Source organism: Salvia splendens, chromosome 11, assembly GCF_004379255.2.
Source record: "Salvia splendens isolate huo1 chromosome 11, SspV2, whole genome shotgun sequence".
Lineage (NCBI taxonomy): Eukaryota > Viridiplantae > Streptophyta > Magnoliopsida > Lamiales > Lamiaceae > Salvia > Salvia splendens.
The window spans coordinates 32206158-32267447 of NC_056042.1; the positions used below are offsets into that span (position 1 = coordinate 32206158).

A 61290-nucleotide genomic window follows, 5' to 3' on the forward strand; every position below is an offset into this window, starting at 1 on the left:
TTTCAGCAAAATCTGTAGGAAAAAACTCCCATCTCCCTTACAATACAATCAGTGAGAAGTGATTGTTGTTTTGTTATGAATAAAAGTGATGGTTCTTATGAGTGCATATAGTTTGGGAGAGAGCGCAAGTGAATGCACTTCAAATTTGTGTTGAACTAATGTAATTTGTTTGTGGACAGCCGTGTTTGCGGGAACCCTCATGGAATTATCAGGAAGTATGGTTTGATGTGCTGTAGGCAATGCTTCCGCAGCAATGCTAAGGAAATTGGCTTTATTAAGGTACTTGTTGTATTCTGCATAAGCAAGCAGCCCCTTCCCTTCCTTTTTATCTCTTTGATTCTCTATTTAAGATGATAACACTTGATGCTCATCTGTCTTCGTTCCTTTTGCAGTATCGCTAAACTGTTCCGGCATGGACTTTGCGGTGGGTCGCTTCGATTTATTTAGTGGTAGCCATTTATTCAGAATGGATGCAGTTAGAATGGCTGTTATAGACCATGTTTAAACTCTTATTAGATGGTAAACCTTGATATTTTTTGTTTTATTGGGCCCTCTTTTTTTGGCAAAAAAACTTGAGTGCTTCTTTATAATTTGACAATATTTTTACTTTTGAATCTTGATTTTATTAGTGGAAGGTACAATTTATATTATTCTTGAAAATTGAGTATATGATCGGGTAGGGAAAAATGCTCTGGGCTGCGGAAGGTATTTTTATTCTTTCAATCAATATATTGTTCTTGAAATAACTAGATTGTAGCACTTGCACTTAAGGGTGTGCATTCGGGTTTCGGTTCGTTTTTTTGCCAAAACCGAATCAAAACCGAAAAATCGAATTTAGTTCAAAATCCAAACTGAATTGAACCCGAAAAACGGAAAAACCGAAAACCGAACTTAAAAAACTGAAAAACCCGAACAAAATTGAAAAAAAAACTGTAAAACCTGAAAAAAATAAATATAATATAAATATATATTTATATATGTGTATTTTATTTTATATATACTAATAGAATATTTATATATAATATAAAATTAATAATACATATAATATTATATTATATAGTAGAATATATTAAAAGAATATATATATTATATATAATATAATATATTAAATTAATAGAATATATATATAATTCGGTTTTTCGGTTTTTTTCTTTGCCCGAACTGAACCGAAAAACCGAAATTTTTTTATTTTTAAAATCGAACCGAACCGAATTTCAAAATTTCGGTTTAGTTCGGTTCGGATATTCGGTTTCCGGTTTTTTTGCTCACCCCTACTTGCACCCAACTACTTAAAACAAATAAAATAAACTTTGATAGGTTGGGTTTGGACCAAAATTTTGGGTCCCAAAATCTGCTGACAAATTTATTATTTTTTCCAATGATGCCAACTTTATTCATATCGAACCATCAACTTTCAACCTGGGTTGTTATCCTAGATCTTTATTGCTATGAACTTGTCCCAGTCATATAGTATGAAGTTATTGCATTTATTGAATAAATACACCTAGCACTCATCCTATATAGTTATTCTTCAATATCACCAATTTATGTAATAAAGTTATGAATGCATCGTGGATTTATATAATCAAATGGCAATAGTTTATATTCTTATTTGTTTGTTATCATAAATAAGACCAACATATATGAGTTATATGAGGTATTTGGCTGTTAGGCATATAAAATAAAATAAGGTCATGTTAGGCCATAAAAGCCTATTTCGGCTCGCTGAGGCCCGAAGCGAATTAGTTCAAAAGGGTGGATTATTTAACCGCCGAAAAGAGTGAGATAACATATCCTTATTTCAAAGTCCATCTTAATTAATTATCTTGTGCTAATTTAACATGCCTATGAAACATGCACTTAAAGTTATTTTTATAGCTGTCTTTATTTATATGGTTGAGTTGCGTAGAAAATATCACGCAAAATATTGATTTCCCGTGTATTTATAAGTTGAAATAGTTGCAATTGGAGAGTAGTTATTTATAATTTTTATTTTCAATTGTAGTTCATATATATAATTGTTGGAGGCTCTTATAATTACGTAAAATATTAGTATAATATTATTTACTATATGAAACATGCATGTTCAACTTGACTTTATTGAAATAATTTTTCAAAAAATAAATTGTAAGTAGGGTGAGTTTGAAAAATACATACTATATGTATATAAATATTTACGATAGACATGATTAAAATCAGGCTAGAATTATAATAAAAATAATTAAAATATAAGGTTATGGAATTGATAGGGTTAGGGTTTAACCGATGGCTCTAACTCAATCCTGTTTTATTTTATGGTGGGCCAATCGTGGCCTGATCTGATCCGATTTATTTGACAATTCTAATTTTATATGTACTCCTATTACATTTGCCAGTTCAAATTTTATAGGGATATTGTCATATTGATCTCTAAAATCACAAATTTTGGCTGCAATTTTATATTGCACAAGGACTATAAATTTTATTAGTATATGTTAATTGTTATAGTACACTTTACGTAATACAATTTTCTTGAGGCTACTTACTAAATATTTATGTGTGATTTGTGAAAATTGTATTGCACACAATACTTTTTTAAGAAAAGTTAAAGATACCTGTGATAGTGGCTTGGCATGATATATTCATTTCGTTTGAACATAAATAAATCTTACTTCAAAAGTGAGATTCCATACCCTCTTTTGCGGAAATCTAATTAAATGAAAACTTAATAAAAAAAGTTGATAGCCTGAAAACAATGAAGTGCCACCATTTTCAATCATTTATACTCCATAAATTTAATCGGCCAAACATTCCTTGAAGAAAAATACTGTACAAATAATGCAAAAAAAGGGCAGTAGTTTGAGTGGTTATGACACCACAATTTTCTTGAATTATAAATCACTTTGAGTCATTGATTTCTAATCTATCACATTTAGTAGTAAGTGTTACTTAAGTCAAATGCCATCGAATTTTCCAACTACCAAACTTTTAAGATTTTGACCCATCAAGGAAGTGCATGCATGTGTAGTGTAAAATTTATGAATCAATTTTCATTTGCTATACATAGATATACTTTATATATTCGTCTATATATATGTTTTCAATTTGAAATTAAGGCAAAACGTCAAATATTTCACAAAATATAGATCAAGTTTTTGTCCGTTCCACTCTTATCAAAAATAGAATTATAAATAACGAAATTTGACATATTTTTTATTTATTTTGCAATGGAGGAGGGTTGGAAATACATGTGCTACGTGTATGAGCTCTATAACACATGTATATATATGATGTATATATATGTGTGTACATAATTGTATAAATTAGTTTTGATTGGAAAGGAATGAAATCTAAACTAATTGCATGTTGTTGGCAAGTCGTCTAGAAATTAGTTGGATAGAGAAGTTATGATGAATCTATATATAGAGATATTTTATTTTGCCATGTGATGAATCTCTTGCTTAATGTGTTATATACATTTACAATATGACTAAACTTAGCATCAACATTTGGAAATAATCTTCAACTAGTTTGCATTTCGTCCAATTAGATAATTTGATTTTTTCGACTTTGCCTTTTGTTTCACTTCATTTCTTAGTGCTAGTCAAAACTTATTTACTACTAATATACTCTTTTTAAATTTATATTAACTCTTTGGTATTAATTGATCGACAAAATAAATATAGATAAATTAAGGAGTTTTCGTGTGTATAGTTTTCTTTTTCCAAGGATTTTTTAATCCACGTGAAACATTAAATTTGGTTGGTATACAACTCATTATCAAAATAATAAAATTAACACTTTAATATGTAAAAATAATTTTTTAAATCAATATTCAAAATCAAAATTAGCCAAAGTTGCGTTTTATTATACTATCTCCAATTCTATCATATATACATATATCTCATTCAAAAGGTTATAAATTATAGATAGAATCACGTAATTTTAGTATTTACATATTTTGTCTTTGTTTTATAAATTACAGTATTTCAAAGGAGTATTGATGGAGTACGTACTAAACAAGGTACTAAACAAGCCCAACAGCAGTAAAGCCCAAGAAAGAGTATCAGTTCGGCATGACTAAAGAGTATCAGAGTTCAGTTCGGCACAACCAAAGAGTTCGGCCCCAGCCTACAGCTCGGTAAAAGCCAACCAATCAAACTCTGCTCTCAGGTCGGCATCAAGCTCTACTCTCAGATCGGCAAAAGCTGCTCGGCCATAATTCAGCAGTTCGGTCTCAGTATTTGACCGAACTAGGAGATAGTGGACTCATGCAGGATTTCCACCTCCACTACACCCACGATCTATTTAGTGGTGTCAAGCAGTCATTAACTCATGCAGGATAGTGGACCCATGCAAGATCGCCACGATCTCCACGACATCCACTACCTAGTAAATAGCTGCATGCCACGATCTTGGTCCTTTGTATAAATAGAACCTAGATCTGATAGATAGGGTTACATTCTCTCGATCTCTAGAGATAAAATACAAAATAGCAAGTCTGTATTGTAAGCTGTAGAAAACAGATCAAGCAATACAACTCTGCCTTCTTTTCTTCCCGTGGACGTAGATTTACCTCAGTAAATGGAACCACGTAAATTCTCTGTATCGTGATCTGCGTTTTTCCTGCATTCACTAACATCAGAAATTCGCCGATTCATCACTGGCGCCGTCTGTGGGAACCAGAGAACCAAATTTGTGATAAAGCGAATTTTTGACCCTTTTTCCACCCCAAAAAAAAAAAATGCATACCAGATCACATACCACCCGTAATACCGTTCGTGATCACCGTGAGGAAGCTAGTCCAGCTCGCAGGTCTGAAAAACGGCCTCGGGAGACATCTACCTCCGGTTCTCACGAAGGAGGAACAAGCCACTCCAGGAGTCATCGCACCGAGTCTTCCCAGCAGCCCGATTTAAATGAAGCTGTCAAGCTGTTCTTGGCCGAGAAGCAGGAGGAATTCTTAACCTTCCTGCAGAAGAGCCAACAGCCGGAGAAGACAACGGCGGATTCTCCCTCCTCATCCAGACATGAAAGTCACTACCGCAGTAGTGACGTGTCTTCCAGGAGAAAGAATCCTCAATCCCGACATGTTCCTGTTCCTCCTCGGTACCGGAACCACAGGAGAACTCCATCTCCTCCGTACCGAAGAGATGTCGGGTTCGCCATGTACGGAGCATTAAAGACTCCGTTCTCGGACGATATCACCCGAACTCCTTTGCCGCGGAACTACCGAACTCCGTCGATAACCTATGACGGACTCGTGGATCCTCATGATTTCTTGGGACGCTATCAATATAACATGGCGAACCAGGGTCTCAACGAGGTCCACATGTGCAAGCTGTTCCCCGAGCTGCTCATCGGGAACGCCAGAAGGTGGTTCGACAGCCTTCCTCAAGGCAGCATTAGATCCTACCGAGATCTAATGGATGCTTTCCACAGGAGGTTCTTTCAGAAAGCGGAAGCCCGGATCACTTCGGCTCAGCTGCTTTCTATTCGTCAAGGTCGCGACGAAAAAATCAGCGACTTTATGACAAGATTCCACAAGGAATGCCTGCAAGTAGACGATCTCAACGATCTGCTTGTCATCTCGGCATTCCAAAATGGAATCCTGCCTGGAGCTCTCTACAGGAAGCTCGTTGAGTGCGGTCCGCAGACAGCTCAGGAAATGTGGGACATTGTGGACCAGTACTCCCGGGCCGATGAGGCAGACCGTCGCAAACGGTCGTTAGACGGCTCATCGTCCCGAGGAGACAGAAGGAAGCCCGATCATAGCGATCAGGGGCATCCTCGCCGGACTCCATTTGAAAGAATTCAAAGGGCTCCGGTGCGAGACAGATTGGGACCCCGTCTCAACCCCGAGAAGCCGCCTGCTCAGTTCGTACCGCTGAACAAGTCAAGAGCGGAAATTTTCGAACTACATTCCGATATGTTCGAAAGACCAAAGCGGATGACGAAATCAGCCGTGCGGCGACCTCAGGATCAATATTGCTCCTTCCATCAAGCCCACGGACACGATACCGAGGAGTGCCGAGATTTGGCTGCAGGTATTGATGTTCTTGTGAAAACAGGAACGTTAAAAAAATACCAAAGCAAGCAGCCGAAAAAGAACAAAAGGCAGAGAGGTGCGAACTGCAATCCTCAGGATCCGAAAAGACATGAGGATCCCGAAAACGACGACGAGCCGCAATATGATGGAGTAATCCAGACTATTGATGCTCTCCCTGCCGGGAAGACTAAGTCGTCCCTAAAAGCAGAACGCAGAGGTTCCAATCAAGAGGAGCCAACACATAAAAGGCTGAAGAAAGACGAAGTGATTACATTTTCAGATGCCGATCCCGTCCCAGCCATCTCTCCTCACCAAGACGCTATTGTCATTCAAGCCGGAGTGGCAAACAAACTGATCCACAGAGTATTTGTGGATACAGGAGCGTCAGTCAGCATTCTTTTTAAAGAATGTTTCGATAAAATGGAAGTGGATCCAGCTCGGCTTAGTCCGGCTCCACTTCCTCTGAAAAGTTTCGCCCAGGAGGACACCCGCCCTGAAGGCATTATCAGCCTTCCGATCACGGTGGGAAAAGCGCCTACAAGCTCCAATACGATGATCGAGTTCTTTGTGGTGAAAGCTCGGTCCCCGTACAACATCATCCTGGGGAGAGACTGGCTCAACACAGTTCGGGCCGTTTGCTCTACTTATCACCTCACCATCAAGATCCCTACTAAAGGAGGGATAGCGGTCATCCGAGGTGACCAAAAGAGAGCAAAGGAATGTCTACAAATTGCGCTTAGAAGTGCCGAGCAGTCAGATCGGCACCATCAAGCATAGCAATCACAGCAGCCGGAGTCAGAGGCGATGACCGAAGTCATACCGGAGCCGAACTCGATGACAGTTCAGCTGTACGAAGACGATCCATCCAGAACGGTTAAGATCGGCTTCGCGGGAACGCCTCTACTTCGGGAAAAAACCATCCAGCTCCTCAAGGAGTATAAAGACGTCTTTGCATGGTCTCCGTTGGACATGACCGGAGTGCCCCCCGAGGTAATCACTCATCGGTTAAATATTGATCCTTCGGTCCGGCCGATAAAACAGAAGCAAAGACTCTTTGCGGCAGAACGAAGTCAAGTCATCCATGACGAAGTCCGTCAATTATTGAAGGCGGATGTGTTATTCGAAGTGAAGTATCCTTCGTGGGTGGCCAATCCTGTCATGATCAAGAAAAAGGAAGGAGGATGGCGGATGTGCATAGATTTCACCGATCTAAATAAGCATTGTCCCAAAGATTGCTATCCCCTTCCGAATATAGATAAAAAAGTAGAAGCTTTGATCGGCTTCGAAATTTTCTGTTTTCTTGATTTATACAAAGGATATCACCAAGTGTTGATGGATGAGAGTGACGCTCCGAAAACAGCTTTCATTACCGATTTCGGCATTTTCGCTTATAAAAAGATGCCATTCGGTTTAAAGAATGCCGGAGCCACTTATCAAAGGATGGTAGACAAGCTTTTTCGGCACCTGATTGGAAAGGAGGTCGAAGTGTATGTTGACGATATAGTCGTCAAAAGCAAAAGCACTTCGGAGTACGAGCACAACCTTAAGTCCACTCTCAACGTGCTCAAGAAAGCCAACCTCAAACTTAATCCCCAAAAGTGTACCTTTTTGGTAGATTCGGGAAAGTTTCTGGGTTGTTGGGTTTCAAAGGACGGACTCAAGGCAAACCCCTCAAAAGTTCAAGTCGTTCAGAACATGACAATGTCGAAGTCCATACATGACGTGCAAAGGCTAACCGGATGTCTAGCCGCACTGAATCGATTCCTTTCCCAAGCAGCCGAAAAGCAACTGCCGTTCTTCAAGGTGTTGAAAAAGGCACCAAAGTTCGAGTGGGGAGCCGAGCAGAAAAAGGCCTTTGACGAGCTCAAAAGTTATCTAGCCGAGCTTCCTATTTTCTCTGCTCCAACCGAAGCCGAAGTAATATTCTTATACTTAGCGGCATCCGATCAAACCATTAGCGCGGTGCTTGTACGAGAAGAAGGCCTAAAGCAGTTTCCCATCTACTTTACAAGCCGAGCATTAAGAGGTCCAGAAACAAGGTATCAACCTCTGGAAAAAATTGCTCTGGCATTAGTAAATGCAGCAAGGAGACTGCGGCCATACTTCTATGCTCACAAGGTATGCGTCTTAACCGATCTGCCTCTTCGGCAAGTTTTGACCAAGCCAGAAGCATCAGGCAGAATCGCCAAATGGGCCATAGAGCTGGGAGAACACTCAATCGAGTACCTACCTCGAAAAGCCATCAAGGGACAAGCCTTGGCAGATTTTCTTGCAGAGGCCAAGTTCGATCAAGCAATCCCTGTCATTGCCGAACAGAAAAATTCTGCCAATGCCGAACTAGCACAGCCCTTGGAATCCGAAGTAGAGCCGCCAGACTGCTGGAGCGGATTCGTAGATGGAGCTTCAAACAAGATGGGAAGTGGAGCTGGTATTTTACTCGTCGCTCCCGACGGACACGAGGTAACCTACTCACTTCGGTTCCTATTCCCCACTACTAATAATGAAGCCGAGTACGAAGCCCTCCTTGCCGGACTCCAGTTAGCGCAAAGTCTGCTCGTCAAATCTCTCAAAGTCCATTGTGATTCACAAGTCATAGTAAATCACATGTTGGGTACAAGTGAAGCCCGTGACGAGAGAATGAAGAAGTATTTGGACAAAGCGCAAAACCTCAGCCGAAGTTTCTCCTATTTTCGGATAATCCGTGTTCCCAGAGCGGAAAATAGCCGAGCAGATACCTTAAGTAAGTTGGCCTCAGATCCGAGCTCAAAGGCAGAAGAATTAATGCATCGAAGCATTGATGAAGCCGAGGTACATTCAGTGTCCAGCTCGCCGAACTGGATGACGCCGATCTTGCAGTATCTGGATCAAGGACAATTGCCCGAGGATAAGAGAGAAGCTCGGAAGATCACGTGCCGAGCACTTCGGTACGAATTTCATGAAGGAGTCCTCTTTAGAAAGTCTTACCTCCAGCCGTTATTGCGGTGCGTAGGACCAGAAGAGACGGACTACATCCTCAGAGAAGTTCATGAAGGATCGTGCGGCAGCCACATCGGAGCTAGAGCTTTAGCTAAAAAAGTTCTAAGATGGGGATATTATTGGCCAACCTTGGTACAAGAAGCAGTGCAGCTCGTCAAGACATGCCCGAAGTGCCAAATCCATGCAAATATCCCAAGGATGCCGCAGACCGATCTATTCACTATGCAAAGCCCTTGGCCTTTCATGCAATGGGGCATAGACATAGTGGGACCACTTCCTCAAGCTCCTCGGCAAATGAAATTCCTAATCGTTGCCGTGGACCACTTTACAAAGTGGGTAGAAGCTGAACCATTAGCTACGATAACGAGCTCGAAGGCATTGGATTTCGTCTGGAAGAACATAGTGTGCCGATTTGGCATACCCCACATCCTCATCTCGGATAACGGGACTCAGTTCACCGACAAGACGTTCAAGAATTGGTGCCAAGAGCTGAATATTCAACAGCGGTTCACTTCGGTCTCTCATCCACAAGCAAACGGACAAACGGAGGTAACAAATCGTATCCTGGTGAAAGGGTTAAAAGCTCGGTTAGAACAAGCCAAAGGACAATGGGTAGAAAATCTCCCTCAAGTCCTATGGTCCTACCGAACTACACCCACAACCTCCAACGGTGAAACTCCGTACAGTCTGGTGTACGGCACTGAAGCCGTAATTCCGGTGGAGATCGGCGTACCCAGTCCCCGAACTCTAAATTTCTCCTCAGAAATGAATGACGACGGACTGAGAGCCGAGCTAGATCTTGCCGAAGAAAGAAGAGAATTGGCATGCATAAAAGCAGCCAAGTACAAGGAGCAAGTAGCCCGGTATTACAACCAAAGGGTGAAGAAGCTGCAATTTCAAGTGGGAGATCTCGTCTTGAGAAACAACGAAGTAAGCCGAGCAGAAAAGCTGGGCAAGCTCGAACCCACATGGGAAGGTCCGTATCGGGTGTCAGAAGTCCTCGGCAAAGGGTCTTACAAATTGGCTCACATGTCAGGAGAACAGGTACCCCCGAACATGGCACATTTCCAACCTCAAAAAGTTCCATTTGTAAGAGACAGTCCGGTCAGTCAGTCTTGAGTCCTGTTCAGTCAATGTGCTTTATTTGGCTTACTTGGTCTTTATTTGTCTCTGTGCGTTTTTGTGTGTTTTGTCTGTCTCTGTGCGTGTCGTCTCTTACAAATGGTACTGAGGTATCTTGTTTTTCGAAGGCTGATCCCCTTCTTAGAACATATACAAGCCAACGATTGTGAGTCAAAGCTTCTACAGAAGATACAAGACCACAATTCAGCTTAAACAAGCAGTTCGTCTGAAACGAGCTGCAACAAGCCAACGATTGTGAGTCAAAGCTTCTACAGAAGATACAAGACCACAATTCAGCTTAAACAAGCAGTTCGTCTGAAACGAGCTGCAACAAGCCAACGATTGTGAGTCAAAGCTTCTACAGAAGATACAAGACCACAATTCAGCTTAAACAAGCAGTTCGTCTGAAACGAGCTGCAACAAGCCAACGATTGTGAGTCAAAGCTTCTACAGAAGATACAAGACCACAATTCAGCTTAAACAAGCAGTTCGTCTGAAACGAGCTGCAATAAGCCAACGATTGTGAAGTCCAAGCTTCTAAAGAGGATACCAGACCACAATTCGGCTTAAAAATCAAGCACTTCGTCTGAAACGAACTGCAACGAAAGTCCGATTCTCGCGATAAAACTTGCCTGAATTAGGACAAGGGAAAGTCCGATCCACGCGATAAAACTCGCCGAATTAGGACAAGGGAAAGTCCGATCCCCAAATTAGGACAACGGAAAGTCCGATCCGAGCGATAAAACTCGCCAAATTAGGACACAAGCTTAGTCCGGTCAAAGATGTTTATTTCATCAGACCAAAGACGAGTCCGGTCAAAAATGTTTATTTCATCAGACCAAAGACGAGTCCGGTCAAAAAAGAGTTCACTTCATAAGACCAAGGACAAACATCGACTTACCCCGTACCTTTATCCAGAATGCCGAAGTAATTCACTTCGCTTTCCGGGGGGGGTAGTGATGGAGTACGTACTAAACAAGGTACTAAACAAGCCCAACAGCAGTAAAGCCCAAGAAAGAGTATCAGTTCGGCATGACTAAAGAGTATCAGAGTTCAGTTCGGCACAACCAAAGAGTTCGGCCCCAGCCTACAGCTCGGTAAAAGCCAACCAATCAAACTCTGCTCTCAGGTCGGCATCAAGCTCTACTCTCAGATCGGCAAAAGCTGCTCGGCCATAATTCAGCAGTTCGGTCTCAGTATTTGACCGAACTAGGAGATAGTGGACTCATGCAGGATTTCCACCTCCACTACACCCACGATCTATTTAGTGGTGTCAAGCAGTCATTAACTCATGCAGGATAGTGGACCCATGCAAGATCGCCACGATCTCCACGACATCCACTACCTAGTAAATAGCTGCATGCCACGATCTTGGTCCTTTGTATAAATAGAACCTAGATCTGATAGATAGGGTTACATTCTCTCGATCTCTAGAGATAAAATACAAAATAGCAAGTCTGTATTGTAAGCTGTAGAAAACAGATCAAGCAATACAACTCTGCCTTCTTTTCTTCCCGTGGACGTAGATTTACCTCAGTAAATGGAACCACGTAAATTCTCTGTATCGTGATCTGCGTTTTTCCTGCATTCACTAACATCAGAAATTCGCCGATTCATCACTGGCGCCGTCTGTGGGAACCAGAGAACCAAATTTGTGATAAAGCGAATTTTTGACCCTTTTTCCACCCCAAAAAAAAAAAATGCATACCAGATCACATACCACCCGTAATACCGTTCGTGATCACCGTGAGGAAGCTAGTCCAGCTCGCAGGTCTGAAAAACGGCCTCGGGAGACATCTACCTCCGGTTCTCACGAAGGAGGAACAAGCCACTCCAGGAGTCATCGCACCGAGTCTTCCCAGCAGCCCGATTACAAACTAGTAAGTAGATTCGTAACGTGCAATAACAAAATGAAATATTAAATCATATGAAGATCTAAAAGAGGGTTTTGTTAGAAGATATATAAAGCATCAAAAAGTAAATCCAAAGTTAAGGGCAAACAAAATTAATTATTGGATTGTCACGAGTGCTTAAAAAAATATACTCCTACATAATTAAGTTCTACGACATACTATTATAAAAATGTATTGCACACATTTGTCATATGCGTTTTTATATTTAGAAGAAATTCTTTAATTATAGTGATGCTTTTCTAATTTTACAAATTGGTTGATGATGACTTTTTTATGTTATCAATGAGCTCCACTCGACAACATCTAGTGCCTCGTTTTTAACTACTACTATATGAAAACCAGGGCAGTTGGAAATACTAATTTATTATTTCGTGAATATATCAAAATAAATTTAATTGTGAAATACAGTTTCACAAAATATTAAGACATGTTTAGTTAAATGCTAGTATTTTTTTTTGTTTAATCGATGATAGTTTACAATATACATTTGACTATTTAATCTAATTAAAAAGATTGTAAATAAAAGAGTAAAAGAAGAAATGCGTAGAAAGCAAGGGAGAAAAAAGAAGAGGCAGAAAGAGACTGAATGTGACGATGCATCCTATACACCAACACAAACACATTCACACACTCATATATATATAGGTTTTAATCTATGCAAAACTAGATTTAAATACAGAAACGCAGAACAATATCATGCATATGGCATGTTTAGGTCATTGTTAGTTTATGTTTAGGTCATACTAACAAAGCATGACCTAAAATGATCTTAACATGACATTAAACTCAAATCTTATAATATGACCTAAAACTGCTTAATTATGATCTTCCGTATTTTTGGTTAATTATTGACCATTAGATCATCTAATCCTAGGGCCAAAATTTGGGCTGCATTTCTGGATTTAAACACACAAACACACACAGCGGTTAAAATTTTCTTGTATTTTAGTGTATATATATCATTAAAAAATGTCAGTGTATTTGCAAGAACACATCCCCATATACTACTAACTTTTAATTTCATCAGGTAAGAATTTCCATCCATCTATATTTCTGATTTATAGCTTTTGAATAGTTACTATTTTTAATAGTATATGTTTGTTTATTAAACTTTGGCCAAATATTGACAAAAACTCTTAGGCCATGTTTGGTTGGCGGGAAAGTAAAGTTGACAAAGAAAATGATTTATGGGAAAATGAATCTCGAGAATATGATTTCTAATAACTTTACTTTCCTGTGTTTGGAAAATATCAAGATTTGAAAGTATATATTTGATTTAAACACTAAACTAAAAATATACTTATCATTTTTTATTTATAAAAAATAATAATACATATTATTTAATAAACTATTAATTACAAATGATAATAATTATATTATTTTATTTATTATTACGATGGATAGTTTAAATATGGATTATACATCATAATATATAATAATATAATAATAAATAAGATTATTATTATTATTATTATTATTATCATTATATTTACTTAATTTTAAATTGAATAAATTTTATAATTTAAAATTTCACTACAATTTTATTGTTAATTACTAATTTATAAATTAATAATTATTATATTATTATATAATTATAATTATATTTAATTATTGAATAAATTATTATTATTATTATTATAAAAATAAAAATAAATACTAATAATATAGTTATAATTATGATAATTTGAATTATAGTTATTTATTATCCTGAAATTAAGTATGGTTTATACTTTTAAATTATTTTTAAAACATTGTAATAAATAATAACAATAATGATAATAATAATAATAATAATAATAATAATAATAATAATAATAATAATAATAATAAACTGTACTATATTGCATTAAATATGTAAGAATCCTAAAAGTGTGAAAAAGAATACCTAAGAAAAGTTAGGATTTAGAATCCTGTACTAACTTTCCTTGTTTCAGGATTTTGATTAAAACCGAAAACAAACACATGAATTTAAAATTTAAGGAATCAGATTACTTTCACAGACAGAATCCTGACAACCAAACATGGTCTTAGTTTCAAACCTAACCTAATAATAAATATTGACAAAATAATAACTAATAGATGATTTTAATTCCGAATCTAATACAAGTCAAATTTTCGGTACCTTATTACTAGACTGGAAATAAAAATAACGCGGCTTTTGTTTACTACGATAGTCCACACCATTAACCAGATCGCGGTAAATAAAGCCGCGTCATTTTCTGTCTTCTGAACAAATAATAAGGTGCAGAAAAAATGACCTAGATTATTATTAATTAATCTGATTACATGCATTCATATGATTTCTTTAGATATCCTTAAAAATTACCCTTGCATTCTTAATAATTTTTTGTAACGGCAGCAATTTGATTAACCGTAGCTAGAGACCTATATACATTTTTAAATTTTTTGGGGTTAAGTACCCTATTAGTGGCATCATATTAGTAGGTCCTAAGGTATTGCATAAATAATGTGAGAAATCTATTGGGGTCAAAGTTTTACAGCAACTTTAATTTTATTTTTAAATTTTTTTTATGTCCCATACATCGACAAGTTCATTAACTAAAGTTAAAGACCATGACTTAGTTCGCTAGGCGTAGGTGAATGAAATAATATTTGCCAAGTAACAAAAGTGTTGTAGGGGGCAGAGGTGTCAATCCATAGTTGGTTAATAATTAAAATGTAAATTTTATACTACTACATTGATATGTGTTCGATTTCCAAGATAAAATAATACCAAGATATAATATAGCATTGAGTTGTGAGATTATTTTAGTTATATGAGTTAGCTATGACTAATTATTCTATAATTATCCATTTAGGATTGAGCTGTGAGATTGAATATCAAGAACCAAACACACTACAAATTTAAGCTTGAGATACGATCTTGCAAACCAAATACTTCGGTATGACTAATATTATTGATAGTAATACACAATATTTTCTGTCTATACGTACAACTAGAGAATTAAGATGATTCAATATGGGTAAGACTTGAGGGACATAACGAAATATCTACATCATGTAATTAAATTTGTTATTGTTTTTTATTTTCTTTCATATGTACACTTAAATGATGTATAAATAATGAATATATATATCACAACTAAGTGTGGAAGATATGTATTTATATCATGCTATTAAATATATTAGTTTTTTACTAACTATCATAAAAAGAAAAAAAACATTATATACAATATAATATACCACCTTTCTTGACATTATTATACAACTAATATGCTTATTAAATTTTAAAAAATTAAAGAAAAATTTAAAACAATTAATTGGGCAGTATGAGTGATACACTGAAAAATGAGAAAAAATCTATAGTGGGTAAATGTAATGTCATTATCACCATCTCAATACAAACAAAGACTTAAATAGTTTATTAAGGAGGCATAGTTGTGTTACATCTATTTAACTCCAAAGTTTAAGTTGAGACACATCTATCAGTGTCTAATAAAGACTTGGAATAGACCAAAGAAGTCGGTCAAAATATATTCTCCCTCACTAAAAATACTCCTTCGTTCCATGATAAAAATCTCATTTCAATAGGTACATAATTATAAATCTTACGAATATTTATTAAATAGATCCCTACTCAGAGAGTGAAAAAATAGATAAATATAAAATAAAGAAGAATAGAAAAAAATCTAGTAAAAAATTCTCATGAATAAAAATAAGACTATGTGAACGAATAAAAAAAATACAAATTTTAATGTGCAACTGTTAAAATCTTAAGAATAAGTGGATGTAGTAGTAGAGAAAAAGATAAAGCAATTTATAATTAAAAAAAAAAACTAATTTTGATTGGCAAATTAAAATTACAAATAATTTCATAGATATTGTTAGAAGTTCTAATTATTACTAATATACAAAAAAGTGCAAAAAGGTATTATTAGAGAATGATTTTTGGATTAGTTAAGATTCCCCAACACTTTTTCTCTAAATCCAATTCAGCCAGATTGAATTTGCCCAAGAATTCCCCTCTCTCTCTCTCTCTCTCTCTCTCTCTCTCTCTCTCACACACACACACACACACACGCACATACTTTCTCTTTCTTAATTCTTGCAGCAAACCCATCCGCACCATTGTTCATATTTTTGTTCCTAAATTAGATGGGCTGCTGTATTGCGGCGTCTGACATTCAAAGAAGAAGAAGAAAGCAAAAAAGGTGGAATCTTTTGCATACCCATAACGCGTTCTTGAGCTACAGTGGGATCTCTTGATCTTGAAATGCCGATAACAAGAGGGCTCTGGGTAAGTCTGTCTCTTTCTGCCGGAATCAAAATGTGAGGGTTTCCTCAGATTTCACGTCTTTACACTCTCTGTGTGTGTGTTCGCTTCTTGAATTGTGATGATGGTGGCTGCTGTTTCTGGAGCAGCTTCAACAACCGACCCCCAAAACCCCAAAACCACTAGGCCCCCATTGTTGCCCTCTGAAAAAGATAACAGCAATGGGGTTTCCAACAATCCCAAAAAGCCCAAATCAAGAATTGTCTCTTCTAGATACATGTCCCCTTCAACATCCAATTCATCTTCACTTTCCTCCTCATCTTCCTCTTCTTCTTCTAGAAGGTTCCCCTCGCCTGTGGTTTCAAGAAACCCCACCCCTATGGCGAATACGCCGGCATTAGCCTCTAAGAGGTCTGTTTCTGTAGACAGAAGGCGGTCTGTGGCTGCCAGGCCTCTGATTCCTGATTTTAACCCTAAGAATGGTGGTGTTTCAGCTGCCACTAAGCTTCTTGTGACCTCGACTAGGAGTTTGTCTGTTTCATTTCAAGGGGAGGCGTTTTCGTTGCCTATTAGTAAGACTAAGGTGGCTCCTCCTTCCCCTAATTTGAGTAGTGTGAGGAAGGGGACTCCGGAGAGGAGGAGAAGTAGTACTCCTTCAAGGGGGAAGGCCGATGTTGTAGGTGGTCAGGTAGAGGGTTGTAAGGTTGCTGATCAGCACAGGTGGCCAGCTAGGCATCAGTTGATGAATCCCCTTTCGAGGAATATGGATTGTAGTAGCAGTGTTGAGGAGAGCAGTACCCTGAGTGGATCTGGGAATGCTGTTCGATCACTACAGAACTCAATGATTGATGAGAGGAGATCTTCGCTAGGTGGTAGGGCGAGTCTTGATTTGGGCCACTCTGAGCTTCCAAATGTGGCTCAACGATCCCCGTATGGAAACTCAGTTAATAATGAGGCGTTGATGCCATGTGACCTCACCATGTCTGATTCGGATAGTGTCTCATCTGGTAGCACTTCAGGAGTTCAAGAATGTGGCCCTGGTTCCCAAAGGAAAAATGGCCCTCGTGGAATTTTTGCTTCAGCTAAATTTTGGCAAGAAACTAACAGCCGGCTTAGGAGACTGCAGGATCCCGGCTCACCTTTATCTACAAGTCCTGGTTCTAAACTGATTGTGCCGCCTAAATTGAAAAAGTATAGTGGTAACAATTCAATTATGTCATCCCCAAGAACAATGTCGTCTCCTATTCGTGGTGGTGTTAGGGCTGCATCTCCTAGCAAGCTTATGACACCAGTGGGAACGTCTCCATCGAGGGGATATAGTCCATCTCGCATCAGAAATGCTGTTAGCACCATTAACAACAATTTCACTGACACGCCCTCGGTTCTTAGTTTTGCTGTTGATGTACAGAGAGGGAAAGTTGGGGAGAGAAAAATCTTAGATGCTCATTTTTTGAGACTTTTGTACAATCGGCACTTGCATTGGCGCTTTGTAAACGCTAGAACTGAAGCGGTCTTGCATGTACAGAAACGCAGTGCAGAGGTCAGAATCTTCTTCTTATACTTTTCTCTGTTATTTCATTTCATCAATAGATGTCCTTTTGTTTGGACATAAAACATGATAGATATGGCTTAATTTATGAAATGACAAGAGGAATGATAAAAAAGATGGTGTCTCTTAAGCTCTCAATAGGCAGATGGAACGATAAAAGATCAATGAACTGTTTGTAGTTATTTCCTTTTAGATGCTGTATATTATTCACTTGCCAACAATGTAGGGCGTATAAATAGGCTCTGCATTATCTTGTGACAAATATCAGGAATGCAGCCAAAACAACCTACATCGGACATCTTATAATCCCTGTGCACGGTGCTCTTAATGATATCTATCTGGAAAAAAGTTGTTTTGCTGGTTTAAAAAATCTTATATAGTGAATAGTAAAATATCAAGAGGAAGAGAATACTTGTTTGTAAAACTTGCTTTATTTACATGTAATGCTCCTCTATAGGCTGTAATGAATAACAGACTAGTTTAGAAATCCTTATAATACATGTCTATCATAGAATCAAAAGTGACTAGATAACGAGAACATAGCTTAAAATGTGGGATTTTACTGATAAGTAAAGACCGGAGACTGACTAACGACAACATAAACTGGAAACAAACTTTAAGACTGAAAGTAAACGAACAGAAACTGTAAAGCACTGAATGGAATTAATCGAACTGAAGGAACTACAAGAAAATATTCCTCACGCAGGAGGCCATGGTCTAATACCGTTCTATCTCTGATCTTTTCCCAAGATGTTTTGTCTCATCCTTTATATAGGAAATTATAATGAATCCTACTGCAATCAGAAAAGTAATCCTAATCCTAATAAAAAAAATTAACTAATCTTGGAAATAAATAAGATAAAATCAAATCCTACTTAAATAAGGAAGTAAATCACAAAGATAAGTATGCAACTTAATCATAAGATATTTATGCAGATTTGCCTAAGTCATATATGGGACCTTATCTCATCTGTATAAGTTACACTCTGGGTTATATCCTTGTTTTTTTTATCTCAAATATTTGGATTGGTGCTATATGTAAATGTGCTTATTCTGGCTTGGATGATGGTGTTATCTTATGAGGCATCATCTTTAATTAAATGACTGAAAGAAATGTCGAAAGTTTGAAAAAGGCATAAAAAGACAGTGCTGTTGAAATACCAAGTAGTTTGAGGCATTAGGTTAGAGAAGAATGATCAATTTATATTGTTTCAAAGTTATGACAAATCCTATGCTGTTGAAATACCAAGTAGTTTGAGCTTTGAGGCATATCTTCTTGGAGGTTTTGAGTGTTTTCCTTCAGTTATAGGGTAGATCAAATCTAGCGTAAGGGATTCCCATCTTGGAGTATGATGATCAACTTTGAGTAATTCAGAAATTTTGATTTTGCCTCCCTAAAATTATATTTAGCCTCTGAAATTTATTAGCTAAAACCTTCTGACTTCACCAGAAGAATCTGTGGAACGCATGGATAACGAGCTCAGATCTACGTGATAGTGTTGCTAAAAGAAGACACAGATTGCAGCTGCTTAGACAAAAGTTGAAACTAGCTTCCATTTTGAAAAAACAAGTAAGCTCTATTTACTGTTTCCTCATTCTGTGTCATTTATTGATCATTAGCACGTTCTAGCTGTGTAGGTTTACATGTCATGCCTGGTAAATTATCTATATGTAGTAATACTTATCATCCATTTCACACGGTCCCAAATCGACGTGTATGTATTTTGCTCATGGACGGTGGGCACCAAATAAGTAGGTCATCTTTGTTTTCCATATATGAAGTGGGGTTTTTTTTGTCTCGTGCAATTTAGATGACCTTTTTGGAGGATTGGGCATCTTTGGATGAAAACCACTTGATTTCTGTGGTCGGAGCTATCGAAGCTTTGAAGGCTAGCACTCTTCGTCTTCCAGTCGGCGGAGGAGCCACCGTATGTAACTTGGTTATGCATTTATTGTGTACGGAACTTTTGCATTGTAGCTTGGCCAGTCGAATCACAAAATGAATTTTTTGGCAGGCCGACATCCGAAGCTTGGAGAAAGCTATCGGTTCAGCTGTTGAAGTCATGCAAGCAATGTCAAACTCAGCATATTTGCTTCTCCCAACTGTAATTCCCTCAACTCAGTACTCATACGTTGTTAAAAAATCTGACATTTTAGCGATTCAAGAAGTGTCGAAGAAGTTTCACGTTTATGTCGTATGGGTGTCAGGTCGAGGAAGTGAGTTGTTTAGTGAGTGAACTGGCGAAAGTAATGAAAAAGGAGAGAGCTTTGCTTGAGCAATGCACAGACTACATTTCCCTTTTAGAAGCTATGCAGGTATGAACCCTTAAACCCGAATAGTCCTGGCCATCGTTAATCGTTGATGATTCATTCCTGTGCTAAACATCGCAGGTTAAAGAAAGTAATCTAAGAACACACCTAGTACAGTGTAATAACCGTGTACGGAAGAGCATGTCCGAAGACATATAGAGCTACTGATTGTATCTGACTGCGCATTCTACGTGCTAACTGTGACATCGGTCGAGCTTTTAGACCTAGTGGGGGCAGCATCCGTGGTGATCGAGACAGGCCAGATGACTGACGAGTGACGACTAATCTTCGGAGGCATTTTTTGGTGACACATTGGTTTCTCCTGTTGTCTACCTCAAGGTATCTAATATTACAGTGTTTTGTCTCACTAACTAGCTAGTGCACACTTCTCTGTCTGTTTCTCATGGAGAATGTGGAGAAGTGTTGTATATATATAAATGTAATATTCTAACTGTGTATTGTTGTTAAGAAATTCTTGGTTAGTCCGAATTGTATATGCTACTTTTCATTTTGCATCAAGTAGTTTAATATGGGGGAATTCAAATTTCGTGAATGAGTAATAATTATGTAGTTTCCAGAAACTGGTGAAGACAAATAGTAAATACTTTAATTAAGGGTTGGGTTGATGGGTGGTCACCACTAGGTCCACTGCTATAAGGGATGGGTGAGTATAAATTTTTCCTTATGCACTAAAAATACTACACCAACGCTCCCTATGTCTACTGATAATTGTTTTATACAAAAATGATTATATTACTATGGAACGGAGGGAGTAGTGATAGTAGAATATAAAATTAGAATCACTATAAAATTAAGTAGGTGTAGTTCTCTAAATAAAAGTAAACATATAGTAGATGCATTGATAGAATCTCATACCGATATACCAATGAGAAACAAACAATTATTTTTAGCGTATAATTACTTGGAAGATGATCAACCCTACTTTGGAATTCATCAAAACACATGAACACGAATACCTTTCCGCTTTCGTATAGTTCGTATTCAACATGTTAATATGTGTGAATAATCAATTTGTTATCACCAATGAATCACACAATCTTAGCTTTAAATTGAAAAACAACATGCCCTATTTCTGCATTGATTAGAGGTAGCTACCACAGAGAACTGAGTTTAGTTGCCAGCTTTGCACTCTTGTAATCGTCTCTGAGCTGAATAAACCTGAATTTGCAATCCACAAACTAATGATAAGAATAAGATGAGACAATGCAATTTGATGTTATGAATTCGACACCCTGAGTCCTACCTTTTTGCATCTGTTTTTATACTTGGAGTTCCCTCAAACAGCGACGACAGGCTTTCAGGAGCGACAATAAACACGTTTGCTAGGCTGGGCCGACAGGATGAAGCGAAAATGGTAAATACGGGATTGTTTTGTTAATTTGTTGGAGAAGAAGACATAAAACTTCACTTACATGCCCAACAGCTCGAATTTCTCATCTACTGTAGGAGCATTGAAACACCGAACAAAGTCTGCATACTCTGATATGTCACGCTTGAGCTGCAGTCCTCCACTGCATAGTTTTTTACATTAGTCAAAATGGAAGAAAATGTGGGAGTTAGTTACAACTTCACATCTCACCACGAGATAAAATACAGTCAGGAAAGCATCATGTTGCTAACTCATAGGGCTAACATGTGACAGACATCGACTCTATGAGTCCAAATATAGAGCCCTATGCATTGACCCTATGGAGCTCAGGGCAGTATCATTTTCCTGTTCAAGCTCATTCACGGTAAAGTTTTCCTATTTGCACGCTCAATCTATCTACTCAACTATGAATTTGAGCTTCTTACAGAGTATAAGATTATGAATTTTCAAGATACTTAGATTAGTTTAGATATACTTTGTTAGCCAAGTCAATCCTTCTAGTATTATTTTGGTTATCCATCTCTTAAATATTTAAGAAGTGGTGGTCTAGGATGGGTGTGTGTCACTCCCATGGTTGTTCCTGATTACATCCAACGTCATGCTCTCGCCATCATTGATTCAGGTGCCTGCAAGAACATCATGTCAACTATCTTATCCAACAAGCCCAACCCTTGGCCATATTCTGTATCATGGATCCAAACGGCTACTTCTATGTTTAGTTTGATTCAGTGTGTTCCAACAAGTTTCCTTGGGTGAAGCTGATTTTGGTTCTGTTTCCCATGGGTGCATGGCCCCTATTGTTGGATATTGTGACAGTTGGGTCGAGCTGCTATTCTGGATGGTTGCATATCTCTCTTATGTGTTTCTTGTTTTCGCTTGATCATCATGTAGCTCGTCCCTCTTCCATTGATGAATTCTCCAACATTTTATCAGAGATTCTTACTGGTGGCTTATGTCCTCTTAGAGATATTTCAGCACAAAATCGACTTGGTGCCTGGACCTACCTAGCCTAACCTCCATCACTACTATGAGTTAAGCCGAGCATGATTCGTTGCATCACTAAGTTAAACAAATAAATAGAAACAGCGGGAAGAAAGTTTCAGGAACCAAATATGTTTATCTCCCTCCTACTTATCTCGTGGAATATTGTTGATGCAACATTGCAGTTATAGGTCACTCTCAGGCATGTAATCACCATCACATATGAAGCTTCAGTAGATATATAAAAAGAATTATAAAAGAAATCAAGAACTACCTCCAGTTGAAAGTGAACTTTTCCCAATGACTCATTACCAACTTGTGCAAGCGATTTCCCTGTAACATCACCAGTTTAAAATGCTATTTTACCACATCAGTTAATGAATTTCAACTAAAAAAATGAGTTAAAACATTATTTTCATTTATTTAAGTAATTGGTTATATCAATAACAGGGGAATGAAAGCTAAATGAAATGAAATATATCAATAGTTCGGCAACATATAACAACCCTGCGATCCAAAACAAAAGCCAATATCACTTCAGAGAATATATATTGGTCAGTAGACATCATTACTGAATAGTGCCAAACAAGATTTTCGCTCTGTTTATGTCAAGAATCTCAGAGATACATACAATGAATTTACACTATAGTTCAAAAAACATGATAATCCCCAGGCTGCTATGAATCAAGTGTAAGCTAAGCCATCATATCCACCAGAACACTCTCAACTGCTTACATGGAAACAATCTCCTTACCAGTTCGGTGAGGAATGCCTGTTTGTTCAAACCATCAAGAGCTGTGAAAGCAGACTCAAGTACCCGGGAGAGATATGCAATAACTCTGAAATTGGACAGAGAAACCAGAGCTTAGTATAGAAGCAACTCGGACAAGAGTAGACCGAGAATGTGATGAAATTGAAAAAAATACTCTTTCAGAAAGACAAGAAAAGAAAAAAGAGCACGTGAATGGGAATCTAATATTTGCCACACAATATATTCCTGGTATGCCACCTAAAGAACAAACTCTAAATTGAACATCACATACAGAAGTTCAAAAATGACTAAGCTTTCACACCTAGTGCAAGCATTTGTTGGTCGCTGCTCCGGACTAATGTCATCGTCAGATGATCTGAAATCTGCAGCTTTCTGTTCAGCTGATTGCAGGCGATCAACCTTACAATAACTCAATAGTCAAATAAAACAATATCTAAGTAAACCAAAAGAGGCACGTGAAAAAGGTAAGAAAATTCAATTCTTAGAAAACAGGAATATCATACTTCCGGAGAGAATTTTAGTACTCACCTCAGCCATCACTGTTTCAATGCACAGCTGGAGCCCCTTGTAGGCAGCAGCTTCTGCACTGGACATTGCTGATGCCATTTCTTCACAGGCAGCAGCATGTGCACCCTCCACAGGCAGTAAGATTTGAGAAACAGAGTTCGCAAAAAACTGCAAAATCAGAATTCTTACTAGTAAGATTTGGCACAAGTTCTACTATAAACGTCAAGAAACACAACTGTAAGCAAAATGACATACTTGTTGAAGAACAACCACACTACTTCCACACTGCTGTAGAGTAAGCATAAAAGATTTAAAACCACTTTCTCCAGCTGCAGCAGCATTTTCTCCCTATATAATACCAAGTAAATTCTAACATTAAAATAGTTCAAGAACAAGATCTGAAAATACGACATTCATTTTTGCATATTGTAACCATCGAAAGACTCAAGAAAGCTAAAAGTATCAAGTCATTACTATAGATGTGGCTCCTGTAACTCTTCGACCCACACTAGTTCCTAGAGCAAACCGTTCTCTAGATGCTGCAGCATCAATCAGGCTTTCTTTCGCTCTTTCAAGGCCTTCAGTTATATATTGACTTACCTAAAGAAGGAAAAGGAATAAGAAGATGATAAAATAGTTTCTTAGACACCTACAAAAAGAATTCAGAGTACTGCAAGAAACTGATAATCTCGCCTGCTTCAAAAAGCATGTGAAAACGAGCCGAACGTTAGCTGCAAGAGTAGTTTCCTGCACGATAGTAAGATATAATCTACTATTAGTTAAAGCTATTGAACAATTTTAGCAATCACATAATGGACTCTCTCTATCTCTTAATGTTTGAACTCGAGAAATGACAGCATAAAATTCTCAAATTTATGTAATTGATCACAGAATAAATAACAGTTGAACCAGATATACCTGTGTTGAAAACAAAGTACATCTGGATATGGCTTCTTCGTTCCAGTGTACAAAGTCGGTAACAATGGTGACGGATATCTGGTGTTGAGAAGATGCAATGGATGCTCCCTTGGAACGCCCAATTGTGCCCTTTGATTCAGAGGACGAGAACTCAATTCCTAGTTCCTCCATCTGCAGCATTTTCATTTTCACAGCCATTTGAAAAAACAATGCATTAAGCTAGTGAGCATATGAATTGTGATAATAGCCACTAGGTCAGAAGGCTCTCTCTTTCTAAAGCAAGAGAGGAAGACAAAGATGGAGATCCATAGTTTAGGACGTACCTTTGCCTTATAGAGTAGCCTAAGAGAAACCTTTTCACATTCTATATATGTATCTTTGTGGGGAAGAAAAAGTGACTCAGTCAAGCCTGCACAGAAAGATAAGATGAAGATTATAAATTCATCAATGTGCTATCTACAGAATCTGTTAACATAGCAGATAATATCTTTCAGCAGAAGCAACCGTTTTTTCCAATAAATATCTCTCGTGATGCCACACGATAAGAGATTCCAACAGAAGGTATACCAGTATACAGTTGTCTCCAGTGATAAATAGATTGCTTGATTTCTTATAATATTCTGAACATGGCTTTCTCCTTTGAATTATTATCTTCTTACATGTGATCTAGTAGAGTGGATTCAACACAAGCATAAATACCATGATGAAAGTATCAAAGGAACATCAAACCTTTTTATTTTTCCTGAATTTACATAGAATTCTATATGTGCAGATAACAAAAAACTTATGTTCCCAAGTCAGAGGCTGAAGATAGTTGATGTTGTAGAAAGTCTCTCGATAATTTTATATTATGTACCTTCAACATCCAAGTCACCACAGCCCACGCTATGCAAGTCCTTAGAAAGTTCAAGCGTTTTCTCATACGACACTGCTAGCATTCTCAGATACTGAGGGTAATAAGGAAATTGTTAATATTTTTAATTCTGAACTCATAACATAATAGAATTTTCCAGCTCCATAAGGGACTCACTAATATAAGCCCTCCTTCTTCCTTGGAAGGTGGATTAACAAGAGATGGTTTCAGCAATAGCTTCTCAAGAAGATTAGGAACTCGGTCTTCCAGGACACGCTTCATGTGAAACAAAATAAAAACAAAATCAATAATGTAGAACATAATACCAGATATCTTATGATCTATGCATATTTGAGATTTATATGCAAGATATTTGAGAGGTCAGAAAAATATGCAATATATTTTGAAATTATCAATGACTTGAACAAATTTTGAGATGTGCTTGAGAAGGGAAAATGGGTATATGCAGAAAAGTCTCTCTCCAACCTCAACTTTTCAAAGTCCCCTTTTTAATTTTACAGCTTATAAGTTTTCCTGCATCAGAGTTTTAGATGTAAAGATCTTTGCTAAATAAAAACCATTTCAAAAGCAGCCTCCACCATACTTATTTACAGAATTTAGTTTTACCATGGAGGAAAGAATGATAACCAGGTCTTGTTAATGATGGAAAAAACAATCAAACCAGAATACCTGAACCAATATCGACATGACATCATTGGGGTAAGGAAATACTGCTGTTATGGTTTCTGCTTCTTTCTTTACAGTATCTGCAAGAAAGTAGAAACAAAAGCAAAATGAGTTGTCAAACCCAACTCATGAGATAAGGTGTAGTTTTTCAGACCAGTAATTTCTTTGTACAATGAAGAGAGCCCTTGCCCAACATTGCTAGGAATGGGTTGAGATCCAGAGTCACCAAGAACCACTTGCACATCAGCATTCATGACCTCCAAATCAAACATTGGACGTAACCCCACATAATGTTGCATAACACTAGTACCCCTGTTGAACTGAATACAGACATCACTAGTAGTATTTCAGCTACACAATCAAGCAACATAAGTTATGCATGTCGCAAAGATAACGCCCGGCAATGCAGACATGCTTAATGGCACATATCTTAATCTTCAAGACCAATGACCAATCCTTTGAAAGAAAAAATAGAAACAGATGACAATAGTAACAATGAAGGTGAAGATGATAATAGCACCTAAAAGGTAAAAAAAAATAGATAACAGATTGCACTAATTGATCTTTTAAAGTTCCAGCTTCTTTGTCATTTTACAGACATGATGAAAATCCTTAGAGTGAATCTTGGAAAATGCTCTATTGCAACAAAACATTCTGCCCGCCTTATTGAACAAATCACCTGCAACAAAATAATTGCACACTGGGCCATTGAACACAGATCCTTTTTCTGTGAGGCTACATCAAATCTGGACAGCAATTTGTTTTCCAGTTCTGCACACAATTTAGAACAAAAACCAATAATCAAAACTAAGCAAATGGGGGATATTAGATTCAAATTAAATGTGTGCTTCTAGAGCCAGAATTCAAGCGGTGAGCTTCATTTAAAGATTTATATACTTTGTTGATCGAACCAGATTCTGAAGCACAGTTACACTAGGTTATGCTACAACCATAGGCTCGAAAGTCCTCGGTAATTTCAAGTTAAATGGCTCATATAGCCAAAAGTAAATCAGTCAACTAAAAACAAAATCATACCATTGCAATATTCCTGGAGATTACCAACTGCAACTTCCAATCCTTTGCTTGCTGTTGCATTTCCTGAGACAGTCATGGCTTGTCTTCCAGGATCTTCTTCGGCAAATGATCCTATATTGACAGTAGTTACCAGAACTTTCATACTTTTGTAATCAAGAAGGAAATATAAATCACAGTACATGAATAAGAGGTTTATCTCAGTTCCGGGACATGATTTACTCAAATCATATGACACATTTCTGAAGAAGGGATGTTAAAACTCTTAAATCTTGTCCCAAATCGACTTGGTGATGATCCTAGCTTGTCTATATAAGTATGGGTAATCCTCCCCCTTATAAGGCCTTTTAAGGGGTGAGTGGCCCATTTTTAATATGGTATCAGAGCGGGCTCAAGTCGATGATGGATTTATCTCTTCTCGTGCCTACCCACGTGATGGAAGTCCGATGTGTCATTCCGGCCCACACGTGAGGGGGCGTGTTAAAACTCTTAAATCTTGTCCCAGATCGACTTGGTGATGATCCTAGCTTTTCTATATAAGTATGGATAACCCTCCCCCTTATAAGGCCTTTTAAGGGGTGAGTAGCCCATTTCTAATAAAGGAACATGATTTAAATTACAGGAGATGGCTTTCAGTTTACAGAAGACTAATACCAAGAACTTCTTTCTCAGATTAAAAAAAAAACTGCTAATTCTCAGATTCCCATAAAAGGGGTTCATCTTACTCAATTTTTGCGCAATTGATGCAGCCTCAGATACCCGGGTATCATCTGAGAATAAAGGTGAGAGTTCCATTAGGTCACCAGGACTGCTGTTAAACTCCATCAGGTACTGCAGGATGAAGATCGCTTAGCACTATTTAAGATGGTGTCGACATTGCTAATCATCATAAGCAGAGAGGCTTTTATGGCCACACAATTGTAGTAGACACATAGAGGCACATCTGAGCCTTCTTATAAAGAGTCTACCTTAAAAGATCTATTGTTTGACTGGGCATTTTCTCTCTGGGTGTCTGCACTCTGACAATAAAAATGATAGTAAAATTCTCATGAATAAAAATAAGACTATGTGAACAATAAAAAATCAAATTTTAATGTGCAACTGTTAAATCATAAGAATAAGTGGATGTAGTAGTAGAGAAAAGATAAAGCAATTTATAATTTAAAAAAAAACTATTTTTGATTGGCAAATTAAATTAAACTAATTTCATAGATATCGTTAGAATTCTAATTATTAATATCAACAACGTGCAAAAAGTAATTTTAGAGAATGATTTTTGGATAGTTAAGATTCCCCAACACTTTTTCTCTAATCCAATTCAGCCAGATTGAATTTGCCCAAGAATTCCTCTCTCTCTCTCTCTCTCTCACACACACACACACACATACTTTCTCTTTCTTAATTCTTGCAGCAACCCATCCGCACCATTGTTCATATTTTGTTCCTAAATTAGATGGGCTGCTGTATTGCGGCGTCTGACATTCAAAGAAGAAGAAGAAAGCAAAAAAGGTGGAATCTTTTGCATACCCATAACGCGTTCTTGAGCTACAGTGGGATCTCTTGATCTTGAAATGCCGATAACAAGAGGGCTCTGGGTAAGTCTGTCTCTTTCTGCGGAATCAAAATGTGAGGGTTTCCTCAGATTTCACGTCTTTACACTCTCTGTGTGTGTGTTCGCTTCTTGAATTGTGATGATGGTGGCTGCTGTTTCTGGAGCAGCTTCAACAACCGACCCCCCAAAACCCCAAAACCACTAGGCCCCCATTGTTGCCCTCTGAAAAAGATAACAGCAATGGGGTTTCCAACAATCCCAAAAAGCCCAAATCAAGAATTGTCTCTTCTAGATACATGTCCCCTTCAACATCCAATTCATCTTCACTTTCCTCCTCATCTTCCTCTTCTTCTTCTAGAAGGTTCCCCTCGCCTGTGGTTTCAAGAAACCCCACCCCTATGGCGAATACGCCGGCATTAGCCTCTAAGAGGTCTGTTTCTGTAGACAGAAGGCGGTCTGTGGCTGCCAGGCCTCTGATTCCTGATTTTGACCCTAAGAATGGTGGTGTTTCAGCTGCCACTAAGCTTCTTGTGACCTCGACTAGGAGTTTGTCTGTTTCATTTCAAGGGGAGGCGTTTTCGTTGCCTATTAGTAAGACTAAGGTGGCTCCTCCTTCCCCTAATTTGAGTAGTGTGAGGAAGGGGACTCCGGAGAGGATGAGAAGTAGTACTCCTTCAAGGGGGAAGGGCCGATGTTGTAGGTGGTCAGGTAGAGGGTTGTAAGGTTGCTGATCAGCACAGGTGGCCAGCTAGGCATCGGTTGATGAATCCCCTTTTGAGGAGTATGGATTGTAGTAGCAGTGTTGAGGAGAGCAGTACCCTGAGTGGATCTGGGAATGCTGTTCGATCACTACAGAACTCAATGATTGATGAGAGGAGATCTTCGCTAGGTGGTAGGGCGAGTCTTGATTTGGGCCACTCTGAGCTTTCTAATGTGGCTCAACAATCCCCGTATGGAAACTCAGTTAATAATGAGGCGTTGATGCCATGTGACCTCACCATGTCTGATTCGGATAGTGTCTCATCTGGCAGCACTTCAGGAGTTCAAGAATGTGGCCCTGGTTCCCAAAGGAAAATGGCCCTCGTGGAATTTTGCTTCAGCTAAATTTTGGCAAGAAACTAACAGCCGGCTTAGGAGACTGCAGGATCCCGGCTCACCTTTATCTACAAGTCCTGGTTCTAAACTGATTGTGCCGCCTAAATTGAAAAAGTATAGTGGTAACAATTCAATTATGTCATCCCCAAGAACAATGTCGTCTCCTATTCGTGGTGGTGTTAGGGCTGCATCTCCTAGCAAGCTTATGACACCAGTGGGAACGTCTCCATCGAGGGGATATAGTCCATCTCGCATCAGAAATGCTGTTAGCACCATTAACAACAATTTCACTGGACACGCCCTCGGTTCTTAGTTTTGCTGTTGATGTACAGAGAGGGAAAGTTGGGGAGAGAAAAATCTTAGATGCTCATTTTTTGAGACTTTTGTACAATCGGCACTTGCATTGGCGCTTTGTAAACGCTAGAACTGAAGCGGTCTTGCATGTACAGAAACGCAGTGCAGAGGTCAGAATCTTCTTCTTATACTTTTCTCTGTTATTTCGTTTCATCAATAGATGTCCTTTTGTTTGGACATAAACATGATAGATATGGCTTAATTTATGAAATGACAAGAGGAATGATAAAAACGATGGTGTCTCTTAAGCTCTCAATAGGCAGATGGAACGATAAAAGATCAATGAACTGTTTGTAGTTATTTCCTTGTAGATGCTGTATATTATTCACTTGCCAACAATGTAGGGCGTATAAAATAGGCTCTGCATTATCTTGTGACAAATATCAGAAATGCAGCCAAAACAACCTACATCGGACATCTTATAATCCCTGTGCACGGTGCTCTTAATGATATCTATCTGGAAAAAAGTTGTTTTGCTGGCTTAAAAAATCTTATATGGTGAATAGTAAAATATCAAGAGGAAGAGAATACTTGTTTGTAAAACTTGCTTTATTACATGTAATGCTCCTCTATAGGCCTGTAATGAATAACAGACTAGTTTAGAAATCCTTATAATACATGTCTATCATAGAATCAAAATTGACTAGATAACGAGAACATAGCTTAAAATGTGAGATTTTACTGATAAGTAAAGACCGGAGACTGACGAACGACAACATAAACTGGAAACAAACTTTAAGACTGAAAGTAAACGAACAGAAACTGTAAAGCACTGAATGGAATTAATCGAACTGAAGGAACTACAAGAAAATATTCCTCACGCAGGAGGCCATGGTCTAATACCGTATTACTGTTCTATCTCTGATCTTTTCCCAAGATGTTTTGTCTCATCCTTTATATAGGAAATTATAATGAATCCTACTGCAATCAGAAAAGTAATCCTAATCCTAATAAAAAAAATTAACTAATCTTGGAAATAAACAAGATAAAATCAAATCCTACATAAATAAGGAAGTAAATCACAAAGATAAGTATGCAACTTAATCATAAGATATTATGCAGATTTGCCTAAGTCATATATGGGACCTTATCTCATCTGTGTCAGTTACACTCTGTGGGTTATATCCTGTTTTTTTTATCTCAAATATTTGGATTGGTGCTATATGTAAATGTGCTTATTCTGGCTTGGATGATGGTGTTGCCTTATGAGGCATCATCTTTAATTAAATGACTGAAAGAAATGTCGAAAGTTTGAAAAAAGGCATAAAAAGATAGTGCTGTTGAAATACCAAGTAGTTTGAGGCATTAGGTTAGAGAAGAATGATCAATTTATATTGTTTCAAAGTTAATGACAAATCCTATGCTGTTGAAATACCAAGTAGTTTGAGCTTTGAGGCATATCTTCTTGGAGGTTTTTGAGTGTTTTCCTTCAGTTATAGGGTAGACCAAATCTAGTGTAAGGGATTCCCATCTTGGAGTATGATGATCAACTTTGAGTAATTCAGAAATTTTGATTTTGCCTCCCTAAAATTATATTTAGCCTCTGAAATTTATTAGCTAAAACCTTCTGACTTCACCAGAAGAATCTGTGGAACGCATGGATAACGAGCTCAGATCTACGTGATAGTGTCGCTAAAAGAAGACACAGATTGCAGCTGCTTAGACAAAAGTTGAAACTAGCTTCCATTTTGAAAAAACAAGTAAGCTCTATTTACTGTTTCCCCATTCTGTGTCATTTATTGATCATTAGCACGTTTTAGCTGTGATGGTGTACATGTCATGCCTGGTAAATTATCTATATGTAGTAATACTTATCATCCATTTCACACGGTCCCAAATCGACGTGTATGTATTTTGCTCATGGACGGTGGGCACCAATAAGTAGGTCATCTTTGTTTTCCATATATGAAGTGGGGTTTTTTTGTCTCGTGCAATTTAGATGACCTTTTTGGAGGATTGGGCATCTTTGGATGAAAAACCACTTGATTTCTGTGGTCGGAGCTATCGAAGCTTTGAAGGCTAGCACTCTTCGTCTTCCAGTCGGTGGAGGAGCCACCGTATGTAACTTGGTTATGCATTTATTGTGTACGGAACTTTTGCATTGTAGCTTGGCCAGTCGAATCACAAAATGAATTTTTTGGCAGGCCGACATCCGAAGCTTGGAGAAAGCTATCGGTTCAGCTGTTGAAGTCATGCAAGCAATGTCAAACTCAGCATATTTGCTTCTCCCAACTGTAATTCCCTCAACTCAGTACTCATACGTTGTTAAAAAGTCTTGACATTTTAGCGATTCAAGAAGTGTCGAAGAAGTTTCACGTTTATGTCGTATGGGTGTCAGGTCGAGGAAGTGAGTTGTTTAGTGAGTGAACTGGCGAAAGTAATGAAAAAGGAGAGAGCTTTGCTTGAGCAATGCACAGACTACATTTCCCTTTTAGAAGCTATGCAGGTATGAACCCTTAAACCCGAATAGTCCTGGCCATCGTTAATCGTTGATGATTCATTCCTGTGCTAAACATCGCAGGTTAAAGAAAGTAATCTAAGAACACACCTAGTACAGTGTAATAACCGTGTACGGAAGAGCATGTCCGAAGACATATAGAGCTACTGATTGTATCTGACTGCGCATTCTACGTGCTAACTGTGACATCGGTCGAGCTTTTAGACCTAGTGGGGGCAGCATCCGTGGTGATCGAGACAGGCCAGATGACTGACGAGTGACGACTAATCTTCGGAGGCATTTTTTGGTGACACATTGGTTTCCCTGTTGTCTACCTCAAAGGTATCTAATATTACAGTGTTTTGTCTCACTAACTAGCTAGTGCACACTTCTCTGTCTGTTTCTCATGGAGAATGTGGAGAAGTGTTGTATATATATAAATGTAATATTCTAACTGTGTATTGTTGTTAAGAAATTCTTGGTTAGTCCGAATTGTATACGCTACTTTTCATTTTGCATCAAGTAGTTTAATATGGGGGGAATTCAAATTTCGTGAATGAGTAATAATTATGTAGTTTCCAGAAACTGGTGAAGACAAATAGTAAATACTTTAATTATGTGTTGGGTTGATGGGTGGTCACCACTAGGTCCACTGCTATAAGGGATGGGTGAGTTTAAATTTTTCCTTATGCACTAAAAATACTACACCACGCTCCTTAGAGCATCCGCAGCGGTGGCGGTTGCGCCACCGCCGTCCGTAGCCAGCTGCAAGGCGAAGGACCGCCACCGCTGCAAACCGCGCCGCTGGCACGGCGCTGCTCGATGTATCGAGCACGTCCGTGCCAGCGGATGCACACGTGGCGGTCTCCCATTCGCCAACAGGCATAGCCGTTGGTTTCAAACATTTTTTTATTTTTTTTTTAAAAAATCGGATTTTTATTAAAAAAAATCGATAAAAAATAATAAAAAAAAATTTCACTTCCCCAAAAAATTATATCCGTTTATAACCGTTTTTCCCCACTTTTTAATTTTTTTTTATTTTTTTACCCCCAAAAATACACACTTTCATCTATAAATACCCCCAATTTCACTCCAAAAAATTCACACTTTCACTACACAATTCTCATCATCAATCTCTCATATCCATTTTCATCTTCTCTCACACCCTACAACACCACTATGTCCGGGAACGACGACAACCCAAGCGGCTCTCACGGTTGGAACCCCGAATGGTTCGGTTCGCAACCGTTTCATAGTCCGGAAACGGAATATTCGGCCCCTCCTCTCACCCAAGATTCGGGCGTTCCGAGTGGCTACCGGCCATACCCAATCGACGATCAAGGTGCCTCCGATGGGCGCTACGGGTGGACACCGGAGCCTAGGCCTCGCGCCCCTTCCCAAATGCCGAATCCTCCATCTCGCGCCGGTGTCCGCACACCGTACTCACCGGCGGAGATGGAAAGATTGTTCAAGGCGTACTTGGAAATCTCCGAAGATGCGGTGGTTGGAACGAACCAATCCGGCGATCACTTTTGGTGGCGCGTCTCTAGCCGGTACAATGCACACCGGCCGCCGGGAACGATCGAGCGCAACGAGAGTATGGTGCGCAACTGCATCGGCCGAGCCAACGAAGAAATTGGCAAGTTCAACGGCTATTTCATCCAGGAGTCCCGGAATGCCGGGAGCGGCCGAAGCGAGGTCGACATCATCACCGCCTCGCTGAGCACCTACCAATCCATGAACGGTAAGTCGTTCAAGTACCTTAACGTTTGGCAGGAGACGCGGACGCACCCGAAGTATAAGGGAGGCATAACATCCTCCTCTAGCGGCTCCTCCAAACGGTCACGGTCGGCATCCCTATCCGACGCCGGTGAAGAAGTGACTAGCCAACTCGCCGAAGCTAACTTGGGTAGCCCCGATGCCCAACCAAGCGGTTCCCGACGCCGACCGCAAGGTAGGAAGAAGGCGGCGGCCGAACGACGTCGCGCCGCGACTCCATCTGCCCCTGCTCCCGAACCCGCACCCTATGTTCCACCTCCACCCCCGAACAACTCGTTGTGGGCCCTTTTGGCCCAACTCAATATGGCCGATAGGTCAACTATGACCCCCACGCAACTTCAACGCACGAGTCCATGATATTGGGTCTCCAAAAACAATTGGGGTTGGTGCCGCCGGATGCGTAGTCTTCCTCGGGTTATATTAGCCAATAATTATGTAATTTTTAATTTTTAGGAGTTTAATTATGTAATTTTTAATTTTTAATTATGTAATTTTTAATTTTTAGGATTTTAATTATGTCTTTTTATTTTATTTGTAATTTGTTATTTTTATTGTGGTTTTTTTAATGAATTTTAGTATTATGAAAATGTTTTTGTGTAATTGAATTTTATATTAATTGTGCTCGTCCTTGCGGAAGAGCACAGTTGTGGGTGTTGTGCTCTTGCCAGAGAGCAGGCATGAATAGTACCGCCCGGGCCCATAACCGTGCCGTTGGCAAGAGCACGGTTGTGGATGCTCTTATGTCTACTAATCATTGTCTTATACAAAAATGAATATATTACTATGGAACGGAGGGAGTAGAATATGTAAATCTTATGCAATGTGCATTAATGTAATTGATTCCGAAACAAATACAAAGTGTTGAAAATCTCAGAAACTCAATTCACAAATTGACACGAACATGGTTTCAAAAGTAAACTTACTAGACGACAAATCTCGAAAAGTTGTCCAGCTCTACAAACTAACAAAAAACTAAAAAGGGAAGAAAGAAAAGCTGCCAATATGTAAAATGAAAATACCACAATGAGAAAATAATGAAATACTATGTTATAATCAATTTAAATTTGAAGGGTTAAACGTTTATTGTGAGACTTATTGCACAATTATCATTTTAGACAATTTCAATTTTGTTGCTAGGAAAATTAGAATCACTATAAAATTAAGTAGGTGTAGTTCTCTAAATAAAAGTAAACATATAGTAGAATCTCATACCGATATACCAATGAGAAACAAACAATTATTTTTAGCGTATAATTACTTGGAAGATGATCAACCCTACTTTGGAATTCATCAAAACACATGAACACGAATACCTTTCCGCTTTCGTATAGTTCGTATTCAACATGTTAATATGTGTGAATAATCAATTTGTTATCACCAATGAATCACACAATCTTAGCTTTAAATTGAAAAACAATATGCCCTATTTCTGCATTGATTAGAGGTAGCTACCACAGAGAACTGAGTTTAGTTGCCAGCTTTGCACTCTTGTAATCGTCTCTGAGCTGAATAAACCTGAATTTGCAATCCACAAACTAATGATAAGAATAAGATGAGACAATGCAATTTGATGTTATGAATTCGACACCCTGAGTCCTACCTTTTTGCATCTGTTTTTATACTTGGAGTTCCCTCAAACAGCGACGACAGGCTTTCAGGAGCGACAATAAACACGTTTGCTAGGCTGGGCCGACAGGATGAAGCGAAAATGGTAAATACGGGATTGTTTTGTTAATTTGTTGGAGAAGAAGACATAAAACTTCACTTACATGCCCAACAGCTCGAATTTCTCATCTACTGTAGGAGCATTGAAACACCGAACAAAGTCTGCATACTCTGATATGTCACGCTTGAGCTGCAGTCCTCCACTGCATAGTTTTTTACATTAGTCAAAATGGAAGAAAATGTGGGAGTTAGTTACAACTTCACATCTCACCACGAGATAAAATACAGTCAGGAAAGCATCATGTTGCTAACTCATAGGGCTAACATGTGACAGACATCGACTCTATGAGTCCAAATATAGAGCCCTATGCATTGACCCTATGGAGCTCAGGGCAGTATCATTTTCCTGTTCAAGCTCATTCACGGTAAAGTTTTCCTATTTGCACGCTCAATCTATCTACTCAACTATGAATTTGAGCTTCTTACAGAGTATAAGATTATGAATTTTCAAGATACTTAGACTAGTGTAGATATACTTCGTTAGCCTAGTCAATCCTTCTAGTATTATTTTGGTTATCCATCTCTTAAATATTTAAGAAGTGGTGGTCTAGGATGGGTGTGTGTCACTCCCATGGTTGTTCCTGATTACATCCAACATCATGCTCTCGCCATCATTGATTCAGGTGCCTGCAAGAACATCATGTCAACTATCTTATCCACCAAGCCCAACCCTTGGCCATATTCTCTATCATGGATCCAAACGGCTACTTCTATGTTTAGTTTGATTCAGTGTGTTCCAACAAGTTTCCTTGGGCGAAGCTGATTTTGGTTCTGTTTCCCATGGGTGCATGGCCCCTATTGTTGGATATCGTGACAGTTGGGTCGAGCTGCTATTCAGGATGGTTGCATATCTCTCTTATGTGTTTCTTGTTTTCGCTTGATCATCATGTAGCTCGTCCCTCTTCCATTGATGAATTCTCCAACATTTTATCAGAGATTCTTACTGGTGGCTTATGTCCTCTTAGAGATATTTCAGCACAAAATCGACTTGGTGCCTGGACCTACCTAGCCTAACCTCCATCACTACTATGAGTTAAGCCGAGCATGATTCGTTGCATCACTAAGTTAAACAAATAAATAGAAACAGCGGGAAGAAAGTTTCAGGAACCAAATATGTTTATCTCCCTCCTACTTATCTCGTGGAATATTGTTGATGCAACATTGCAGTTATAGGTCACTCTCAGGCATGTAATCACCATCACATATGAAGCTTCAGTAGATATATAAAAAGAATTATAAAAGAAATCAAGAACTACCTCCAGTTGAAAGTGAACTTTTCCCAATGACTCATTACCAACTTGTGCAAGCGATTTCCCTGTAACATCACCAGTTTAAAATGCTATTTTACCACATCAGTTAATGAATTTCAACTAAAAAAATGAGTTAAAACATTATCTTCATTTATTTAAGTAATTGGTTATATCAATAACGGGGGAATGAAAGCTAAATGAAATGAAATATATCAATAGTTCGGCAACATATAACAACCCTGCGATCCAAAACAAAAGCCAATATCACTTCAGAGAATATATATTGGTCAGTAGACATCATTACTGAATAGTGCCAAACAAGATTTTCGCTCTGTTTATGTCAAGAATCTCACAGATACATACAATGAATTTACACTATAGTTCAAAAAACATGATAATCCCCAGGCTGCTATGAATCAAGTGTAAGCTAAGCCATCACATCCACCAGAACACTCTCAACTGCTTACATGGAAACAATCTCCTTACCAGTTCGGTGAGGAATGCCTGTTTGTTCAAACCATCAAGAGCTGTGAAAGCAGACTCAAGTACCCGGGAGAGATATGCAATAACTCTGAAATTGGACAGAGAAACCAAAGCTTAGTATAGAAGCAACTCGGACAAGAGTAGACCGAGAATGTGATGAAATTGAAAAAAAATACTCTTTCAGAAAGACAAGAAAAGAAAAAAGAGCACGTGAATGGGAATCTAATATTTGCCACACAATATATTCCTGGTATGCCACCTAAAGAACAAACTCTAAATTGAACATCACATACAGAAGTTCAAAAATGACTAAGCTTTCACACCTAGTGCAAGCATTTGTTGGTCGCTGCTCCGGACTAATGTCATCGTCAGATGATCTGAAATCTGCAGCTTTCTGTTCAGCTGATTGCAGGCGATCAACCTTACAATAACTCAATAGTCAAATAAAACAATATCTAAGTAAACCAAAAGAGGCACGTGAAAAAGGTAAGAAAATTCAATTCTTAGAAAACAGGAATATCATACTTCCGGAGAGAATTTTAGTACTCACCTCAGCCATCACTGTTTCAATGCACAGCTGGAGCCCCTTGTAGGCAGCAGCTTCTGCACTGGACATTGCTGATGCCATTTCTTCACAGGCAGCAGCATGTGCACCCTCCACAGGCAGTAAGATTTGAGAAACAGAGTTCGCAAAAAACTGCAAAATCAGAATTCTTACTAGTAAGATTTGGCACAAGTTCTACTATACACGTCAAGAAACACAACTGTAAGCAAAATGACATACTTGTTGAAGAACAACCACACTACTTCCACACTGCTGTAGAGTAAGCATAAAAGATTTAAAACCACTTTCTCCAGCTGCAGCAGCATTTTCTCCCTATATAATACCAAGTAAATTCTAACATTAAAATAGTTCAAGAACAAGATCTGCAAATACGACATTCATTTTTGCATATTGTAACCATCGAAAGACTCAAGAAAGCTAAAAGTATCAAGTCATTACTATAGATGTGGCTCCTGTAACTCTTCGACCCACACTAGTTCCTAGAGCAAACCGTTCTCTAGATGCTGCAGCATCAATCAGGCTTTCTTTCGCTCTTTCAAGGCCTTCAGTTATATATTGACTTACCTAAAGAAGGAAAAGGAATAAGAAGATGATAAAATAGTTTCTTAGACACCTACAAAAAGAATTCAGAGTACTGCAAGAAACTGATAATCTCGCCTGCTTCAAAAAGCATGTGAAAACGAGCCGAACGTTAGCTGCAAGAGTAGTTTCCTGCACGATAGTAAGATATAATCTACTATTAGTTAAAGCTATTGAACAATTTTAGCAATCACATAATGGACTCTCTCTATCTCTTAATGTTTGAACTCGAGAAATGACAGCATAAAATTCTCAAATTTATGTAATTGATCACAGAATAAATAACAGTTGAACCAGATATACCTGTGTTGAAAACAAAGTACATCTGGATATGGCTTCTTCGTTCCAGTGTACAAAGTCGGTAACAATGGTGACAGATATCTGGTGTTGAGAAGATGCAATGGATGCTCCCTTGGAACGCCCAATTGTGCCCTTTGATTCAGAGGACGAGAACTCAATTCCTAGTTCCTCCATCTGCAGCATTTTCATTTTCACAGCCATTTGAAAAAACAATGCATTAAGCTAGTGAGCATATGAATTGTGATAATAGCCACTAGGTCAGAAGGCTCTCTCTTTCTAAAGCAAGAGAGGAAGACAAAGATGGAGATCCATAGTTTAGGACGGACCTTTGCCTTATAGAGTAGCCTAAGAGAAACCTTTTCACATTCTATATATGTATCTTTGTGGGGAAGAAAAAGTGACTCAGTCAAGCCTGCACAGAAAGATAAGATGAAGATTATAAATTCATCAATGTGCTATCTACAGAATCTGTTAACATAGCAGATAATATCTTTCAGCAGAAGCAACCGTTTTTTCCAATAAATATCTCTCGTGATGCCACACGATAAGAGATTCCAACAGAAGGTATACCAGTAAACAGTTGTCTCCAGTGATAAATAGATTGCTTGATTTCTTATAATATTCTGAACATGGCTTTCTCCTTTGAATTATTATCTTCTTACATGTGATCTAGTAGAGTGGATTCAACACAAGCATAAATACCATGATGAAAGTATCAAAGGAACATCAAACCTTTTTATTTTTCCTGAATTTACATAGAATTCTATATGTGCAGATAACAGAAAACTTATGTTCCCAAGTCAGGCTGAAGATAGTTGATGTTGTAGAAAGTCTCTCGATAATTTTATATTATGTACCTTCAACATCCAAGTCACCACAGCCCACGCTATGCAAGTCCTTAGAAAGTTCAAGCGTTTTCTCATACGACACTGCTAGCATTCTCAGATACTGAGGGTAATAAGGAAATTGTTAATATTTTTAATTCTGAACTCATAACATAATAGAATTTTCCAGCTCCATAAGGGACTCACTAATATAAGCCCTCCTTCTTCCTTGGAAGGTGGATTAACAAGAGATGGTTTCAACAATAGCTTCTCAAGAAGATTAGGAACTCGGTCTTCCAGGACACGCTTCATGTGAAACAAAATAAAAACAAAATCAATAATGTAGAACATAATACCAGATATCTTATGATATATGCATATTTGAGAAATATATGCAAGATATTTGAGAGGTCAGAAAAATATGCAATATATTTTGAAATTATCAATGACTTGAACAAATTTTTAGATGTGCTTGAGAAGGGAAAATGGGTATATGCAGAAAAGTCTCTCTCCAACCTCAACTTTTCAAAGTCCCCTTTTTAATTTTACAGCTTATAAGTTTTTCCTGCATCAGAGTTTTAGATGTAAAGATCTTTGCTAAATAAAAACCATTTCAAAAGCAGCCTCCACCATACTTATTTACAGAATTTAGTTTTACCATGGAGGAAAGAATGATAGCCAGGTCTTGTTAATGATGGAAAAAACAATCAAACCAGAATACCTGAACCAATATCGACATGACATCATTGGGGTAAGGAAATACTGCTGTTATGGTTTCTGCTTCTTTCTTTACAGTATCTGCAAGAAAGTAGAAACAAAAGCAAAATGAGTTGTCAAACCCAACTCATGAGATAAGGTGTAGTTTTTCAGACCAGTAATTTCTTTGTACAATGAAGAGAGCCCTTGCCCAACATTGCTAGGAATGGGTTGAGATCCAGAGTCACCAAGAACCACTTGCACATCAGCATTCATGACCTCCAAATCAAACATTGGACGTAACCCCACATAATGTTGCATAACACTAGTACCCCTGTTAACTGAATACAGACATCACTAGTAGTATTTCAGCTACACAATCAAGCAACATAAGTTATGCATGTCGCAAAGATAATGCCCGGCAATGCAGACATGCTTAATGGCACATATCTTAATCTTCAAGACCAATGACCAATCCTTTGAAAGAAAAAATAGAAACAGATGACAATAGTAACAATGAAGGTGAAGATGATAATAGCACCTAAAAGGTAAAAAAAAAAAATAAATAGATAACAGATTGCACTAATTGATCTTTTAAAGTTTCAGCTTCTTTGTCATTTTACAGACATGATGAAAATCCATAGAGTGAATCTTGGAAAATGCTCTATTGCAACAAAACATTCTGCCCGCCTGATTGAACAAATCACCTGCAACAAAATAATTGCACACTGGGCCATTGAACACAGATCCTTTTTCTGTGAGGCTACATCAAATCTGGACAGCAATTTGTTTTCCAGTTCTGCACACAATTTAGAACAAAAACCAATAATCAAAACTAAGCAAATGGGGGATATTAGATTCAAATTAAATGTGTGCTTCTAGAGCCAGAATTCAAGCGGTGAGCTTCATTTAAAGATTTATATACTTTGTTGATCGAACCAGATTCTGAAGCACAGTTACGCTAGGTTATGCTACAACCATAGGCTCGAAAGTCCTCGGTAATTTCAAGTTAAATGGATCATATAGCCAAAAGTAAATCAGTCAACTAAAAACAAAATCATACCATTGCAATATTCCTGGAGATTACCAACTGCAACTTCCAATCCTTTGCTTGCTGTTGCATTTCCTGAGACAGTCATGGCTTGTCTTCCAGGATCTTCTTCGGCAAATGATCCTATATTGACAGTAGTTACCAGAACTTTCATACTTTTGTAATCAAGAAGGAAATATAAATCACAGTACATGAATAAGAGGTTTATCTCAGTTCCGGGACATGATTTACTCAAATCATATGACACATTTCTGAAGAAGGATGTTAAAACTCTTAAATCTTGTCCCAGATCGACTTGGTGATGATCCTAGCTTGTCTATATAAGTATGGGTAATCCTCCCCCTTATAAGGCCTTTTAAGGGGTGAGTGGCCCATTTCTAATATGGTATCAGAGCGGGCTCAAGTCGATGATGGATTTATCTCTTCTCGTGCCTACCCACGTGATGGAAGTCCGATGTGTCATTCCGGCCCACGCGTGAGGGGGCGTGTTAAAACTCTTAAATCTTGTCCCAGATCGACTTGGTGATGATCCTAGCTTGTCTATATAAGTATGGATAACCCTCCCCCTTATAAGGCCTTTTAAGGGGTGAGTCCCATTTCTAATAAAGGAACATGATTTAAATTACAGGAGATGGCTTTCAGTTTACAGAAGACTAATACCAAGAACTTCTTTCTCAGATTAAAAAAAAAACTGCTAATTCTCAGATTCCCATAAAAGGGGTTCATCTTACTCAATTTTTGCGCAATTGATGCAGCCTCAGATACCCGGGTATCATCTGAGAATAAAGGTGAGAGTTCCATTAGGTCACCAGGACTGCTGTTAAACTCCATCAGGTACTGCAGGATGAAGATCGCTTAGCACTATTTAAGATGGTGTCGACATTGCTAATCATCATAAGCAGAGAGGCTTTTATGGCCACACAATTGTAGTAGACACATAGAGGCACATCTGAGCCTTCTTATAAAGAGTCTACCTTAATAAGATCTATTGTTTGACTGGCATTTTCTCTCTGGGTGTCTGCACTCTGACAATAAAAATGACAAAATTCAAAAGATCAATTTCCGAAATTCAGACAGGCATTGCCAAGATATATATATGAGTAATGAAGTAAGTGAAACAGCAATAGTGTTAGATTAGCTTTACATGGCAATCATCAAATAAAAATTATAAACAACTATCTATACATGTAGAGTTGCATATGGTTTCACCTGAAGATGGTCCCCAATCTTAGCAGCAGTTTGGCCAACGCTCGATATGCGGGAATCCAACCTTGCAAAACTATCGAACAGGACCTCAACACGTTTTTCGAGCTGTGTGCCGCATGAAGAAAGAAGCAAAAACAGAAAAGTGCAGCCATACACTTCATTAAGCAAAAATGTTAAAGAGACACCACTCCACAAAAAAGGACATGCGTGATACATGCGATAAAAGAGCTAGAACAACTGACCTCAGAAAGTGTATTACGGTGCTTAAAATCTTGACTTGCTACTTCCTTCTTAAGATTGTTGAGTTTCCCATCAATCTTTGGGCACACATGAATATTAGAAAGGCGAACAAGTAAAAGAAACCGATAACCCAGTACTATGTTGAAACTTACCTTCTTTCTAAGATCAATCAACTGCGTACCCGAATTCTTGAATAAAGATAACAGAGCATCTACTTGGGGAAACAATGGGCTTGATATTCCTACTGAGAATTTCGCAGCTTCTGACTGAGTTCGCGTATGACCACGTGGCATAACATCATTTACACTAGCTTTTTCAGAAGCATCTATTTCTTCTAAACACGATGGTAAGAACTGATTTACTAACTTCCGGAACAGTACATCAAATGAAAAGTCACCCTACATTATACAGGCAAGCACATAGAAGAGCAGCCGAATAAGCTGCAATTCACGTAAAAGTGATCAAGACACATACACTCAAAACACAACCTAGCCCTCACCTTGAACTCATCAATGCTCAAAATTATTGCAGAGGCACCATTAGTTGCACCATTTTTCGTCTCTTCCATCTAAGAAAGAGCAAATTATGACAAGTATCAAGTATGGTTTGGGAATCACCGACTAATAAGCAAATCAGAATCGATAAATGTAGGCCTACTCTTATTGGCCAAAGTCAGTAGAAGGATGTCTATGATAGATAGCCTTTGCATAGTGCGACAATCGAAAATAAAATGGTACACTGAGCTGAGCAAACGTGCTTAAATATATCACAAAATCAAATCATCCACTACATACACGAAAAAAAATCACAATGTGTTCTTCAAAATGGAAATAACAGAAATCTACAGTATCACTCAGCGAGAAAACATCAAAATAGAACGAAAATTAAAATTCCAACTGGAAATTCACCTGAACGGTCGACGACGGTGGTGTTGGAACCGCGAAGCTTCACAGTGAGGAATCAATACCAAAAAAGGATCTACCGCGAAATTTGCCGCACACTGTTTTGCATGTATCTGTTTAGGTGCATTGCGATAGAAATCTGAACCACAATGCGAAGAATTTTAGAGAGAAAAACAGTATTAACAGCGATTTGTGCAAAAATTTTAGCTGCCGAAGAATTTTTGGGGTTTTTTCGCGCAAGTTTTCATCAACCGTTGCGCATGAAAAATAGCATCAATTACTTTGACCGCAGCGAGTAAATCTAAAACTGTAAAAGTAAATAGTAGCACTACTATTTACCGCTGTGATTTTCAAGTATATTTCTCAAATGATTGATGATTCTACCTTAAATTTTCCCATTCTAAAAGTTTTGGAACTCGTTTTGATTTAAATATTAATCTCGTTATAGGTAAACCAAGTTAAGAAAATTTAATCCAATTTTACTTTATTCATGTCACCAAAATTTCATAAAAATAAAGATATTACTTAGTATTATAAAACTAATATATTAAAGTAGGACTCATATGTCACTAACTTTTTCAACCCACTTTTTATTACATTTCTTAAAACTTGTGTCGAGTTAAATAGTGAAATTATAAAGGACGGAGGGAGTAATACTTTATTAATAGGGATCCTACTTTTCTCAGCATAAATTTTTAAAAAAATGTGAAGAAATATGATTAATAAATATAGTGAAATGTTACATTTTTATATACAATTAATTTTGTACTAGGTATAAAATATGAGTGGTAATGGATTGTGGGACCTAATAAAATGAGATTTATATTGATGGATAAATGAAAATGGCAAAATAAAGCTTCTACTATTTAGACTAAATGAGTTGTTAATATTTTACAAAGTAAATTGATTTAACGACAGCTTAATTGCAAAAGTAGTATAAACGTTGAAAATTCATTCTTCCTTGGTAAAATGTCCTACTTTGAGTCGACAAAGAGTTTATAGGAAGAAATTTTTACATGATTTTGTTATAGTAGAACACGACTTTGTAGCTTGTTTTGTTTGAGAGCACAAGTTTGTAGTAATAAACAGCATTTACTGCACCAGACTTGTGACTACAAGAAGCTAAATTCGACACTGGATTAGAATCCAAACTAATCTTGTAACATGCTAGTAGTAAAGATCCATTAAAAAGAAGGTAAAAACCAGATCTTTCCTCTCTCTAAGACACAGAATGCCTCCCTTTCCTCGTCGGAGTCGACTTCGCCTCGTCGTGGATGCCCGAGCCGAGACTCTCCGATGAATCGGACCCGCTGTTCTCCGCCTGCGCCGCCTTGTTCGACCAAATCTTGGAGAAGATCCTCTTTGACATGATCACACCCTTCATCTTGCTGATGGCGGCCCTGTCCGAGTTCCCATTCATCTTGCTCTCCCCGTTGCTCCTCTCGTGCATCGCTCCGTTGCCCACCCTCAGGGAGGCCAGCTCGCCTCTCAGCGCTCTGAGCTCCTCCGACGAGGCAACAGCATCCCAATCCTCATCGGTGTTGGTCGTCTGCGACCGGGAGCTGCCGTAGGAGCTGGAGTTGAGGTCCTTGATGGCCTTGGGCAGGTCCGGGGTGCTGCTCCCGGAGGAGGCAGAAGCCCGGACTTGCTCGAAAAAGAGTACCTGCACCACCACGCGTAGAGGGAGCCTCTCGTTCTGCACGGCATGCATGCACGCCTCCGCAGAGAGCTTCTTGCAGTCCATCAACCGGCATAGCTTCTTCCGCTCGCTCTTACTGATCCCGGGGTGCACCTGCGCCATCGTCCCACAAAAGATTGTCAACAACTCGCTCTAATGTATCAAATCGCAATGAAGCAAAGGTTTTTTTTTTAATTTTTACCTTGAGATATGTATCGATGGAGCGATATAGAGCATCGTGGGAAGGCCGTGGATAGCTCGAGACGAGCTCTGCAATCCCGGTGAAGGTAGCTAGTGGTAGATTAGGATCCTTTGCAATCTCAACAAGGTAGCCGTCGACGAGCTTTGCCACCATCAGCTTCGAAGCTTCGGAGAGAATCCCGGGCCTCACTGGACTCGACATATCTTGAATCTCGCCGCAATTTTCCATCTCGGACATGGAGTTCTTGTCTCGTGTCACAAATTCCTCAAGTATTTTTGTGACCACTTGGACATCGTACATTGTCTCTTCCCCGTCAGAAGCTCGAATCAACAGATCAGTGACGGAAGCCTCCTCCAACTGACGCCCTATCCTTTTCGCCAGCTCCATCTTGACCGTCTCTCCCGAGTCAGCGGAGATGGATGCTTTCAACAGCTTGAGCAAGAAACTGCACGAGACGCTGCCCTTCTCCGCGGGCAACAGCCACACGATGGTGTCCAAGATGTTGCGATACTTGGCCAGATCATTCTGTTGGATAACATTCTTGCCAGAGCCGGGTAGTTTACGGTAAGCATACGCTTTCAAAGCCCCTCCGATCACCTCACTAGATACAACTTGTTTGTTCTTAATAGTCATGATGATCTTCTTGAACAAATCTATGTCAAGCTCACACAAGTCCTCGACCCACCAGTCATTCGGGACCATTCGGTTTCTGAGGGCGTCCCAGCTGGGGTCGTTCCCATTTTCCTCAGCAATCTTCTTCCGGTTGTACGAGTAGGACCAATCTACCTTGGATACATGAACGGACGCTTTGGAAGCGATAGCATCGATGCACTGGCTGATTATCTTCGCTTCCTCGCTCATCGGGGACGTGGATTTCACAGTCTGAACAACTATGATGGAGTCCTTCCAGCTTCTGAAAATCACCGAGTTGAGGAAAACATCGACCTTGTAGATGAGGTTGCCTTTCTCTACCGTCTCATGCATCTCGAGATACTCAGCAGCACAACGGCTTGTAACAACGTTATAAGCATTTAGGGTAACAGTCATCCCGTAACAAAACTTGGTACAAACTTCAAAGGCGCTGGCGCCGCCTGGAATATCATCAATATTGACCTCATCGCCATTTCCATCATTACCCGAAGAAACCAACTTCTGTAACCGTGCACATTTAGAGAGAAGAGGAAACTGCACATTTCATTTTAGTCAAAATCAGTAAAGGTAGAACTTAACATATATACGAGCATTAACGAATAGATAACATACATAATTTTCGTTAGAATATTCGTAAGATCACCATACCTTGTGAAGGTAGAACTTAACATCGCCAATGTGAACGATAATGTCGGTAGCCAACTCACTAGCCACATATCTGCAGATACGAGTGTTTTAACATTAGGACATTCTTAAGACGACGATCACCACCTTCACGAATACACTCACAAAAGGAAAGTGACTTTATCACGATAGTTCAAGAAGCCTTGAGGTACTATTAAAATAGTCATAATCATTATTCGGTTTCATATGCATCAAATAATTCAGTTGTGTATGCATTTTCCGGGGATGGGCCGAGAGCTTTAGTTGAAAAGTTACATATTTTTGTCCTAAAAAATGGTCGAAAGCCATGAAATAAGTCCTGCCAATAAATCATTCAACTCAATAGGAACAAAGCTTGAGCTTAAAAACATGGGATACAGCCCATTAACAATCTTTTTCGAGTTGGCAAATGCACAGAAACATCGAAAAGAAAGAGTAAAGCTTCTTGGAGCAAGAACGCCAACTTAGACGAACATATTGCTGTGTACACATAAAAGGATAGAAAGAGAGGCTGGAAATTGACCAACAACCATTATGATTTTACTAATCCGGTGATAGCGACTGAATTAGCCCAATGTTTCATACTTTCACCTTCCATCAAAAAGCTAAAAGATAGAAAGTGGAGACAGCAAAACGATAACAGGAAAAGACATATAATACAAAGCCAAACAAAAGAAAAGAAATAAGAGATTCACATAAGTTCAGCAAGCATAGAGAATCATTCAAAGGAAGATACAAACATTGAACTTAAGAAGAAAGACAGACAGAGATCTAACCTGACACTGTTCCCATCGGTCTGAAACGTATCAGGCTTGGATCCAAGCTTCATAAACTTCATCTTGCCAGACTTGAAGATCTGTTCTCACCCAAATACTTGAAGAAAAAGGGGGAAAGAACACCACAATGCTTCCACACTACTCAACTGAATACAGCAAAATGCACTAGGCCGGATTGACTTTCGAGCATTTCCAACTCTCCGACAGGGCTTGAATCGAGGAGAGAATCCCTGGAAATGGATAAATGCAGCAGTGGGGACCAATTTTCTCAATATAGCTAATTTCTTGAAGTTCTAGAGGGGAAAAAGTGATGGGATCTAAAAGAGGCGAAACGATAAATGCTTCGTGCGATCGAATCTTGACAACCAACCGGGCAAGAAGCAACTTTTTATTCTCTTTCTAGAGAGAGGATATGGAATAGGGGTTTAATACAGATTCAGAGTTTTTAAAGAAATGGGTCACTTGAATGGGAAGAGAGCTACAGAGAAGGCTGTTTCCTTGGTCGGCGGCAGAGCCCACGGAGTCCGGAAGCACCTAGTCAGCAAAGGAGACATCACCAACAGGCTTACACACTAAATTATTCCCCAAAACCAGAGATAGCTGCCACTAACACCCAATCTAACTCCACCCAGCCACCCTCCTACAATTTCTTTATCTTTCACTTTCTCTCTCTCCCTATTTCTTTAATCAGCATAAAGATATACAGGCAAAAATAAGCATAAACAAACAACAAGGGATCCTAGTGCTCATAAAAGGCTTCAAGTTCCAAATCTCATAAAGAAATCAGAAAAAACATAAAACATGTGCACTATAATTACTGTGACAGTTCAAAACCTGCAACGGAAAACAGCATCTCGGTATTAGATGAATCAACCACCAAAACGGTAGACAATGAGCATCTCTCCGTATAGATTTCACTGAGGCTGTAAATATAAAAATGGAAGGATCGCTTAGTACAAAGGTTTTCTTGAACAATACATCTATTAATGATAAATCAATGCACCAGAATAATCTCAGGAACAGAAGAAATCAGAAGGCCATCAACCATGTGGTGTGAAAATCATGCAAGAATCCAAAAAATACTAAATTAAATAAATTTCAGGATGCAAAAAAAATTCAAGAATGAAGTCAACAGACAGAACCCAAAAGCCACTCTCCATGTAAACCCCCAACAAGTAGAAACACAAGAAACCCACCTCAAATAATGAATCAAAATGTGAAGCACACTCACTATCTCCTAGTATATTCTTTGTAATATTTTGGAATAAAGATGCGGTGGTTAGCAAATGTGAGGAGAAATAAATGAGGCCGCGTGCTGAAAACTGAGTTATAGGCCGAAAAGATGAATCTTTTTAGCACAGACACCAACAAAGAAAGGGAATCAAGAAAATGGAGATTTTCTTTTAACAGAAATGGACAGGAAATGCTCACTCCAAAAAGCCAAGATTTTGCTGGCTATGTACTCACCAGTTTTGCTGGAATAAGCAGTGTAATGCTTTCTTCCCCAGAATTACCCTTTTTCATTTATGAGCAAGGACAAAGTGAAAAGGTAAAGGTAAAAACCTCAACAGTAGCCCACTCATTTAAGAAACTCCACTTAAATGATGAAATTTAAATAAAATGAATTTATTTAGTTTTATAATAAAATATAACTAAAATAAGTTAATGAAATGGATATTCATAATACTCTATAATATGTAGTGCTACTATATGTTTAAAGATGATCAGAGTCAATTAACCATACGCATGCTTTCGAATTCAAAAGAAAAAGCAAGTAATAAATCACGGCTCGGAAAAGACTACTAGTATTGTGAACGGAAGAGTATTCCTACTCATAAAAACGACCACAAATGCAGCTAGAGAGACATGACTATAGGAGCTTTGAGAAAGAAGATTTTATTCTTATTTCGGTTGTAGTAATTTATATTTTCCTCTAGCTGAATTAGTTAGATTATTCTTTTACATTTTTTACTATCATATGCTTCATTAAATAAGCATATATTGCTTCGAAATCTTTATATATTTGCAAGTTGTACTACTCTTGTTACCAATTTCTCTTTTCTTCTTCATGCATAAGTTTTACTCCCATCTTTTTTCTTTTTGATTATATTAGACAATTTCGAAGTGTTATAATTGAAATGCTAACTCAATTTATCATATTCGAATTTCAAATGAACGCGAATATTACTATGTTTGATCTAATTTAAATGTAACTTAATAATAATGGTAGAAGCCCAGCTTGATCTTCACGACAAATTTAAAATACTTTAGATTGGATGTTGGATTTGATCATTAGAAAATCACAACGGTCAAAAAAAAATCTTTTATCATGATCATATTTGCTTTTCCAATGTATTATTCTTTTTCTTGTATGAATGAACACATGTATATTAGTTATTACCATATATCTATGAAGTCAAACAAATGTCTGACTCATCCACGTATTATATTTCTAGATGATAGTATTATTAAATATCTAATCTTATAGTACTACTATAACTTTTCATCAACTAATGTAATAATTGGTTATTACACTAGTTTGTTAAATTTGGAGCTGTTGTGACTTGTGACCATTTTAGTCAAAATTTATGGATGTTATTTTTTTTTATGATATACCATATCATCAATATATTTTATGAGGATATTCCTTCCACTAAAAATGAGAATTTTACCAATGGTATTGGTAGGGATATTCCTACAAATCCTAGACGTCAATAAAAAAAAATAAATGAGCATAAATAAAAGGTCAAAATACCGCAGGCAACTTATTAATCCAAAATCCAAGAAATTTTGTTGTACAATAAATTAATAAAATTGAAAGGAATAGATCTGAAGGTCAAGGCTTCAAATATTAAATTTAAAAACGGCATCTGCAGATACATTTAATGTAGTTTGACTACATTATTCTTGATTTCCAATTTTATAAGTTAGCTACCCATACCACACCGCTAATGCATGTGATAATTATAGTGATTTATGTGATTATGAGAACACTTATTTTAAACATATTCAATGTATAAAATAATTGTATTTGCAGTAAACATAATTATATAAAAAAACATTTTTTTAAGAATTTGAACTTAGTAGTTAAACTAAAAATATCTTATTATAAGAATGTGACAGCTCTTGCGTTGAATTTATAAACAAATTACTGGACTCTATACTCAAACAAATATTGTACATTAGTTATAGATTAAGTACACTTACTTTTTAATTTAGTGTAATGTAATTACTTATTAAGTTTATGTTAAGAGTTCTCATGTTCCACAAAAAATATGATTATTTGAGCGTTTGTTTGTTACTAATACTATTGTTGATTTGGTGCAATTACTTTATAAGATTAGCGTAACAATCATTAGGAATAAAAAAGACATGTATTAAATTTTATATTTAGCTTTTAATCGTATTAATCTGATAACTAGCATTAAACTTGAAAGTTTAGACTTAAATTTGTAAATTCATACTCGATAATGCGCTGTCCAAATAAATATGATCCAATATTCCATGGACAGAGACATTCATGATTATCCACCAATAAACAATAAACAATAAAGAAATAAAATACCAAAATCAGTATAATAATTCTGTTGACAATTGAAATATAAAAATGAATATAATAATATTCCACATCGGTGTACACAAAGAGCTTAATTCACTATATAAGTCTCATAGGCCTCTCCTCTTATCACCAATTGATTTTAAGATGGAAACCATGGATTTCTATCATGGTATCAGAGCGGGTCACCGACTGTGAGTCATATTTAGCAGACCCACCAGTATATATCTGGGCTGAAACCGAAAAAAAAATGACTGACCCAGCAGTATAACTGGGCTGAAAATTTGGGCCAGTGGTCCAACCGATCGAAAAAAAATTGGGTCGATTGTCCAACCGATCATAAAAAAGTCCAACCCTTCAATAAAAATGAATATAATAATATCTCACATCTTTGTACACAAAGAGCTTAAGTCTCATGGGCCACTCCTCTTATCACCAATTAATTTTAAGATGGAACCCATGGATTTCTATCCAATTCTACTTTAGGTTTACGGACAAAATTGAATTCGAAGTAAAGGAGACATTTAATAAAAAGGCTGTTATGCGTATGAACAGTCTAAAACAAATAGCTACAGTAGCAATAAACACATAGCCTTTTAGAAAAACACATTCATTAATGTTTATTTTCAGGAAAATTCAAATAATTAATAAAAAAAATATGTATATATAAGTTCTGTTTACTTGGATTGATTGATTTCACATTATAGAACTTTTACCAGGGATTTTTCAATAAATTTTATACGATGGTTCGATATAAGATCAATTTAAATTAAACATTTATAAGTTAAATTTTTATTTTGATTGAAAGAAAGTAGGCCACAAACTAGTAATAAATGTTTTATTTGGCTCAACATAAATGCTACTCCACTAAAAGACTACCGATCTAGTATGCATAATCTGTACATGATTAGGTCGAAAAAGCAACACTAAAATAATTGATTTTAAAGGCAAATCATAGTCATAATCTCTACTTGAGTCCAATAGAAGAGTATTGTTAACATCCATACATAAATTAATATTAAGGTCGGGCAAAAAAGGGTCAATCCTAATGTTTAATTCAGATACATACCAAATTGTTTTTTTAGGTAGGATCACAATTTTTGTCGATTACTCATGCCCTTTATCTCTGTCTTTCCCATACGTGTCAATACACATCACAATTAAGTAGTAATTAACAATAATATTTTTCAATCAACCAATTAATCACAATAAACATTAATATCTTCCAATCAAGAAAACAGGAGTCTAACCCCAAGCAAGAGTGGGGTCAATTACAAGGCACGAGCCATTACAGTGTACATCTTATTATGGCTGCACGGCGCCACCACCGCGGTCATCGCCGTCGAATAACTCCCATGTTTCGTAATTTTCTCTTTTCTTTAGGCCCATTTCATCAGTAAAAGCAGATAAAAATGGAACTTCATAAGAATTCCATCCTAGTGTCTTTTCACTGAGTTAGCAGCTTCGAATCACACGCGACTATCTTGACAGACCCGACAGTTTCCTGGCCTTCCTCACTCTTGATCTGAGCATTTTGTACGATGAAGGTCCAGACGTTGTCGCAGAATCTGTAGGTGTGAAGATGCCCCTGTAAAACATGACGAACGTCACAAATGGAAAACTGGACTGCATATAACCATACTTTAACATGAGCAGTTTTAGATTTTTAGTTCAATAAGAAAGAAGATACGGACACCAAGTTGTTGGACGAAAATCCATATAACGTATATATATGGCCACGGTGTAACAATCAAACTGGAACACAGTAAAAAACTGGAGATCATCTCTTATACGTTAAAGTTATAAAGCTCGTCAGTATGGACTGCTCAAGTTTAGTAACCTAATTCATTGCAATATATGGTGCCAAGTTTTGTACTGCTGACCGCAACAATGATAACAATGTACTAAGAAAATATGTTAGAAATTCCGAACTCAGGCTGTCAACACTAAAAGATCATCGATCAAAACAGAGAGTATGAAGACAACTGACCAAATAAGAAAAAATTGCAATTTCAGTACAATACTTAATTTAGGACTACCAGAAGGAAAAGTTGAACGAAGACAAGAAAAACGATAACTTGGACAGGTTTCAAGCAGATGGTGTCAACTTATACTGACCACAGCAAAAAACAGAAATTATACAAGAACTGAAAACATCACTGAAGACAAATTTGACAAGAAAAATTCAGTGGTCATTGAGAAACTGGATAAATTGAAAAACAGCTACTGGCCAAATAATTTCAAAAAGAAAAATCACTTCTCAGAAGGGTCAGCCTAAGATACATGTATCTTTAAAACCTACCCAACTCAAGTCACTCAAGTCTTTTCAGAACAACAATAATTTCCTAAAATAACAAAAACTGATGCAAAAGTTTATAGGCAGGGATAATGTTAGATTCTTGAGATATCCATAACAGAGAGCAAAGCAAAGCAAAACAAAAGAAAATTTGAGACTAGAAAATGAGAAAACACGGAGTCCAGAAAAGGGACAAAAAGACAGAAAAAAGTAGAGTGAACCACATAAATAGTCCCTGATCTTTTGGGAGTGAATAAATTTAGTCCATGGACTTTAAAAATAGCATGGGATACCCTGAAACTAGGGTGTAATCACATTCTTGGTATTTTTTTCTCTTTTTTTACATATATTGGGACTGAAATACCCTAGGCATGAAGGGCATCTATGTGCATTTATAATTGTGTCATTTTTTTTAATAATTGAACACCCCCTTCCACGTCACTTCTTCTTTACATTTAATAATAGCAGTAGCGGTTGTTGGTAGCCGGCAACTAAACATATATGGAAATTAGAAAAATACAATTACTCATTAGAGAACAAACACACTCGTATATTCGTAATTTTGCTTTAAAAACAATAACATAACCAAATCAGTCCCGCGGATTTGCAAAATCTGTAATCATGGATTATTAATTAATATATTTTGTCCTAATTAAATTTGCTTGTGTGTTTCTTCAATCAAATGTGATACAGTCAGGATAGGAAAGTGAACGATCACAAATTATACAGAATTGCAGCTGCATAATTTTAGGCTTAGGTTTTGAAGAAGAAAATGGAAGTAAGGAGAGAGAAATTCATAGAATAAAAAACGTAAAGAAGAAGTGACGTGGAAGGGGGTTGTGCTCAATCGTAAAAAACTGACACAATTATAAATGCACATAAATGCCCTTCGTGCCTTGGAGGGTATTTCAGTTGCAAAATATGTCAAAAAAGTGAAAAAAAATACCAAGAATGTGATTATACCCTAATATTAGGGATGTCCCATGCTATTTTTAAAGTCTAGGGACTAAATTTGTTCATTCCCAAAGATGAGGGACTTTTTATGTAGTTCACTCAAAAAAGTAAGCCCAAGCAAAGGTGCAACTGTAATGCTCCCCAGTAGGTAAATTTATTTACTTGTTCTCTTAGGACTAATTCTGCAAGAATAGTTCAAGAAAGATGCACTAACTCAATGAACTAAATCGACAAGGAGGCAACAGTGGAAACAGTTTGTACCGGTAATGCAAAATAGGTAGACCCGAGTAATTCAACATTTATCTCCATCAAAACCTAGTCATTGACCTATTTTAACGTGTTATGCTTACGATTGTAATGATGGGAATTTATTTCACTCATATAGAATAAAGATTGTTAAACACTACTCTTACTTCTAATTTCCTATCCACCATTCTCACTTTTGATCCCTCATCATGCCAAAAAGAGAAGACCAGCATTTGAAATCAGGTTTGATCAACGATTCAACAAAAGTTTGAGTCTTCAATAAGATTATATGATATGGTTTATAAAACCTGCACTCCTGATCCAGAAGACTAGAGGAGCAACAAACTGAACAGCCTCCTGCTCCTACTAGATCTAGGGGAGAGTACACAGAATCTGCTCTTTCTTGAATCTTGATAGATTAGCAAAACTCAGAACTCATTGTTCAAATTTCATGTTCTAACCAAATTCTCGACACAAAATGTTTATGATCTTATAAACAACTATACTCTAATGAAACCCTTCAAGCATGGACATCCATACTGAAAATAAAGTTACACAAGGGAAAGCTATGTGGTAATTAAACCAAAAAGTTTAGCTTAAAAAAAGAAGAATGTATGTGTGTTGGCGAGGAAAACACAGACACACAAACATCACTAAATCAACTCCTCACACCAATAACTCAGCTTCAGTTATAATGTCAGAATAACAAAGGCATGGATATTGGAAAGACTTAATGAAACTCTTGTATTTTCTACCTTAATGGAAACCTTGTTCTTCACCTCATTTTCCAGAGCCTCTGTCATTGACTGCAATCATGGGGGCAAAAATACAAAAAGATAGATTTAGTCAATGACATGCATAAGGAAGCATTATGTCGATGTGCGTAAAGTCGCAGACACATTTTTATATCCCTTTACTTCCCAACTACCTGATGATAAATGTCACCATTAGACAATCATGGAGGGCAGGAGGAACATTTTACCAAACACACTAACCATTTACCTTGAAGCCTATTCCTGAATATCTGAAGTTCATAAATCAGTACCATATGTACTCTTTTCCAGTCTTAGATTCGATTGGTAGGAAAGTGTTCCATTTTGTGTGAAAATTTCCATGAGGACTAAGTTTGAACAGATCTTTTCCACTCAGTGCATTAATGTAAAATTTCCTATACATTTTATGCATGAAATAAAAATAGAGAAATTGTTCTTAATGAGCATTTAAAAAAAATTCCGTTTATAATTTCCATCTTCACTCTCTCAACACATTACTTAATCCAAATCGAGATCCAATTATTACTCTATCATTTATTAACTTCAGCCTTTCGTTGATATTTTCCAACATCGCGTTAGTCGTTACAATACAATACAATACAATCATCGTTTTTCTCCAAATCAATACAAAGAATCTCTAAACACAAGCATAACGCATTATAGGTGAATCATAACTAGCAGAAATTGAAGCACTAATCACTGCGAAAATAAGAACCTTGTCGAATTGAATAAGAACTTGAATGGCGAGTTCCGGGCTCAGCACTCCACTAGAAACCATCTGATCCAGAGTTTCCGTCAAGCACATCCCAATCGTGGATCTCCTGTACAGCTCGAAAGTCGCCATTTTCCCCTAATGATACCACTGTCCCTACACAAGATGTAAAATTAAAGTTAACGAAACCAGCAAATTCACACACGCAAACCCTCCGAATTAAATTAAAGAAAAAATCAAGCATACAGAAACTTGATTTTCGGATGATTTTGTTCGATGATTGTTTGGATAATGTAGAAGAGTTCTGTGAGGGGGTCGATGCAGTGATAGAAAGTAGAGAGAGAAAGAGAGGGAGGAGAATTGGGGCATTTTATACCCTATATTTTGTAGTTGAAGGATTATATAGACGCGTGCTTTAAACATAAATGGAAAGACGATAATGCCCTTTATTTGTAACACGATTTTACTAACACGAGTTCTAAAGTAGAGCAATAATTCCACTCAAATCGTGTGATCATGATGTCTCCTATAAAAAACATTAGATTCATAAGCATAATAATTCAATAAATTTGTACGGTGTCAGTTTATAGCATAGTAAGTACTCCCTCCTTCCCTCTATAATAGAAGTGTTACTTTTCGGCATACTAAGTTATGTAAAGATATGAAGATATAATGAATAAAACGAGTAAAGAGAAAAAACAATTGCTAAAAAAGAAATGATTAAGTAACAACTCAAAAATAATACGACTCAGCTATATATGGACGGAGGGAGTACTAGAGTAGAAAATAACGAAAACAAACTACTAAGTAGAAAAATATTACTTGCTCGGTCTCTAATTTATTGTCACCAATTTCCTTTTTCATTCGTCCTCAATTAATTCACACTTATTTTTTACTCCCTCCGTTCCATAGTAATGGAGACGTTTCTTTTCGGCACGAAGATTAAGAAAAATTGTGTTAGGTGAGTTAAGTAAAGGGAGAATAAAGCGGAAAATGAAAAAGGTAGAGAGATGAAGAGAGAAAAAAATAAGAGAGAGTAAAGTATGTGTGAAAAAATGTGTTGACTTTTGCTAAAAAGGGAAATGACTCTATTACTATGGAACGTGCCAAAATGACAAAATGACTCTATTACTATGGAACGAGGGGAGTATTACTTTTGGTAATGGACTCCCAATTTCATAAACTAACTTCACTCACATTTTATTACTAAAATTAAGAGTGAACTACGAAAATAGTCCCTAAACTATACGTTTTGCACGCAAATGGTACCTAAACTTTAAAAATATCGTGGGTAATCCCTGAACTAAGATGTAATCACATTTATGGTACTTTTTCACTATTCATCACAATTTTACACCCAAAATGCCCCCAAGACATGAAGGACATTTTTGGACTTTCATATCTAGGTACTAGATTTAATATTTTCTTTATCTCTCTCTCTAGAATATGAAATTTTCTTATAGTTTGAATACCTAAAATGATACTATTATTCACTTCACTTTTTGAATCACTTAATGTCGAATCTTCTTTCTCTTTCTTTCTCTAAAGCTTTTAGAAAGTAAAAAATTAAAATGTCCAAAAATGTCCTTCGTGCCTTGGGGGCATTTTAGGTGTAAAATTGTGAAAGTAAAAAAGTATCATAAATGTGATTACACCTTAGTTCAGATACTGGCCACGATATTTTTAAAGTATAGGTACTATTTGCGTGCAAAACGCATAGTTCATGGACCATTTACGTAGCTCACTTTAAAATTAATGTATATGGAAATAGGACAACTTTTCACTAAATTTTTTAAAACTAATGCTAAGTTAAATAATGCCAATTAATGAAAATAGAGGGGTGCACTATAGTAAGAAATCACGGATTCTGACTCCATTTAGTAAGAACGATTCCAAATAAACCAATAAAATACTAATAGAGGCGGACCAAAATTGGACCATTGACTGCCGATTGCGGGCTAAATTCTAATCGTGATATAGTTTGTTCAATTATATAAATCGTGAACCATTATTTTTAATGAAACTAGAACCGATGACACCGGTTCTATACACAAGAATAATATATATATCACGAATTTAGGATATACTCCTATATACATACAACTCCTTCCGTCCCCTAAATTTTGTCATAATTTGATCGGGCATGAATTTTAAGAAATTTAATGGACAGTGCATTGAAAAAGTTGATAGGATGTAGGTCTTACTTTTAAAGTATTAGTTTATAATAAAATGTGAATGAGAATAAGTTAGTGAAATGTGGGGTCCATTACCAATAATGGTAAAAAATGAAATGCGATAAATTTTATGGGACGGACGAAAATGGAAAAATGTGACAAAATATCAGGAACGGAGGAAGTATTATTTTTTTTATTCTATATCCAATTCAATTACCAATTAAAATGAATTTGTCCACTGATCTCATTCATCATAACCACGATCAAACATTGATCGGTCCATGGGAAATAAACCAATTGAAATGGATAAAGTGCATTTAATTACTACTAAATTACACCCTATGATACATATTAGTCGTACGTGTTCTAGATGATATAAAATCATACAATTTCAAGTGTGATTCAACATAATCCTTCCCTACAAGGAAACCCTTAAAATGGACATGATTACATTTAAAATTTAGTAAAACCGCTCAAAAAAAATAGAGTTGTGGTCTTAAATGTATGAGATGATGTTCAAGTCGAATATATTATTCAGATTTTAGATGATTTAATGTTAAGCAGTTAGAGATATGATCGATCGTATGAGCACAAAATGAGATGATGCTTCGAAATGACTTTAGATCTTTTAAGATTCAAATGATGCCCATAAGTATGATATGGGACTTCATTTTATTTTATTTTCTTTTTTTATGAGTAAATGAATATAAATGTAAAGGTACGACTTTTGGCTTTAGACATTACCTCCCTACTGCTTGACCAACTCACACACGTGATATTGACTTTCTAGTTCCAAGCATGATGGTGATCAAAAGTCCAACACTAGAAAGTTAGTTGTGGTCTTTCGAGCTTCAAATGATTGCTTGGTTTTGAAGCTTTAGATTAGATTTTGTCTAGCCTTATAGTCGATAGACATGATCTTAAAATTACTCTTTTATTTTAAAATACTCTATAAAATTAAAATAAGTTTTAGCAAATGCAAGAGCAAGACAACCATCTTTACTAAAATCTTCAATCTCAGGTGATTTTTTTTTTGCATAATTGTACGTAAGAGTATGTTAAGGACTTAATTCCTTAAAGGTGATCGGCGGCGTGTTGCTCGGCGATCAAGACAAACTTCCGGCGTCTTGAGATAGGATCGGCGGTGATTCTAGGGTTGAGAATACTCCGGCGTCAAATTAGGATCGGCGGAGGGAATCCAAAATTAGAATTGGAAAACACACGTTATCTTTGGGAGAGAAAATATTTCATTAATTGATTGAATGAATAAAAAAGATAACAGTCTATCCTATTTATAATGCTACTGACTTAATGAACAAGAAAATAAAGATATAGAAAAAGATATGCTAAATCCCTATAATATCTAAACTAAATAATAATAATAGAGGTTCGTATCAACTCCCCTCACGGTTAAAATCCACCTTGTCCTCAAGGTGGGAACCAAGAAGCAAAAAGGAGAGTTGAAAGCAGAAGCTTCGGCGAGGCAACTCCTCCTGGATCAAACACACACCGAGCAGATGAACGTCTCCCTTCTTCACTTCCATAAAAAATTAACAAAGGAGACCCAACTTTGTCGGAAAAATTCCTTGCCAAATCGAAAATCTTGTTCATGCCTCCCAGAATGCCCAAGCATGGCATGTCATCACTCGGAGGGATCAACCTTGCATCTTTGTCGAGCGATGTTGATCGATGATTCATACTTGGAACATCACCGACATTCAAATCCACATAGACACAAGCAATTACGGGCAAATCAGTGTAAGCACCATCTCCTTTCTTGCCCCAACCATTTCCAAAAATATTTTTGGATGACACTTGAACAACATTGAGTGAGGCGATGACCTTCTTCACTTCATCAGTGGAATCGTCCTCCTCTACATCATCTAACAATGCATCTTCCTCATTTTCTTTACTCATATCGGGGCTGCACGGTTGGTAGATTTCATCAAAAGATGAAACTTGTTGGTCTTCGAGTCTGTCATCTCTACCTTCCCTAGATCCCCGATTCTCATTAGGCAAGCCACGATCCATGAGTTTCTTTGCTACTGTCTCTAATATGGAGTTCTCCGAATCACAACGCTCCTCCTCTAATATGGAGTCCTCTGAATCACAAAGCTCTGCATCTAATATGGAGTCCTCTGAATCACAAAGCTCCTCGTCGCCGTCTCGTGTTGGCGAATGCATGTGAGTAACGACCTCTCCATAACATCTGCCCTCATCTACCTCACTCCGAAAGCGATGCGGCAATGGAGGCTGCGGCAAAGGTCGGAATTTTACAAACCCACAAACAATGGGATCC

General features: G+C 37.5%; 5 protein-coding genes and 1 pseudogene across 9 annotated transcripts; 2 read left to right on the top strand and 4 right to left on the bottom strand.

Annotated features, from left to right (window-relative positions):
* The first annotated feature begins 16001 nt into the window (after positions 1 to 16001).
* Positions 16002 to 20459, top strand: LOC121756452 (QWRF motif-containing protein 2-like). Its single transcript, XM_042152002.1, has 6 exons — positions 16002 to 17813; positions 19273 to 19392; positions 19634 to 19750; positions 19838 to 19927; positions 20031 to 20138; positions 20214 to 20459. The coding sequence occupies exons 1-6, from the start codon at positions 16395 to 16397 to the stop codon at positions 20289 to 20291; spliced, it is 1932 nt and encodes a 643-aa protein (XP_042007936.1). The 5' UTR covers positions 16002 to 16394; the 3' UTR covers positions 20292 to 20459.
* A 601-nt stretch (positions 20460 to 21060) lies between these two features.
* On the bottom strand, positions 21061 to 28107 carry LOC121756453 (exocyst complex component SEC10b-like). The gene is made up of 19 exons (XM_042152003.1): positions 27998 to 28107; positions 27276 to 27386; positions 26920 to 27011; positions 26395 to 26560; positions 26244 to 26320; positions 25731 to 25829; positions 25557 to 25647; positions 25024 to 25109; positions 24701 to 24871; positions 24476 to 24529; positions 24257 to 24382; positions 24038 to 24130; positions 23804 to 23950; positions 23577 to 23674; positions 23258 to 23342; positions 22778 to 22836; positions 21566 to 21664; positions 21397 to 21480; positions 21061 to 21311 (listed from the first exon to the last, which is right to left on the bottom strand). Exons 1-19 carry the CDS (start codon positions 28095 to 28097, stop codon positions 21245 to 21247), a joined length of 1905 nt encoding a protein of 634 aa, XP_042007937.1. The 5' UTR covers positions 28098 to 28107; the 3' UTR covers positions 21061 to 21244.
* Positions 28108 to 28892: 785 nt separating this feature from the next.
* Positions 28893 to 33202, top strand: LOC121753823 (annotated as a pseudogene).
* Positions 33203 to 35753: 2551 nt separating this feature from the next.
* Positions 35754 to 44579, bottom strand: LOC121753737 (exocyst complex component SEC10b-like). The gene is made up of 25 exons (XM_042148985.1): positions 44317 to 44579; positions 43908 to 43976; positions 43561 to 43806; positions 43411 to 43485; positions 43172 to 43273; positions 42937 to 42987; positions 42694 to 42799; positions 41975 to 42085; positions 41612 to 41710; positions 41088 to 41252; positions 40937 to 41013; positions 40423 to 40521; positions 40249 to 40339; positions 39718 to 39803; positions 39395 to 39565; positions 39170 to 39223; positions 38951 to 39076; positions 38732 to 38824; positions 38498 to 38644; positions 38271 to 38368; positions 37951 to 38035; positions 37471 to 37529; positions 36259 to 36357; positions 36090 to 36173; positions 35754 to 36004 (listed from the first exon to the last, which is right to left on the bottom strand). The coding sequence occupies exons 2-25, from the start codon at positions 43974 to 43976 to the stop codon at positions 35938 to 35940; spliced, it is 2460 nt and encodes an 819-aa protein (XP_042004919.1). The 5' UTR covers positions 44317 to 44579; the 3' UTR covers positions 35754 to 35937.
* Positions 44580 to 45386: 807 nt separating this feature from the next.
* Positions 45387 to 49815, bottom strand: LOC121753685 (BTB/POZ domain-containing protein NPY2-like). 5 transcript variants are annotated; one of them, XM_042148924.1, is made up of 6 exons: positions 49748 to 49815; positions 49115 to 49203; positions 48281 to 48510; positions 47490 to 47559; positions 46191 to 47375; positions 45387 to 46102 (listed from the first exon to the last, which is right to left on the bottom strand). In XM_042148924.1, the coding sequence occupies exons 3-6, from the start codon at positions 48340 to 48342 to the stop codon at positions 45530 to 45532; spliced, it is 1890 nt and encodes a 629-aa protein (XP_042004858.1). In that variant the 5' UTR covers positions 48343 to 48510; positions 49115 to 49203; positions 49748 to 49815; the 3' UTR covers positions 45387 to 45529. The 5 variants fall into 5 exon arrangements, with proteins under 5 accessions (XP_042004858.1, XP_042004855.1, XP_042004857.1 ...); XM_042148921.1 differs by having other exon boundaries at positions 48281 to 48814; XM_042148923.1 differs by lacking the exon at positions 49748 to 49815 and adding an exon at positions 49477 to 49704.
* Positions 49816 to 52996: 3181 nt separating this feature from the next.
* LOC121756547 (transcription initiation factor IIA subunit 2) lies at positions 52997 to 57183 on the bottom strand. The gene is made up of 4 exons (XM_042152113.1): positions 57064 to 57183; positions 56821 to 56973; positions 56088 to 56138; positions 52997 to 53424 (listed from the first exon to the last, which is right to left on the bottom strand). The coding sequence occupies exons 2-4, from the start codon at positions 56947 to 56949 to the stop codon at positions 53284 to 53286; spliced, it is 321 nt and encodes a 106-aa protein (XP_042008047.1). The 5' UTR covers positions 56950 to 56973; positions 57064 to 57183; the 3' UTR covers positions 52997 to 53283.
* Between the last annotated feature and the right edge of the window lie 4107 nt (positions 57184 to 61290).

Excerpts from the sequence above, each read along its gene's own strand:
- LOC121756452 (XM_042152002.1), top strand. The coding sequence starts at position 16,395 with ATGATGGTGGCTGCTGTTTCTGGAGCAGCTTCAACAACCGACCCCCAA. Across the intron at positions 17,814-19,272 it reads TACAGAAACGCAGTGCAGAG|AAGAATCTGTGGAACGCATG; the intron begins GTCAGAATCTTC and ends TGACTTCACCAG. Across the intron at positions 19,393-19,633 it reads CTTCCATTTTGAAAAAACAA|ATGACCTTTTTGGAGGATTG; the intron begins GTAAGCTCTATT and ends CGTGCAATTTAG.
- LOC121756453 (XM_042152003.1), bottom strand. The coding sequence starts at position 28,097 with ATGGAGTTTAACAGCAGTCCTGGTGACCTAATGGAACTCTCACCTTTA. Across the intron at positions 25,110-25,556 it reads TGGTGACTTGGATGTTGAAG|GCTTGACTGAGTCACTTTTT; the intron begins GTACATAATATA and ends CTTTCTGTGCAG. Across the intron at positions 23,951-24,037 it reads GTGTGGTTGTTCTTCAACAA|TTTTTTGCGAACTCTGTTTC; the intron begins GTATGTCATTTT and ends CTGATTTTGCAG.
- LOC121753737 (XM_042148985.1), bottom strand. The coding sequence starts at position 43,976 with ATGGAAGAGACGAAAAATGGTGCAACTAATGGTGCCTCTGCAATAATT. Across the intron at positions 42,800-42,936 it reads AAACAATAGATCTTATTAAG|TACCTGATGGAGTTTAACAG; the intron begins GTAGACTCTTTA and ends TTCATCCTGCAG. Across the intron at positions 38,036-38,270 it reads CCAACAAATGCTTGCACTAG|AGTTATTGCATATCTCTCCC; the intron begins GTGTGAAAGCTT and ends GTCCAATTTCAG.
- LOC121753685 (XM_042148924.1), bottom strand. The coding sequence starts at position 48,342 with ATGAAGTTTATGAAGCTTGGATCCAAGCCTGATACGTTTCAGACCGAT. Across the intron at positions 47,560-48,280 it reads ACCGATGGGAACAGTGTCAG|ATATGTGGCTAGTGAGTTGG; the intron begins GTTAGATCTCTG and ends TCGTATCTGCAG. Across the intron at positions 46,103-46,190 it reads CCATCGATACATATCTCAAG|GTGCACCCCGGGATCAGTAA; the intron begins GTAAAAATTAAA and ends ACGATGGCGCAG.
- LOC121756547 (XM_042152113.1), bottom strand. The coding sequence starts at position 56,949 with ATGGCGACTTTCGAGCTGTACAGGAGATCCACGATTGGGATGTGCTTG. Across the intron at positions 56,139-56,820 it reads TTCTTATTCAATTCGACAAG|TCAATGACAGAGGCTCTGGA; the intron begins GTTCTTATTTTC and ends CCATGATTGCAG. Across the intron at positions 53,425-56,087 it reads AGAACAAGGTTTCCATTAAG|GGGCATCTTCACACCTACAG; the intron begins GTAGAAAATACA and ends CATGTTTTACAG.